The following is a 72,089-nucleotide window of genomic DNA, read 5'->3' on the forward strand; positions in this document are numbered from 1 at the left end:
AGCTTGTGATATGCAGTATGGAAGCCTAAGAAGACTAGTACAGATTTTGGCACTTAGAAGTCAAAGTGTTAGTTGTTCAGTTGTATCCGACTCTTTATGATCCCATGACTGTAACCCACCAGGCTCCTTTGTCCAGTGAATCCTCCAGGCAAGAATACTGGAGTAGGTTGCCATTCCCTTCTCCAGGGAATCTTCCTGATCCCTGGATTGAACTCAGGTCTCCCACATTGAAGGGAGATTCTTTATCATCTGACCCACCAGGAAGTGGGGTGATTCTTTATCAAATGTTTTGAAATGTAGAAGTTTCTTTGAAATTGTGTAATGGGTGGAGACTACAAATATTGAAGCTCGTGATAGAAATTTGTGTTATAAAGGAGCAAAAAATGTATATTGGCTGAATTGTGTATTATTGTTGGGCAGAAAGTAGAAATTGTTTATTATTAGCAATAAACTTGCATATTTATCTGAGAACATTTGCAAGCAAAGTGTTGAAGGTGTAGTCTGGTTTCTCTTTGCTGTTATCATGAAACATGAGAAAAAAAAAGATAAATGAGAAACTCAAAACAGAACCAGAATTTGACATTTTGGAAAATTATCAGCCTATCCTTTTGTCAAAGGATGCTCAATCATGCTTTGGAGAGAATGCCATGAATGAGGAGGATGATCTTGTTGCTGGCGATATTAGGTATGTGACTTATGGATCCAATAAATCATTAACAGAAGCCAGAAACAGAGGTGAAGTTGCCCAGGAAGGATGTGTGGAGAACCCTTTTGTCTAAAGGCATGGGTTCCCCTTGACATACATGGGCAATGGACAAGGTTCTTCAGAATGTCCAGTCAGCAGAAACACTGTAAACAGATAATACTCAGAGTCACTTATACTTGATTTAGATGACGTGATTTGGAACATTTTCAGTAAAGAACATTTAGATGAGATTTTGCTTTTAGAGAGTTTTGCTGAAATGAGTTGAGACTTCAGAATGTTGGGACAAAAGGAATGTGTTTTGCATGTAAAATAATTGTGAATTTTGGAGAACAGAGAATGGACTACAGTCCAAATTCATGCCCAGCCACCCAGTTTGCAGTAGTTCATAATGGCAATTGGTTGATAGAAGGACAGAGAAAAATACCTCCGAGAGATTTTCTGAGTTTATGGATCTTTTGGTATTCCACACCATATATATTTTTTGGTAATATTATTCACCATTCCTTATCCATTCCCAAACAGGAAAGATTATTCTCAACCAAAAATTTAGAATTTAGATTAGCTTTTAGGCTGGTATGTGGTAGAAGTATGGTATGACTTAGTGAAGATTAGACTTAGTGCTAACTTGTTATAGATAGTCAAAATTCAATTCTGGCTTCCAAGATAGTATAAGCAGCATCTGGAGTGTAGTTAAGCACATTAAGTTATGCAGGACCAATCTTTTGAATATTTCAGTATTAGTTGAAACTTCAAAAAATCAATCACAGCTTACACAAGACCCGTAAAGTCTAGTTCAAGGTTCATTATGTTTAATAATAGGTACATGCTATTCTTTATTATTTACATCCATTTCTTCACCTCAAGTAACTTGAAATATTTCTAAATTCTTAGCTTAAAATAATCCTTCGTTGGTTGCTTTTGTAGATACCCACTTGTCTCAGAAAGACTAGACAAATAATTGAACACTTAGTAATCCTGATGAGTGATACTAAATAACTAATCATCTACTCTTCCTTGAGGGTACAGTCTCTTAAACTGTCTTTCATATGTGTTTAAAGCAATAAGTACACACAGATATTTTTCCTTTAAAATTGCCTTCTTTCTGATTTCCCTAGTAGTCAAAAGAGGTTTAAAAATATTCCTTTCTTAATTCTTACAGCACAACTACAGGCTGTTCAGGGACAGAAAACAAATAGTGAAATACATGTGAAAAGAGCTCCAAAGCACAGAAGGAGCTAATATAAAGAAAACCATAAAAGCAAGAATATATTGTATAAACAGAACTGTGAATAATAACCCTGAGTACCCTGAGAATAGAGTACACTTCTTTATTCCTTCAAGAACTTTTGGTGTCACTAAAAATCAGGAGATCCTCAGGCTAGCTTTGTGTATGTCTTAAATCCAGCAATAAAATGGAAAGTAGCTTATTGACATAGAAGCTCCATTTTTCTTTAATTTGGCAATAAAGAACAGGTATTTAGATAAATTATGTAATGGACAACTGACTAATATTTCTTAACATTGTATTTTCAAATCATTGTTTGAGATAAATTATATTCAAATATAAAACCCAAAATGGATAGAAGCAAAATATAAACTGAATTATGAATATTATCATATATTTAGTCCTTTATTCCTGACGTTAAAATGGATCTCTTCAAACAGATTTTTCTTTGCTCTTCAGTTCAGTTCAGTTCATTTCAGCTGCTCAGTCGTGTCTGACTCTTTGCGACCCCATGAATCACAGCATGCCAGGCCTACCTATCCAACACCAACTCCTGGAGTTCACTCAAACTCATGTCCATCGAGTCGGTGATGCCATCCAGCCATCTCATTCTCTGTCGTCCCCTTCTCCTCCCTCCCCCAATCCTTCCCAGCATCAGAGTCTTTTCCAGTGAGTCAACTCGTCGCATGAGGTGGCCAATCATGCTAACTCTCACTGCCTGGGGGCATTTTAATAATTTACCTTTATAGAGAAGGTGAAAGTTTCATGTTACCAGTAAACACCTATTTCTGAACAGCTTGAGGAACATAGCAACAATAGTATTCGGCTACTTGTCCAGTTTTGGTACATTTCATAGTATTCTACTGAAGAAAGAGTAATGTATAAATACAATCTCAAGTGAAAGAGATAGATAAATAGGTAGATAAACAGATAGACAAACAGATATCCATGTGCTTATGTCTTGGGAGCAGGAAAGTTAGAGTTGGTATTACTTAAGGTAACTATGTGACTTCCTTATACCTCAGATGGTAAAGAATCTGCCTGCAATGCAGGAGACCTGGATTTGATCCCTAGGTTGGGAAGATCCTCTGGAGAAGGGAAGGGCAATTCACTCCAGTATCTTGCCTGGAGAATCCGATGTACAGAGGAGCCTGGTGGGTTATAGGGCATGGTGTCACAAAGAGTCAGACACGACTGAATGACTAACTACTACTACTCCAGTAACTATGAATGGAAAGAAGAGAGACAAATATTTCTAATTTTATTACTTCCTCTTTAAGTCTTCTTTGAAATTAATTGAAATTGAAATGGAATTAATTGAAATTAAAATGAAATCAAAAGATGCTTGGAAGAAAAGCTATGACAAACCAAGAAGGCATATTTAAAAAGCAGAGACATCACTTTGCCAACCAAGGTCTGCCTAGTTAAAGCTTTGGTTTTTCCAGAAGTCATGTATGAATGTGAGAGTTGAACCATAAAGAAGGATGAGCACTGAAGAATTGATGCTTTTGAACTGTGGTGTTGGAGAAGATTTGAGAGTCCCTTGGACTGCAAGGAGACCAAACTGGTCAGTTCTAATGGAAATAAGTCCTGAATATTCATTGAAAGGACTGATACTGAAGCTGAAGCTTCAGTGCTTTGACCACCTGATGCAAATAACTGACTCAATGGAAAAGACGCTGATGCTGGGAAAGATTGATGGCAGGAGGAGAAGGGGACAATAGAGGATAAGATATCTGGATGGCATCACCGACTCAATGGACATGAATTTGAGCAAGCTCTGGGAGATGATGAAGGACAGGGAAGCCTGGCATGCTGCAGTCCATTGGGTCGCAAATGTTTGGACACGACAGCGACAGAACAAATCTTTTTTTTTTGTTAATTAATTTTGCATTGCTTTGAAAGTTTTATGTTCTATTCTTAATGGGAATAAATATTCTAAATCTGTTAGTACCTTACCAGTTGATGTTAAGGTGAAAAGTGAATGTATTTCCATGATTAGTAGTGAAGTCACTCAGTTGTGTCCGACTCTTCGTGACCCCACAGACTGTAGCCTACCAGGTTTCTCTGTTCATGGGATTTTCCAGGCAAGAGTACTGGAGTGGGTTGCATGATTAGTGAAGTATTATCTTACAGAGTTCCAGTTCTTAAAACTATAATAGTGTAGTGTTAGTCACTCAGTCATGTCTGACTCTTTGCAACCCCATGGACGGTAGCCCGCCAGGCTCCTCTGTCCATGGGATTTTCCAGGCAAGAATACTGGAGTAGATTGCCATTCCCTTTTCCAAAGGATCTTCCCGACCCAGGGACTGAACCCAGGTCTCCTGCATTCAAGGCAGATTCTTTACCATCTGAGCTATAAAACGATAAGATGATTATTAATTGGTTACATTATTTGATATTCTGATTGTGGATAAAGAATTGCTGAGTGACATATGAAGTTTCTAACCAAGAGCATTTAATACATACATGAAATTTATTTTGAGGTTTTATATTTATATTGATCTTAAATATATATATATTGCATACGTGTATAGATATCCATAACTACATATACATATACACTCACATTTATATATTTACATTTTGGGATTTAGGCATAAATTTTGAGATGCTAGAGATAAGTTTGTGATTTAGTTGGTGAAGAGATTATCCAAAGGGGTGTGTATTCTTATCTGAACATTTTATTTCAAATTATACACATTTTTAAAATTTAAATGATGGACAATGGAGGGGTAGGCCTTTGAGAAGTCTGTCTAAGATTTGTGAAAGCTTCTATAAAATGAAGCCTTCTTTCTTCTTTTCTAAAGTTTACCTAGTCAAATAAATATTTACTTTAGATGGTTTTTGGGCTTCCCTGATGGGTCAGATGGTAAAGAATTTCCTTGAAATGCAAGAATCCTGGATTTGATCCCTGGGTTAGGAAAATGCCCTGGAGAAAGAAATGGCTACCCACTCCAGTATTCTTGCCTGGAGAATTACATGGACATAGGAACCTGGTGGGCTACAGTCCATGGGTTAGATGATTTTTACATCACTTTCCATTTAGTTGTTTGCCAAAATTGCAAAGTTATATGATTTAACAATCATATGTGTATTTTTGTCCACCTGATCTTGAGCAAGGGGTATGCTTAAAATGAGTTGTGTCTCTAAAATTGACCTGGAATGTTATACTCCCATCTTAAAAAAAATTCAAAATATTTATAAACTCAACATTCTCCCCAAAATAAAAAAAATCACAGTATTTATAATGCAAGTGGTTTTCAATAAATAAAATGCTTTATAAATTTAAGTACATAATTACCCTTCAGTTCAGTTCAGTTCAGTTCTATGCAAATGGTTTTCAATAAATAAAATGCTTTATAAATTTAAGTACATAATTACCCTTCAGTTCAGTTCAGTTCAGTTCTATCAACTACTTTAGTTGAAATTTAATTACATAATATTCAAAGGACTTTAGAATATGTTTGCTGTCCGAGTCAGAAAAATATTCAATATGGAGTCCACTGATAAAATTAATCCTACATTGTTTAGAGGTGTACTTGTTCTGCAATTTTTTTCAGCAACAGGAAATCACAGACTCAAATAATTAGTTGGTGGTATAGGCTTTGGTCTAAATACAGCATAGGACATATCTACAATGAAAATTTACTAATAGATTATAAAATAAAATAATACAAAATAAAAAGAAAAGAAAGTTTTTATGCTAGCAATAACACATTAAGCAATTTGATAGAGAAATCAGTAAGTTAGATCTATTTTAGATTCAGTTCAGTCAGTTCAGTTCAGTCGCTCAGTCGTGTCCGAATCTTTGCGACCCCATGAATCACAGCACCCCAGGCTTCCCTGTCCATCAGGTGGATGCAATTAGGTGTGTGAATGTTTGTACATACATGTTGATAAAAATATATTGAGGCTTTTTCTTTTACCAGGGAGTTTGAGGGTTCAATGGGAAATTCACTGAGTGAACAATGTTGGTTTGAACTGCCCAGGTCCACTTATATTTTCAGTAGTAAATACTTCAGTACTACATGATCCACAGTTGGTTATATCCTAGTTGATGAACTGCAGATGCAGAGGAACCGAGGGTATACAAGACTGAATACAAACTATATAAGGATATTTGACTATGGGAGGGTCAAGAAAGGAACTGTATTTACAAACAAGCCACACTTTGAACACTATAAGTGCATTTCATTCATGAAATATCTTTTAGTTCAGTTCAGTCGCTCAGTTGTGTCCGACTCTTTGAGACACCATGAATCACAGCATGCCAGGCCTCCCTGTCCATCACCAACTCCCGGAGTTCACTCAAACTCAAGTCCATAGAGTCGGTGATGCCATCCAGTCACCCCTTTCTCTATCGTTCCCTTCTCCTCCTGCCCCCAATCCCTCCCAGCATCAGAGTCTTTTCCAGTGAGTCAACTCTTCACATGAGGTGGCCATAGTATTGGAATTTCAGCTTCAGCATCAGTCTTTCCAATGAACACCCAGGATTGATCTCCTTTAGGATGGACTGGTTGGATCTCCTTGCAGTCCGAGACTCTCAAGAGTCTTCTCCAGCAACACAGTTCAAAAACATCAATTATTCAGCGATCAGCTTTCTTCACAGTTCAACTCTCACATCCATACATGACCACGGGAAAAACCATAGCCTTGACTAGACGGACTTTGGTTGGCAAAGTAATATCTCTGCTTTTTAATATGGTATCTAGGTTGGTCATAACTTTCCTTCCAAGGAGTAAGCGTCTTTTAATTTCACGGCTGCAATCCGCATCTGCAGTGATTTTGGAGCCCCCAAAAATAAAGTCTGACACTGTTTCCACAGTTTCCCCATCTATTTCCCATGAAGTAATGGGACCAGATGCCATGATCTTCGTTTTCTGAATGTTGAGCTTTAAGCCCACTTTTTCACTCTCCTCTTTCAATTTCATCAAGAGGCTTTTTAGTTCCTCTTCACTTTCTGCCATAAGGGTGGTGTCATCTGCATATCTGAGGTTATTGATATTTCTCCCGGCAATCTAGATTCTAGCTTGTGCTTCTTCCAGCCCAGCGTTCCTCATGATTTTAGCCTTGTTAATATAATTTAACAGTTTGAACAAAAGGCATATGAATCTCTCTTTTTTTTTAAATCCTTTGTTGGCAAATTAATATCTCTGCTTTTTATTTTTTATTTATTTATTTATTTTTCTTTATTTTTTAAAATTTTTATTTAATAAATGGTACAAAGCACAATGCCATAAACATTAACAGTTAAAATTTCACCAAATGAAAAAAAATACTATAGAATACACAGTTGCAAAAAGCTACATTAAGTTATTTTACAACTGCCTCAAGCTGCAAAAAGAAAAAAAATCCAATGCCATACCTAAGTTATCCCTCTCTCAAAATAATGCCATTTATATTATAAACCTCGAGCTCCCCATCAAAAGACGGGAACTGCTTTTGTTAATTTATATATATATATATATATATATATGACTGTATCACTTTGCTATACATCTTAAACAAACACAACACTGTAAATAAAATATAGTATAATATAAAATTAAAATAAGTAACAGACCTTTGGGGCTTTACACTGAGTTAGAGTTCCTATCAGAGGGATAACAGCACCACAGCCACACTGAATCCTCATGAAGGAGGCACACGAATGACTGGGTTACAGGAATGAGCTGTAGTTTCTGGGAAATGAGCAGCTCTCATTTCTGTAACTCTTGTAAACCAAGGCATATGAATCTCTAATGATGAGATCCATTAGATCTCTTTCCACTGGAAAGTTCACATACACACACACACGCAATTTTTATTCAACTTACTATCTCAGGTTTAAAGTAAATTACTTATCACAACATTCTGGAGCAATGTATTTTGATTAAGCACAGATACCTGAGCATTCAAAAGACTCTAGGAATGTATTTCTTTGTAAACTTATTTTCATTTTTTATTGTTGTACTGACTTCCCCTTCTCTATTATATTATATATTAGTTTTGTGAGTTAAAAAGTTAGATGTTATACATATCAGTAGTAATATCAAGAAATTGATGCTTGAATCTTCAGAATAATCAGACAAAAAGTAAGAGTTCTTATTTGACTTTGATAAGCACTAAGATGCATTCCTAATAGTATGGTACAAATAAATCTTAATTACTCAGGAGTTGATTCTCCAGGTTGTAGATTTTATAGTTCCTTTGCTCCTTCTTCTGCCTGTTTTTTTTCATTTGTCTGTTTCTCATTTTACTGGTTTTTAGCTTCATCTCAATGTAGGATAAACTGAAATAGGAGAATTTCAATAAATAGAGCAGAACAGTTATTGGTGTATACTGAATGTCTTTGGAGGATGTAGAAGATGAATTATTACTGATATCTTTTTCATATTTCTCAAAAATCAGATGCATTATTTCTTTGCAAAAATGCATGCCCAGTATAATCAGTATTTAAACATTATTGCTAAAATGAGAGATTCAAAAATTTCAAACTAAGAGTTCTGTAGCCCATGCTCTCCCTCGACACACTTTCCATCAATTATTTGCTCTTCCCAAAGATCAAAATGCTTTTATTGCTATTCTTGTATTTTTTTTTATTATTTTCAACAAATTTTAAAATTTATATATTTATATTTCATTTGAAAATTAGAAGGAACTAATGATAACCTCATAAAAATTAGCTATAGCGAATCTTAACTCTATTAATATTTGGGAGATAAAAAGATTGAGTGGATATTCACTTCCTATAATTATGATAGTGACTAAGAAAATAAATAAACATATCTATGAATAAGCATACATTTTTCCCTTGTGCTGTACTTTTATTACAAAAGTAATTAAGTATTGTCAATAATACATTTAAATTGAATTTATGCCTATGAATAAATATTAAAATAATTTATATATTATCTTTCCTAGAATAATTGTATTAGATTGTTTTTTTGGTAAGCCTTCTGTTTATCTGCAGTGAACTTAGCAATAATCAGAAAGGGATTTACACATTTCCTAATTAGGAACATGGTCCTTTGAGCATGAAAAACATCAAAGTTTTCAGAATCATACTGAAAATAATATGGAAATGTTTGTTGAAAATTTAAGTAAGAGAGATCTGATTATGTGATATTCTATTAAATAGATTCCTCAGTCAGAATGTGGTATTAAACTACACATGATGAAAATGTTTGCTCTTAGGGCAAAAAAAGATACAGTGCTTTATACCTGTATCTGAGCAAGAGAGCAATATAAATGGGCTTTTAAGGAAACTGATTGTGGTCTAGGTGTCTGGAGAAAAAAAGTTATAGTGATTTCTGGAAAAAAATGAATAAACTGTATGTGGGTGAAAAATTTTGGAGCCCACTGGGGGTCATCCAAAATGTATAAACAACAGATGACTGGCAGACAGGTAGCTTTCTTTCACAAATGGAGAGGCCTGTAGTTGTATAAAGGAAATAAAATGTTCCTCCTTTTTCTTTCTATAAACCAGACTTGCCTCTAAATTTGGCCTTGAGAGGGGTTATGCAACAGCACTCAATGCAAGAATTAGGAAAACATTTATTTTTCAGAGCAAAATCTCCCAGCAGGAAGCAACACACCATTGTTAGGAAATTTTTCAACTAAGAGTGAGGCTAGACAGTTCAAGTTAACTTTGTTTGAAGTCTTAGCCTGTTATTCCCCCCAATGAACTGATAACTTGCTTGGAATTACAGAAATAGATATGCTGCCACTTCCTTTCTAAGCTGAATGCTAATGTATTCTGCCTGCTGGAGCAACATTCAACACTGTCCACAAAATGAGCTATCAACCTATTTCAAAAACAGTTTGAAATCTACTCTGAATACTTTTCTACAAAATATAAATGCAAAATCATATGGCTGCCAGGAACTTCCGAAGGTCATCTAACACTCCAGCTTTCACATATTCTAAACAGAAATGAACACGTTGCATTCTTCATTAGTTTATTCAACAGCACTAACAAATAAAATTCATCCCTATTGCAAGTTTCTTTTGCCCATTGAGTCAGAGAAAATAATTGAGTTGATAAGTAATTTTAAAATATTATTATCTAATGTGATAAATGCCAATTTTGAAATACTACAATGTGAAACTCCTTTGGAAAGAAACTTAAGGAAACTTAATTCTACCTGGGAATTGGAGAAAGTTTCATAAACATGTTAGCTGAATCTTGGCAGATGTTATCACTTACTGGGAAAAGGGAGATTTTCCAAAAGTAGAAATATATGTATAATCTTGTTTCATTTCCATTTAACAGTAATGTCATGGAGGAATCCATCCTACTCTCTGAAATACAGAAGTTTGATTTTTAATGGGACATTCCTTGGACCCTAGCTCTATGGCTACTCCTATGCAGCTGAACATAACATCATAGACTTCTCTGATCCATTATTTCTTTCATTTCCATCATGACCAAGATAATTATTTTATATTTTTTGTTCTCTACCATTTCTCCTTTTCTTTGACACTTCCTCCACAATCCACATTACCAACTTCACTTTCTATTTCATAAATAAAATAGGAGCAATCAGAGGATAACAGATTAATTTATACAGTTACATCAAATCACTCCCATTTCTCCTCACATACACTCCACCCTTTTTCCCTGTTCCAAATATATTAGCCATGCATGTTTTCAGCTACAGCCAATCCTAACAGCTATTCACAAGTTTAGTTTCCTACTAATTGCTCATGGACATTTATCAAGATGCTTTCCCCATCTCCTTGTCTTACATCATCATTTCTTTACTGTATCATTTCTTTTAGAATACAGATATCATTTGACCTGGCTTCCCAGGTGGCGCTAGTGGTAAAGAACCCACCAGCCAATGCATAGACATAAGAGATGTGGGTTAGATCCCTGGGTTGGGAAGATACCCTGGAGGAGGGCATGGTGACCCATTCCAGTATTCTTGCCTGGAGAATCCCATGGATAGAGGAGCCTGGCAGTCTACAGTCCATGGAGTTGCAAAGTCAGACACGACTGAAGCAACTTAATAGTCACAGGTATCATTTGACTATCTTATGAATGAATGTCTTATTTTTCTCTTACCTTATTAAAAGTGAACAAATCTTATGATCACATTTATTTACAGGCAAAAATTAAAAGGAGTTCCAAAAAGCTTAGTAACAAAGTTAAAATTATTTCGGTGTTAAAAAAATTCATGCAAAAATCCATAGCAAACAAAATACGTTGTTGTTGTTCAGTCACCCAGTCATGTCTGACTCTTTGTGACCCCATGATCTGTGGCATGCCAGGCCTCCCTGTCCCTCACCACCTCCTGAATTTTTCCCAAGTTCATGTCCATTGCATTGGTGATGCCATCCATCCATCTCATCCTCTCATGCCCTCTTCTTCTGCCCTCAATCTTTACTAGTATCAGGGACTTCTCCAATGAGTCAGCTGTTTGCATAAGATGAGCAAAATGCTGGAATTCCAACTTCAGCATCAGTCCTTCCAATGAGTATTCATGGTTGATTTCCCTTAAGATTGACTTGTTTGATCTCCTTGTTGTCCAAGGGACTCTCAGGAGTCTTCTCCAGCACCATAGTTTAAAGGCATCAATTCTTCGGCACTCTGTCTTTTTTACGGTCCAGCTCTCAAAACCCTATGTGACCACTGCGAAAGGCATAGCCTTGACTATACAAATCTTTGTTGGTAGAGTAATGTCTTGGCTTTTCAACACACTGTCTAGGTTTGTCATAACTTTCCTACAAAGAAGCAAACATCTTCTGATTTCATGGCTGCAGTCAACAATTGCAGTGATTTTAGAACTCAAGAAGAGGAAATATGTCACTACTTCCACCTTTTCCCTCTCTATTTGCAATATTTGGCCACCTCATGTGAAGAGTTGACTCACTGGAAAAGAGTCTGATGCTGGGAAGGATTGGGGGTAGGAGAAGGGGACGACATAGAATGAGGTGGCTGGATGGCATCACCGAGTCGATGGACATGAGTTTGCGTGAACTCCAGGAGTTGGTGATGGACAGGGAGGCCTGGCGTGCTGTGATTCATAGGGTCGTAAAGAGTCGGACACGACTGAGCAACTGAACTGAAATGAACTGAATTGAATGGGGCCACATGCCATGATCTTTTTTTTTTTTTTTTAATATTTAGTTTTAGTATTTAGTTGTCACTCTCCTCCTTCACTCTCATCAAAAGGCTCTTTAGTTCCTCTTTGCTTTCTGCCATTAAAATGGTATCATCTGCATATCTGAGGTTGTTGATGTTTCTCCCACCTATCTTGATTCCAGCTTGTAACTCATCCAGCCTAGCATTTCTCACAATGTGTTCAGCATATAAATTAAACAAACAGGGTGACAACAGAAAGCCCTATCAAACTGCTTTCTCAATCTTGAACCAATCGGTTGTTCCAAAAAGAACCCTAAGTGTTGCTTCTTGACGCACATACAGGTTTCTCATGAGACAGATAAGATGGTCTGGTAGTCCCATCTCTAAGATCTTTCCACAGTTTATTGTGACCCACGCAGTCAAAGGCTTTGGCATAATCAATGAAACAGAGGTAGATTTTTCTTTTTGGAATTCCCTAGTTTTCTCTGTCATCCAGTAAATGTTGGCAATTTAATCTCTGGTTCCTCTTCCTTTTCTAAATACTGCTTGGACGTTTGGAAGTTCTTGGTTCACATAATGCTGAAGCCTAGCATGTGAGATTTTAAGCTTGACCTTACTAGCATGGGAGATGAATGCAATTGTCCAATGGCAAACAAAACATGTAATTATAAATAAAAACAGAATCAACATTCCTAACATTTATTTTTGTCTTAAACTCCAATATGGCTAGGGATGGTAGTGCCAGGGAACAGTCCTCTTTGTGCTCAGTCTCTTCAGTCATGTCTGACTCTTTTTGACCCCATGGACTATAGTCCACCAGGCTCTTCTGTCCATGAGGTTCTCCAGGCAAGAATACTGGAGTGGGTTGCCATTTCCTCCTCCAAGTGTTCTTTCTCATCCAGGGATCAAACCTCCTGTGTCTACTGAATAGAAGGGGATTCTTTACCACTGAGTCACTGGGAAAGCCCTCTTTAATCTCTTCTATTTTCTATATATTTGTTCTCTTTACATAATCTTTATCTGGCTCACAGTTTAGAAAAGCATCTATGTTGGTGTGTTTCCAACCTGAAGCATTCTCCTGAAATATGGAATATATAGCTGCATATTCAAAATCTTAACTTGAATATTTAATATATGCCAACTGGAGAGCAGTGAACACACAGAATCATAACTATTTTTCTTATCCTTTAACTCATTTTATTACAATATATGTTTTTATATTGTAATTTTTAGACATTCCTTTTGGGGTTGGGTACTGGGTGTTCATTGGAAGGACTGATGCTAAAACTGAAACTGCAATACTTTGGCCACCTCATGCGATGAGTTGACTCATTGGAGAAGACTCTGATGCTGGGAAAGGTTGGGGGCAGGAGGAGAAGGGGACGACAGAGAATGAGATGACTGGATGGCATCACCGACTCTGTGGACATGAGTTTGAGTGAACTCCGGGAGTTGGTGATAGACAGGAGGCCTGGCGTGCTGTGATTCATGGAGTGGTGGAGAGTCGGACACATCTGAGTGACTGAACTGAACTGAACTGAATGAAATGTATTATGGTTTGATACACAGGAAACTCATGACAATAAATACCTGTCATGAGTTTAAAATGACCTGGGTGATTGTAACCTTATTGAATCCATCTCTTACTACACCTTTTTGCCTTTAATTCAGTCACATTGTATCCATGATTTATGTTATGTGTTTTATGCCCTTTTCCACTATGTTTATTTGCTCTTGGATCCTATACAGATTTAGTCTTAATCTCTTAAGTAATTCTGTTTCTTTATTTCTACTCATTTCTTAAACTTTACATTTGTTTTCAATCTTCTTTTTCTCCAATCTCATTTTTAAGTTTAAAAATTTTAATTTACTTTGTTCTTTAAAAACTGTACTAAATTTCTTAGTATCTTTAGTTATTTTAAAAATATGAGATTGTACTTTTTGTCTATTATTTAGGAATGTCTTCTTGAACCCTAAAGACTCTACCAGAAAACTACTAGAGCTAATCAATGAATACAGTAAAGTTTCAGGATATAAAATTAACACACAGAAATCCCTTGCATTCCTATACACTAATAATGAGAAAATAGAAAGAGAAATTAAGGAAACTATTCCATTCACTGTTGCAATGAAAAGAATTAAATACTTAGGAATATATCTACCTAAGGAAACAAAAGACTTGTACATAAAAAACTGTAAAACACTAGTGAAAATAATCAAAGAGGACACTAATAGATGGAGAAATACACCATGTTCATGGATTGGAAGAATAAATATTGTAAAAATGAATATACTACTCAAAGTAATTTATACATTCAATGCAATCCCTATCAAGCTACCAATGATATTTTGCACAGAACTAGAACAAATAATCTCACAATTTGTACGGAAATACAAAAAACCTCGAATAGCCAAATCAATCTTGAGGAAGAAGAATGGAACTGGGGGAATTAACCTGCCGGACTTCAGGCTCCACTACAAAGCCACAGTCATCAAGACAGTATGGTACTGGCATAAAGACAGAAATATAGATCAATGGTACAAAATAGAAAGCCCAGAGATAAATCCACGCACCTAGTGGACACCTTATCTTTGACAAAGGAGGCAAGAATATAAAATGGAGAAAAGACAGTCTCTTCAACAAGTGGTGCTGGGGAAACTGGTCAGCCACTTGTCAAAGAATGAAACTAGAACACTTCCTAACACCATAAACCAAAATAAACTCAAAATGGATTAGAGAGCTAAATGTAAGACCAGATTCTATAAAACTCCTAGAGGAGAACATAGGCAAAACACTCTCTGACATAAATCACAGCAGGATCCTCCAAGACCCACCTCCCAGAATATTGGAAATAAAAGCAAAAATAAACAAATGGGACCTAATTAAAAGCAAAAGCTTCTTCACAGCAAAGGAAACTATAAACAAGGTGAAAAGACAGCCTTCAGAATGGGAGAAAATAATAGCAAATGAAGCAACTGATAAAGGATTAATCTCCAAAATATACAAGCAGCTCCTGTAGCTCAATTCCAGAAAAATAAACGACCCAGTCAAAAAATGGGCCAAAGAACTAAACAGACATTTCTCCAAAGAAGACATAAAGATGGCTAACAAACACATGAAAAAATGCTCAACATCCCTCATCATCAGAGAAATGCAAATCAAAACCACAATGAGATACCATGCAATAAATGTTGGAGAGGGTGTGGAGAGAAGGGAACCCTCTTACACTGTTGGTGGGAATGCAAACTAGTACAGCCACTATGGAGAACAGTGTGGAGATTCCTCAAAAAACTGGAAATAGAACTGCCATATGATCCGGCAATCGCACTCCTGGGCATACACACCGAGGAAATCAGAATTGAAAGAGACACATGTACTCCAATGTTCATTGCAGCACTGTTTATAATAGCCAGGACATGGAAGCAACCTAGATGTCCATCTGCAGACGAATGGATAAGAAAGCTTTGGTACATATACACAATGGAGTATTACTCAGCCATTAAAAGGAATGCATTTGAATCAGTTCTAATGAGGTGTATGAAACTGGAGCCTATTATACAGAGTGAAGTAAGCCAGAAAGAAAAACACCAATACAGTATACTAACGCATATATATGGAATTTAGAAAGATGCAAATGATAACCCTGTATACGAGACAGCAAAAGAGACACAGATGTATAGAACAGTCTTTGGGACTCTGTGGGAGAGGATGAGGGTGGGATGATTTGGGAGAATGGCATTGAAACATGTATATTATCATATGTGAAACGAATCACCAGCTCAGGGTCAATGCATGTTACAGGGTGCTCGGGTCTGGTATGCAGGGATGACCCAGAGGGAGGATAAGGGGAGGAGGGAGGTGGGAGGGGGGATCAGGAAGGGGAACTCATGTACACCCGGGGCGGATTCATGTCAATGTATGGCAAAACCAACCAATATAATATTGTAAAATAATTAGCCTCCAATAAAAAAAAAAGTTAAAAAAAATTTTGGTAGAAGGTAACTGGAAAAAAAATCATACATTCTAACTGCCTTCTATATTTCTTTCTCTTGCTTTTTTCTGAGCATTCTCTTCCCTTCCTTTTATTTTAACTGCCCTAAATAATTTGAATTTTTCTCCCAACATTTCCTTGTGTGTTGTAAGAGTATTATATGAAAGGGAGTCTAAGTTTGTTAATGTTTATGTGTATGGAGTTCTCCAAAACTCCATGTAGATGATATTACATCATTGTCCTCTTGCACTGACTTGAAATTTAAGTCCTAATAGTTGATTTTCAGTTGCTAAGTCATGTTCAACTCTTTGTGACCCCATGAACTGCAGCACGCCAGTCTTCCCTGTCCTTCCCTATCTCCTGGAGTTTGCTCAAATTTATGTCCATTGAGTTGATAATGCTATCTAACCATTTCATCCTCTGCTGCTCCCTTCTCCGTTTGCCTTCAAACTTTCTCGGCATCACAGTCTTTTCCAATGAGTTGGCTCTTGACATCAGGTGACCAAAGTATTGGAGCTTCAGCTTCAGCATCAGTCTTTCCAATGAATATTCCAGATTTATTTCCTTTAGATAGATTTGATCTCCTTGCTGTCTAAGAGACTCTCAAGAGTCTTCTCCAGAACCACAATTTGAAAGCAACAAATCTTTAGTGCTCAATCTTCTTTAGGGTCCTACTCTCCCAACTGTACATGACTACTGGAAAAACCATAGCTTTAACCATATGAATCTTTTAGCAAAGTAATGTCTGCTTTTTAATACAAGGTCTAGGTTTATCATATCTTTCATTCTAAGGAGCAAGCATCTTTGAATTTCATGGCTGTAGTTACCATCAGCAGTGATTCTGGAGCCCAAGAAAATAAAATCTATCGCTTCTTCCACTTTTTCCCCTTCTATTTGCCATAAAGTGATGGGACCAGATGCCATGATCTTAGTTTTTTGAATGTTGAGTTTTAAACCAACTTTTTTACCCTCCTCTTTCACCCTCATAAAGAGGTTGTTTAGTTTCTCTCTGCTTTCTGTCATTAGAGTGGTATCATCTGCATATCTGAGGTTGATGACATTTCTCCTGGCAATCTTGATTCCCCCTTCTATTTTATCCAGTAAGGTATTTCTCATGATGTACTCTGCATATAAGTTAAATAAACAAGGTGACAATATACAGTCTTGACATACTCCTTTCCTAATTTTGAACCAGTCAATCATTCCATGTAAAGTTCTAACTGTTGTTTCTTGAGTCCCATACAGGTTTCTCAGGAGACACGTATGGTGGTCTGGTATTCCCATCTCTATAAGAATGTTCCAGTTTGTTGTGATCCACATGTCAAAGACTTTAGCATAGTCAATGACACAGAAACATTTTTCTGGAATTCCCTTACTTTTTCTATGATAAAATGAATGTTGATAAGTTGATCTCTTGTTCCGCTGCCTTTTCAAAACCCAACTTCTATGTATGGAACTTCTCACTGCAACCTAACTTGAAGGATTTTGAGCATAATGCTACTCACATGTGAAATGAGTGCAATTGTATGATAGTCTGAACATTCTTTGGCACTGCCCTTCTTTTCTTTAGGATTGGAATGAAAACTGACCTTTTCCAGTCTTGTGGCCACTGTTGAGTTTTCCAAATTTGCTGACATATTGAGTGTAGCACTTTCATGGCATCATCTCTTAGGATTTTAAGTAGCTCAATGGGAATTTCATCACCTCCAAAAGCTTTGTTTGTATTAATGCTTCATAAGGCCCACTTGATTTCATTCTCCAGGATATCTGGCTCTAGGTGAGGGACCACACCATCATGGTTATCTGAGTCATTAAGACATTTCTTGTACAGTTCTTCTGTGTACTCTTGCCACCTCTTTTTAATCTTTCTGCTTCTGTTAGGTCCTTACCATTTCTGTCCTTTATCTTGCCCATCCTCCCATGAAATGTTCTAATACAAAAGATGCCATATTTGGTCCTAATAGAGCAGATTCCATATTTAGATTGACCCAATGCAAATCCAAGTTTGGTGTTCTGATGTAAGTATAGACATTATGAACAGTTGCTTTCCTTTTCATTCCTCCTACATTGTTGCTGATACCACACATATCACAGAGGCTATAAGTGGCTTCAAGTTCACAAACATAACTTTAAAAATTTTTGGCCAGACTTTAAAAATTTTTATTGACATAGAGTTGATTTGCAATGCTGCCTTAGTTTCAGGTGTAGCAAGGTGTATATATGTGTATATATATATATATATTCTTTTTCAGATTCTTTTCCCTTATAGGGAAAAGATAGCCTAAGTGACATGTGTGGAGAGAAGAGTAAAGTTTAGACAAAGGGTGATAAGTAACCCCTCCAGAATAACTGTGAGCTCTTAGGAGGACTAAAGATGAGACTAAACCTTTCCACACCCCATCCATTGATGCTACTCACTCTTTTACGAAAAACACATCTAAATACCTTCCTCTAAATATGTATCTTGTCTCAAAGCTTTCTAAGGACAATGAATATATTGTGCCATTTTTGTTTATTTGTTGTTCAACCACCTACTTGGACTGAAAAAAGCTTTAAAAAAGTTGGTGTGATAGCCTGTTTGCTGCATCTTGAAGTTAAAACATGTCACCTCTCTGGAGTAAGGTTTGATTTTGTTGATTCCACTTGAAAGTATACATTTTAGGCAAATTCTTCTGCTTGCCCTCAAGATTATGTTTTTTCTTTCAAAAACTTCTATTTCCTAATTCATTTCTTTCCTTTGATTTTTGTGCCACCACTTGGTAAGTTCTGGTTTCTATATTCTCTTGACTTCTTACCTCAGAGGGCTTTGCACAACAAACATCCAAGAGAAGAAATTAGAAACTAAATTTAAGTTTTACTTGTTTCTCATTCTATATTTTACAGATTTTGTATGCTTATCTTGTAGTATGTTTTAGAGAATTAATGGGTAAAAGAAAAAAAATGGCCTTTTAATTCTTTCATTGTACTCGGAAACAATAATCTTAACATTGTTAATTAATTCCTCTTTTAAGATTTGGAATTTAATAATTTAGCCTTGACTTTTCACCTTCTTTACTTCATGAACTGGAAAAGATGATAGATTAATAATGCTGACCTATTTAGCACTCTTTAATTTATTTTGCAGTTAAATGTAATCAGCTTTTGGAAAGCGCTTATGATTTGCATAATTGCCAGAGTACTAAGAACTATGTTTTCAGCATTCTTTTTCAGTTTTTATCAGTAGTCAGTTTGACTCTCAGTTCCTTGATAGTTTTCCTTCCTTTTGTGAACTTCCTATAAATAACATATATTTTGCTAATCAACTTCTTCAACATGATGGAAAACCGTTTTCTGACAGGAACATCAGGAAAGAGCCAGATAATATTTGTGAATGTTGGATAGTGTCTGGTATGCTGAAAAGAGTAATGATTTTTAGTTCATTAGTTCTGATTCTGCATAAATCACATTCTTCATCTGCTGGGGGTAAGATAGGTACACTTCAAGTTTTTCATACGTGATGATTTTCTTCATGTTATTTCTCCCCAGCAAAACAAGTCCACTTACCATACCCATGTGTTCTTCACAAGGTGAACAGCAGAATCGTGGAGGACATTTGACTGGAGGTTACTTTCTTCTCTGGGTTTCCCTGGCGGTTCAGAAGGTAAAGAATCTGACTGCAAAGCAGGAGACCCACATTCAATCCCTGGGTCAGGAAAATCCCATGGAGAAGAGAATGGCTACCCACTCCAGTATTCTTGTCTGGAGAATTTCATGGACAGAGGAGCCTGTTGGGTTACAGTCCATGGGGTTGCAAAGCGACTAACCCTAACTAACTGACTACTTTCCTCTTTACTAGTACCCTAAGCAACCCTGAGCCATTAACTCTCAACAAGGCTTGTTGATTTTATTTTAAATATTTTTAAATATCATCCATTTCTGTCCATCCTAACAGATAATGTCAACTCCCTTTTGCTATGACTTTTCAATAGCTTCTTAACCAGTTCCACTGTTTCCATCTTTGATTCTCTAATGCTCATTATCATCATTAGAGCCTCAGTTATTCTCCTAAAATGCAAGTCTGATATTTCTCCCTGAAATATTTCAGTAGTATTTTTTTTTTTTCATTCTGAGTCAAGTTCAAAGGCTTTATTGTGGCTTCTGTGACTTTTAAGAAACTGAAATCTACTGAAATGACACCTTTTACTACTTAAAATCTTCCCACTCCCAGCTACCTACTACCCCATAGCCATAAGATGCTGCAGACATTACTGAATCTCTTTCAGTGCTTCCAACATTTCTTATTTATCTGTCAACTTAGAATCTTTGTAAATTGTGTTATCTCTCCATGGAAAACTATCACGTCTTTTTGTTTTCATGCTTCTCTCAAGTTTACATTGTTCCCATGTCTGCCATGCTTATTATCTTAATTCTTTCTGTATCATCTTCATAGATTTTACTCTACAAAGTATCATTACTGAATAAGTAATAAAAATACATACTACATTTTTTTGTTATGACTTGTTTATCTGGTTTCACCATTAAACAGAGAAAAATATGAGAGTAATGTGTATTTTAATTTTTTCATCATTGACCATAGTACCTGAAAAATTGTGGGTGTTTAATAAAAATTTGCTGAATACTATTAAATGGAAAGAATAGATTTTAAAATATACTCATTGTGGAGAGTCATGAGTGATACATCAGAAATATATTAGTAAGAATTTATAACTAACTCTGAGGACGTACCTTTAATTTAAACAAAATATTCTAATAAGGGTTCAAGATAGAATACTATTAGGTCTCTGCAGTGACACAGAGCACTCACAGAATTCTCAGTGACTCTAGGTGCACAAGGTCCTTAGTGATCACTTACTATTGTTCAATCTGGACTCTCTACAGTGCTATATTTCACTTTTTCCCATATATTAATATTGATTTCCTGTGACTAAATTCATAGATTGGCCTCCTTTTTACAACATTGGTGTTAGCTTATTCATCCACTTCTACTTCCATTTCCTGTCACCACACTAATTCCAGTGATATCCACCTGTTACCTACGTTCCCATATTGGGAGCTTTATTGTTGGTCCCTCATTGTTACTCCTGCCCCTCTGCAATCCCACATAGTCAGCAACCATAATAGTCTTGCAGAAATATGTCTGTTCTTAATACAGATCCCTGCTTAAAAATCATTCCTGCTGTCTCCTAAAATAAATAAAAGCAAAAATAAATAAATTGGACCTGGTTGACCTTAAAAGATTTTGCATAGCAAAGGAAACCACCAACAAAGTGGAGAGACAACCTACAGCATAGGAGGAAATATTTGCAAATGATATGACCAATAAGGGTTAATATACAACCTACATAAAGATGGGAAAAACAAGCAAACCAATTTAAAACATGGGCAGAAAAACTGAATAGACATTTTTCCAAAGAGAAAATGCAGATGGCCAACAGGCACATGGAAAGATACTCACTGTACTAATCATTAAGGAAATACAAATCAAAACCACAATGAGGTATCACCTCACACCTGTCAGAATGACTGTCAATGAAAAGAACATGAATAACAAACGTTGGAGAGAATATGGAGAAAAGGAAATCCTTGTACACCATTGACAGGAATGTATGCTGATGAAGCCACTGTGGAAAACAGTATGAAAGGTTCTCAAAAAGCTAAAAATAGAACAACCATATGACCTAGCAATTCAACTCTTGGGCATACAAAAAAAAAAAAAACCAAAGCATTACTTGGAAAAGTTATATGCACCTCAGTGCTATAGCAGCATTAGTTACAATTGCCAAGGTACTGACGCAAACTAAATTTCTATTAGCACTGAGGAGAAAGATAAATCAATAAAGAAGATGTGGTATAAATATACAATGGAGCCATAAAAACAAATGAAATGTTCCCATTTGCAGGATTGTGGATGGACTTGGAGAGCATTACGCTTGGTGGAATAAGTCAGGCAAAGAAAATCACATACTGTATGATATCACTTACACTTGTAATGCAAAGAATACAATGAAATAGTGAGCAAAAAAGGAGCAGACTTACAGATGTTGAGAAAAAACTAGTGGTTAACCAGTAGGGAGACGGGAGGGGCAACTTATCGGGGACCAGCCTCGATATGGCCCAGGGTATCCTCGGGATGAACAGCGTTGGCGTCAGAGAGAGAGAAAGAGAAAGAGAGAGAGACAGGGGCTGATGATTCCTTGATTTACGCTGGAAACCAATAAAACCCCAGCACGGGGCTTGCTCTGTTTACGTAGGCCGCAGGTGCCCTCTCGAATCACTGGAGGCACCCCACCAGGGCACCCCCTCAAGTGGGTCTTAGAAGCCCAGGCAGATAAGTAAACTCAGAGGGCCCAGCGCTCCAAGGATCTCAACCAGAAAAAGGAGAATAGAGAAAAGGATGGAAAAAGAGAAAGAACGACACGGGGAGACCAAGCTTCAGTGAGCAAGGCCCAAAACTTTATTTTCCAGTGTTGCTTTTATACCCTAAGTTATGCGCATAAGAAACAGAGAAAGGGAGGTATAGAGTCACGCCAAAATCGCGTGGGGTCAGCAGTCTTGACCCTTATCAGGATCAGGGCTTATTTTTGTGTGTCTTGTGATAAAAGTTTTAGGTGGTTTACATCCTCTTCTGGCCAGGGGGCCTGCTAACAGTTTATGGCCCTCTCTCCTAACAATAGGTTAGTTAGCAAGTAAAAGGCTTATATTCTTTTAAGGTGACTTTCCTAGAGTCAGGTGCTAGACACATAACAAAGTTACATTCCTATAAGGCACCGGTGTAGTGAGCTGCAAGAAAGGAATTTATTAACTTAAGATCTGATGTGGTTAAATCAAAGGCTACTACTTATATTCTCTATATGTGATTAATATATTTCCAAGGATACAATAGATAGAGGAAACTGCAGCAAGCATTGATTCAATAATGAAATCTTTTTTAGTACTACTCTAATGATTTTAACTTCTTCAACAGATTCCTGTATTTTAGAATACTAGGCTTTCTGTCCTTGCATGGCTGGGAGGCTATAAACAGTCACACTCATAGTTGTAAGAGCCCGGAAAAACTTGTCATGCAAGTTAGAAAGCTATCAGAGGGACTTGGATTGGAACACTCCTATTAAGCCGAGGAGAACTTTTAAACTACAGCTCTGAATTAATGTTTTCAGAGAAAGGTGGTTGGGGGGAAGCCCCTGTAAGTATTAAAGGACTTGGTAAGAGGCGTAAGATAGTAAAGCAGTCAGACTCCAGTTTTCTTTGGGGTAGATGCTCAGGTAAGTCCAGGGGGTTCCTCGAGCCCTGATTAGCCTTTGCCCGTCAGGCCTCTTCCCTGATTGACCTTTGCCATGGGTAGGATTTCCCTCGCTGGCTCCCGGCAGCAACTGAAGTGTGGTGGTGATGTAGTCGCTAAGTTGTGTCCGACTCTTGTGACCCCATGGATTGTAGCCAGCCAGCCTTCTCTGACCATGAGATTCTCCAGGCAAGAATACTGGAGTGGATTGTCATTTCTTTCTCCAAACATTAGGGTATAGAAGTGGGAAGTACAAAGAGCTGAAGTAAAATAGGTCATGAGGATGTAGTGTACAACATGAGGAATATAACCAATATTTTGTAATAACTATAAATGGTGTTTCAGTTCAGTTCGATCACTCAGTCATGTCCTACTCTTTGTGACCCAATGGACTGCAGCACGCCAGTCTTCCCTGTCCATCACCAACTTCCAGAGTTTACTCAAACTCATGTCCATCGAGTCAGTGATGCCATCCAACCATCTCATCCTCTGTTGTCCCTTCGCCTCCTGCCTTCAGTCTTTCCCAGCAACAGGGTTTTTTCAAATGAGTCAGTTCTTCAAAACAAGTGGCCAAAGTAGTTTCACCTTCAGCATCAGTCCTTCCAATGAATATTCAGGATCAATTTCCTTTAGGATTGACTGGTTGGATCTCCTTGCTGACTCTCAAGAGTCTTTTCCAATACCAAAGCATCAATTCTTTGGTGCTCAGCTTTCTTTACAGTCCAACTCACAACCATACATGACTTCTGGAAAAAATCATAGCTTTGACTCGATGGACCTTTGTTGGCAAAATAATGTCTCTACTTTTTAATATGCTGTCTAGTTTGACCATAGCTTTTCTTCCAAGGAACAAGCATCTTTTAATTTCATGGCTGTAGTCACCATCTGCAGTGATTTTGGAGCACCAAAAAATAAAGTCTGCCACTGTTTTCATTGTTTCCCCATCTATTTGCCATGAAGTGATGGAATGGCACAAGATGCCATGATCTTAGTTTTCTGAATGTTGAGTTTTAAGCCAACTTTGTCACTCTCCTCTTTCACTTTCATCAAGAGGCTTTCTAGTTCTTTTTCCCTTTCTGCCATAAGGGTGGTGCCACCCTTATCAATAACATATGTGAGGCTATTGATATTTCTCCTGACAATTTTGATTCCAGTTTGTGCTTCCTCCAGCCAAGCATTTCTCAAGATGTACTCGGCATATAAGTTAAATAAGCAGTGTGACAACACACAGCCTTGACGTCCTTCTTTCCCAATTTGGAACCAGTCTGTTGTTCCATGTCCAGTTCTAACTGTTGTTTTTTGACCGGCATACAGATTTCTCAGGAGGCATGTCAGGTGATCTGGTATTCCCATCTCTTGAAGAATTTTCCACAGTTTATTGTGATCCACAAAGTCAAAGGCTTTGGCATAGTCAAAAAAAAAAAAGAGAAGTAGATATTTTTCTGGAATTCTCTTGCTTTTTTGATGATCCAATGGATGTTGGCAATTTGATCTCTGGTTTCTCTGCCTTTTCTAAGTCCAACTTGAACATCTGGAAGTTCACAGTTCACATATTGTTGAAGCCTGGGTTGGAGAATTTTGAGCATTACTTTGCTTGTGTGTGAGATGAGTGTAATTGTTCAGTAGTTTGAACATTCTTTGGCATTGCCTTTCTTAGGAATTGGAATGAAAACTGACCTTTTCCAGTCCTGTGGCACTGCTGCATTTTCCAGGTTTGCTGGCATATTGATAGCAGCACTTTCACAGCATCATCTTTCAGGATTTGAAAGAGCTCAACTGGAATTCCATCACCTCCACTAGCTTTGTTCATAGTGATGCTTCCTAAGCCCCACTTGACTTTTCTGTCCAGGATGTCTGGCTTAGGTGAGTGGTCACACCCTCTTGGTTATCTGAGTCATGAAGATCTTTTTTGTATAGTTCTTCTGTGTATTCTTGCCACCTCTTCTTAATATTTTCTGCTTCTATTAGGTCTATAACATATACATAATATTTAACCTTTAAAAATTACATCACAAATGAAAAACTAACATTTCTTGCTGTTCTATCTCATATTGTCCATTTTTTTCACATATTTCCTGCATATCCATTTCAGACTGTGCAATCCTCCCATGTAACTTCTTTGTATGTCTCCACAACTATACTGTAAACTGTACCAAGGGAATGCAGTTGTCTATCATTTTGACATATATATCCACATAAATCAACACAAAGCAGGTGCTCGGTAAACACTGTTGAATGGCTTTAGTGAATAAACAATTATTAATCTCTGTTGTCAGCAAAGCTCCAGCAAAATGAAAAGTTCTCTACAAATTTGGTTAAATAAAAAAAATTTATTTTTAAAGAAACATTTGTGAATAGTTTCAGGAAGTTCAAATTGATGCTAAAATTTCCCATTCCACCTTCACTCCCACTGAATCCAGTTCCAAAGAAATTATTTTCAATCATAATTCTAAGCAATTAAAACTTGTGACTCTGGCAGGCTTCACTATGAATTGCAGTCTGACCACCCAGGGTTCCTGGTTCAATGCTAATCCAGTAGAAAGTTTTATCACAAGCTTGTTCAGAACCAGTTCATATCAAGAATTTTATGTCTGTTGTCAAAAGTTGAAAGCTATTTCTCATTGTCATATCTATTTTTGACACCTTCACCAAAATGATCTATGGCAACATAGGGATAAACATACATATTTCCTGGTTTTGGCACATGCCCTAGAGAAGGGAATGGCAACGCACTCCAGAATTCTTGCCTGCAGAATTCCATGGACAGAGGAGCCTGGCAGGCTACAGTTCATGGGGTTGCAAAGAGTTGGACACGGCTGAGCAACTAACACACACACACACACACACACATATGTATTTGCTAGTCAAGGCTATGGTTTTTCCCGTGGTCATGTATGGATGTGAGAGTTGGACTGTGAAGAAAGCTGATCGCTGAAGAATTGATGCTTTTGAACTGTGGTGTTGGAGAAGACTCTTGAGAGTCGCTTGTACTGCAAGCAGATCCAACCAGTCCATTCTAAAGGAGATCAATCCTGGGTGTTCATTGGAAGGACTGATGCTAAAGCTGAAACTGCAATACTTTGGCCACCTCATGCGACGAGTTGACTCACTGGAAAAGACTCTGATGCTAGGAAAGGTTGGGGGCAGGAGGAGAAGGGGACGACAGAGAATGAGATGGCTGGATGGCATCACTGACTCTGTGGACATGAGTTTGAGTGACCTCCGGGATTTGGTGATGGACAGGGAGTCCTGGTGTGCTGTGATTCATGGGGTCGCGGAGAGTCGGACATGTCTGAGCGACTGAACTGAACGAACTCTAATTTTTCTTGACTTTGACAGAGGACATCTGTACTTAAGAACAGTGGTTAACACACCTAAGTGAAAATGAAAGTGAAGTCGCCCAGTCATGTCCTACTCTTAGCGACCCCATGGACTGCAGCCCACCAGGCTCCTCTGTCCGTGGGATTTTCCAGTTAAGAGTACTGGAGTGGGGTGCCATTGCCTTCTACCACACCTATGGGCACCTTATATTTGACAAGGAGTTAAGAATATACAATGGAGAAAAGATAGTCTCTTCAATAAGTGAAAACTGGACAGCTATGTGTAAAAAAAAATGAAATTAGAATACTTCGAGTCGTCAGTTCAGGTTCAATGCATAATACAGGATGCTTGGGACTGGTGTACTGGGATGAACCAGAGGGATGGGATGGGGATGGAGGTGGGAGGGGGTTTCAGGATGGGGAACACATGTACACCTGGGGCAGATTCATGTCAATGTATGGCAAAACCAATACAAAAATGTAAAGCAATTAGCCTCCAATTAAAATAAATAAATTAAAAAAAGAATACTTCCTAATACCGCACATAAAAATAAACTCAAAGTGGATTAAAGACCTAAACATAAGACCAGAAACCATAAAACTCACAGAGGAAAACAGGGAGAACACTTTTTGACACAAATCACAACAAGATCTTCTATGATCCACCTCCTAGATTAACAGAAATAAAAACAAAAATAAACAAATGGCACCTAATTAAACTTAAAAGTTTTTACACAGCAAAAGAAACCATAAACAGGATGAAAAGACAACCCTCAGAATGTGAGAAAACAATTACAAATGACAAAGGATTAATCTCTAGACTATACAAGCAGCTCATGCAGCTCAACATCAGACAAAGAAACAATCTAATAAAAAAATGGGTAGAAGACCTAAACAGACATTTCTCTAAGAAGACATCCAGATGGCTAACGAGCACATGAAAAAATCCTCAACACCACTACTGGGCATAAACCCAGAGAAAACCATAATTGAAAAGAATCATGTACCCCAATGTTCATTGCTGCGTGATTTATAATAGCTAGGACATGGAAACTATCTAGATGCCCATCAAAAGATGAATGGATAAAGAGGTGTGGTACATATATTCAAAGGAATATTACTTACCATAAAAAGGAATGAATGTGTCAGTTCTAGTGACATGAATAAACCTAAAGCCTGTTATACAGAATGAATTAAGTCAGAAAGAGAAAAACAAATATTGTATATTAACACTCATTTATATGGAATATAGAAAAATGGTACTGATGAACCTATTTTCATAAAGACCCAGACTTAGATAAGAGACTTATGGTCACATCAGGGGAAGGAACTGCTGCTGCTGCTGCTAAGTCGCTTCAGTTGTATCCGACTCCGCGACCCCATAGACGGCAGCCCACCAGGCTCCCCCGTCCCTGGGATTCTCCAGGCAAGAACACTGGAGTGGGTTGCCATTTCCTTCTCCAATGCATGAAAGTGAAGTTGCTCAGTCGTGTCTGATTCTTAGAGGGTGGGACAAATTGTGAGAGTGGCATTAAAATATATACATTACCATGTGTAAAATAAATAGCTAATGGGAATTAGCTGTATAGTGCAGAGAACACAGCCTGGTGCCCTTTGACAGTCTAGAGTGGTGGGACAGGGTAGGAGATGGAAGGGAAGTTCAAGAGAGTGGGGATATGTGTATATCTATGGCTGATTCGTGTTGAAGTATGGCAGAAATAAATACAACATTGTAAAGCAAGTATCCTCTAATTAAAAATAAATAAATAATAGTGGTTAATTCACAGACATAGAAAATAAACTTACAGAACAAAGGGGAAAGAAAGCAGGGGGTTACCAGATAAAAAATACCATATATAAAATAGATAAACAGCAAGGTCCTACTGTATAAGATAGGGAACTATAGTCAATATATTTTAATGAATCACAATGAGCATAATGGAAGACTATGAAAAAGAATAAATATAGCGGTATTATTTTGCTGAGCACCAGACATTCAGTTCAGTTCAGTTCAGTCGCTCAGTCATGTCCGACTCTTTGCAATCCCATGAATCACAGCACACCAGGCCTCCCTGTCCATCACCAACTCCGGAGTTCACTCAAACTCATGTCCACAGAGTCGGTGATGCCATCCAGCCATCTCATTCTCTGTCGACCCCTTCTCCTCCTGCCCCAAAACCCTCCCAGCATCAGAGTCTTTTCCAGTAAGTCAACTCGTCGCATGAGGTGGCCAAAGTATTGCAGTGTCAGCTTTAGCATCAGTCCTTCCAATGAACACCCAGGACTGATCTCCTTTAGAATGGACTGGTTGGATCTCCTTGCGGTACAAGGGACTCTCAAGAGTCTTCTCCAACACCACAGTTCAAAAGCATCGATTCTTCGGCGATCAGCTTTCTTCACAGTCCAACTCTCACATCCACACATGACCACGGGAAAAACCATAGACTTGACTAGACAGGCTTTGTTGGCAAAGTAATGTCTCTGCTTTTTAATATGCTATCTATGTTGGTCATAGCTTTCCTTCCAAGGAGTAAGCGTCTTTTAATTTCACGGCTGCAATCAGCATCTGCAGTGATTTTGGAGCCCCCAAAAATAAAGTGAAGTGATGGGACCAGATGCCATAATCTTTGTTTTCTGAATGTTGAGCTTTAAGCTAACTTTTTCACTCTCCTCTTTCACTTTCATCAAGAGGCTTTTTAGTTCCTCTTCACTTTCTTCCATAAGGATGATGTCATCTGCATATCTGAGGTTATTGATATTTCTCCTGGCAATCTTGATTCCAGCTTGTGCTTCTTCCAGCCCAGGGTTCCTCATGATGTACTCTGCATATAAGTTAAATAAGTAGGGTGACAATATACAGCCTTGACGTACTCCTTTTCCACTGTAAATCAATTATACTTAGAAAATAAGAATGATTAATTCACTTCTCACTTTTCATTCATCAAGGTAAGATCACCGAATCCTTTATTTAAAAGGAAAGATTTTTAAGATTTTAACTTTAAATGCAAATCATCCTTTTCTATAAGATTAAAAATAAAAATCTTTTTTATTGCTTTGGGTTCGAGTTTATACACCCTTTCTGTGTTTCCTGTCTAGAAAAGATCCTTTAGCATTTGTTGGAGAGCTGGTTTGGTAATGCTGAATTCTCTCAGCTTTTGCTTGTCTGTAAAGCTTTTGATTTCTCCTTCATATTTGAATGAGATCCTTGCTGGGTACAGTAGTCTGGGCTGTAGGTTATTTTCTTTCATCTGTTGGTGGGAATGCAAACTAGTACAGCCACTATGGAGAACAGTATGGAGATTCCTCAAAAAATTGGAAATAGAACTGCCATATGATCCAGCAATCGCACTCCTGGGCATACACACCGAGGAAACCAAAATTGAAAGAGACACGTGTACTCCAATGTTCATTGCAGCCCTGTTTATAATAGCCAGAACATGGAAGCAACCTAGATGTCCATCTGCAGACGAATGGATAAGAAAGCTTTGGTACATATACACAATGGAGTATTATTCAGCCATTAAAAAGAATACATTTGAATCAGTTCTAATGAGGTGGATGAAACTGGAGCCTATTATACAGAGTGAAGTAAGCCAGAAAGAAAAACACCAATACAGTATACTAACACATATATATGGAATTTAGAAAGATGCAAATGATAACCCTGTATACGAGACAGCAAAAGAGACACAGATGTATAGAACAGTCTTTGGGACTCTATGGGAGAGGGTGAGGGTGGGATGATTGGGAGAATGGTATTGAAACACGTATGTTGTCATATGTGAAACAAATCACTAGTTCAGGGTCAATGCATGTTATAGGATGCTTGGGGCTGGCATGCGGGGATGACCCAGAGGGAGGATAAAGGGAGGAGGTCGGTCGGAGGGGGGTTCAGGAGGGGGAACTTATGTAAACCCAGGGCAAATTCATATCAATGTATGGCAAAACCAACCAATATAATATTGTAAAATAAAAAAAAAAAATAAAAAATAAAAATAAAGGAAAAAAAAAAATCTTTTTTAAAAGGACATATTTTTAAATCTAGTTAAAGTCGTAATATAAATAGTAGGTAGAATTGGACTGCTGACAAAATACCTAAATGAAATCTCTAAAAATAAGAAAAAAAAGTATTGGAACAGTTGCCTTTTTAACTATCAGTGCTTCTCAATGACAGTATTAAATTATTTTCTATAACTATCCCTCTATTTAGCTTCAGGAGAAATCAATTTGATAGTTGTTTGGACTATTATTGTGTGTCCTTGAAAAGGTTCTAAACATATTGGACCGTGATGTTATTCTTTGTTTATTATTAGAGGGTGAGATCTATTTTGTCTCAGGTATCATATTATAGTCTTCATATTACAGGACTTAGCTTTGTGTTTCTTAAAGTGGTTATAACTCATTAATCTTATACTCTAAAATTCTATCTTCTATCTCTGTTTCTTTTCTCACTGATTCCTACCAGACATCCTTAAAACAGAACTCATCTTGTATCCTACCTTTTAGTCCACAATCTTTCTTTCCCTCTATCTATGGAACTTCATAGAGAGAAAATAGGCTTTGTAGTCAGGTGGTTGTAGCTCAAGCCCAAGCTCTGGCATGTTCAGTGTTACCTTGGAAATCTCTTTTAAACTACATGTATTTCTGCTTCCTCTTCTCTAGCAGGGATACTAATGTCTGTCCAGCGGGTTGTTGAGAGATCTCGATGATTGTATATATACATAACTAATGTAAAACTATCATACAGTAAGAGCAAATGGATCAGTTACTTGTAGCTTACTTTTAAGGAACAACATTTTCAGACTATCATATAGTTTATATAAGTTCAGTATTAAATCTGCCTTGAGGACTTAACTAAATTTCCACTATTAATCCATGTTGGATCTTTCAAAACAGACCCAAGCAAAGCCATTTAAAATCTCTGTGGATTGTTCACTATGGACTTTGATACTCCATCTAATTAGTTACCTCCATCTTTAAACCTCTAGCATTTTTTCTCCTTTTAAAATTTTAATGTTCTCATCATTATACATTTTACAGTTAAAAGGGCTACATATGTAAAGTAATACTTTTCCCACACAAGTTGCTTTTTAGTATGTGATATTCGATACCTTAATACCAGGCATTTGTTTTCCTATAAGCACCTTGAAATACAGATTCTAAATTTAAAGAAAACAGGACACCTCATAATTAGCTCAAAATAGGATAAAAATGTAGTTTTTTTCATAGTACAATTTTGCTTTTTCCCATGCAACAGAGAGAAAGAGATAAATAAAAGGAGCCCGTCATAAAATTAAAAGAAATTGGTTGTAATAATGCTTGGCTTTTAAATCTAGGAAAATAGCAATGAAGAATCACAGTAATCAAATTTGGCCTGAATAGAGCTTTGTGTAATTAGTGCATTAAACATAGTGATAATGATCTTGTATTTTATTTAATTTTATTTATTTATTTATAAATGACTACCATATTGCACCTGGATGCTTTGAGATAATTAAAATAATTTTAAAAGTACAAAATGAGTCAAAATAAAAAGGTTCACCAATTTCTGAGACTGATAAACTAAGCTAAATAAAAGCCAGACTTCTTATTTTCAACTTACACTGGGCTAGGAATCCAACCACATCAATTTATTTCTAAGTTAGAGTGATGTTCACATATATCGGGATTTTACTAATAAATTTATTTAAAGAGTAAAAATTCTAAACAGTAGCAAATTTTACCTTTGAGAATTTCATTATAGGAAAAAAGTAATAAGATACATATTATTGTGTGTTTTAAAAATAACTTCAAATGTACATTCAGGACCTGTTATAAATAAGGAAATGTGCTCTGGAATATGGAGGTATTTTTCTGTTTATAAAGTTAAACTCTTGTAGGAAAGATAAGAACATTAAAAATTTACTTGTCAGAATAATGCAGATGATATTAGAAAAGCAATAAATGTCTGCCTATTTATAGGATGAAAACATTGGTTGGATATTAAGAACTAAACTTTTTCATTTTTTAAATGAAATGAAGTAAATCTTACATAGTAGCTAGGATTCAAAGATCACATATACTATATGAGATAAAATAATGGTTTATAATAGGGCAAGAAGGGAGAAATTACAATCCATGGCAATAAACACATGAAAAATAGGGTGATGTACATGATAGTGCATAATAATATACTACTAAAATTAATAAGAGAAACTGATTTAAAAATGATGATCCCATTCATTTGTATCATATCTTATGTCAAAGATATATATCTTATGATAAAATATATCATATTTTATGCATATATGTATTTATTAAATCTGATCTTTTATACCTACATGAGCTCAGAAATATAATACAACCAAATACAAATCCCTGAGATCAGTGATTTTTAGAGAAAGATCACAGGTGTCTTTTAGGGCAACAAGACTGTAAAAAATGTCTATGATGAAGGATCATGGTGCAAAGGTTTTCAAGACAGAAACAATACTGAAAACCTTTGTAAGAAAAACCAATTTGTATGTGAATGACAAGGTACCCAAAGTATTAAAGGGAATTAAAAACATTTATCTTAGCAATTATTTTCTTACTTTGTTCTCAAACTAGTTTTCAATGCCAACTCAATTTTACTATTCTAGTTTAATATGATTCTTATGTTTGTAGTTTTTCAAAGCATGGTTGACATCTTGAATAAGCAATCTAAAAATAGCTTTGTCTCTTTTACTAGTTCTTGACTCTTGTTATTTCTGACCTCTATCATTTTAAAAATGCAGGCATAAGTCAAATCCGAAGTGAACTGAATAAAAGAAATAATTTCAAAAATCAATGAAATTGAAAGTAAGAGCTAAATAGAGAAACTCAACAAAACCAAAAGCTGATTCTTTGAAAAAAATTGGTAAGATAAGTGTCTAGCCAAACTAAGATAAAAAGAGACGACACAATTTACAAATATCATAAACGAAAGAGGGGGAACATTACTTTACTATAGATCCTGTGGAAGTTAGATAATAAATACTATGAACTACCTTAGTGTTAGTGTTGGTCGTGTTTGACTCTTTGAGACTCTATGGGCTATAGCCCACTAGGCTCTTCTGTCCATGGAATTCTACAGGCAAGAATATTGGAGTGAGCAGCCATTCCCTTCTCCAGAGGATCTTTCCAACCCAGGAAACAAACCTGGGTCTCCTGCATTGCAGGCAGATTCTTTACTGCTGAGCCACCAGGGAAGCCCTATAAACTACCCTCAGGTCAGTTCAGTTCAGTTCAGTCACTCAGTGGAGTCCGACTCTTTGTGACCCCATGAATCGCAGCACGCCAGGCCTCCCTGTCCATCACCAACTACCCTACATCTACTAATTTGATAATCTAGATGAAATGAACCAGCTGCTCAAAAGATACAATTAGCCATAATTCATAAAGAAATAGATGATCCAAATAGGCCAATGTCTGTTTAAAAACTGAATTAACAATTCATAACCTTCCAAAACAGAAAGCACCAGGCTCAGATGGACTCACTGGTGAATTTTATCAAACATTTGAGGAAAATCAAGAAATTGTACCAATGCTCTATAATCTCTTTCAAATGACAGAAGCAAGGGAAATACTAACTGACTCATTCTAGGAGACCAGCATTACCCTAATACCAAAGCCAGACAGAGATATTCCAAGAAAACTACAGATTAATATATCCTATGAACATAAGTGGGCTTCTCAGCTGGTGCTAGTGGTAAAAAACCTGCCTGTGAATGAAGGAGTTGTAAGAGATGCAGGTTTGATCCCTGGGTCAGGAAGATCCCCTGGAAGAGGTCATGGCAACTGACTCCAGTATTCTTGCCTGGAGAATGGACAGAGGAGCCTGGCAGACTACAGTCCATAGCGTCACAAAAGAGTCACACACAACTGCAGCGACTTAGCATGCATGCACATGAACATAATCATACTAATCTTAAATAAAATACTAGAAAATTGAATTTAACAATGTATAAAAAGAATTATACACTACAGGCAAGTGGGTTTTACACAGATGTGCAAAGCTAGTGGAACATTAAAAATCTATTAATATAATACATCACAACATCAGTTAAAAAAGAAAAGTCACATGATCATATCAATAGTTTCAGAAAAAAAACATTTGACAAAATCCAACACAATAAAAGTTTTAAGTATATTAGGGAGACAAGGGAACATTCTCAATTTGATAAAAATCGTTTACAAAATATTTACAGGTAACAACATACTTAATGATGAGAAACTCGAAGCTTTCTCAATAAGATCAGGTAAAAGGCAAAGTGACCCATTTGACCACTCATTTTCAACACTGTACATGTACCAGAAGTTCTTGTTAATCGAGTAAGACATGGACAAGAGATAATATGTATACCTTTTGGGAAGAAAGACATTCAACTCTGCTTATTCACAGATGAATTCATCATCTATATAGAAAATCTGAAATAACTTTGTATCATGCTGATGTGCCCAGTTTATTAATTCTAAATTTTTAGTGGATTCTTTAGAATTTTCTATGTATAAAACATGTCATCTGTGAATAATACAGATTGTTTTACTTATCCTATTTGAATTTTTTTGGTACTTTTCTAATTCTCAGTGCAATGTTGAATAAAAGTGGCAGGAGTGGGCATATTTGTTTTGTTTCTGAGGTTTTGGCCAAAGCTTCCAGTCTTTCACCACTAAGTATGATGTCAAATGTAGTTTTATATTAAATGTGTCATAACAGATTGTGGAAATGCTCTTCTATTCTTGATTTGATGTGTATTTTTATTTATTTATTTATTTTTTTGATGTGTATTTTTATAATGAAAAGTTGTTGGGTTTTATCAAATGCTCTTTCTGAATCTACTGAAAATATTATATTGATTGTTTTTTATGTATAGACACAGTGTATGGTGTACTGCATTAATTGGTTTTCAGATATAAAAGCAACTTTGCATTCTTGGAATAAATCATAGTTAAACAGTGCATAAGTCATTATATATTGCTAGATTCTGGAGTTTTTTTTTTTTTTTTTTTTACTTTACAATATTGTATTGGTTTTGCATACATTGACATCTGGAGTTTTTTTGATTTGATGCCTTGGCTTTGTTTTGCATCAGGGATAACCCTGGTCTTATAGAATGAGTTTGTAAGTCCTTCTCTCTTATTTTTGGAACAGTTTATGGGTCATTTAGCTTCATCTCATACAACTGGGTATATTGTCTCATCATTTTCTTTACTCTCAAAGCATTTTTCTCATTGTTCTTTTTATTTCTTCTTTGACCTAACATTTATTTAGAAATATGCTTTGCATAATTTACACTTATTTTTGAGTTTCCCATATATCTTTCTATTATTAATTTCTAATTTCATTCAGCATTGTCAGAGAACATTCTATTTCTGTCCTTTTAAATTTATTAAGGTCTATTTATGTCATAGCATATTGCCTACCCTAGGCAACGCTCCATGTGGATTTGAGAAGACTATATATTCCACTGTCACTGGAAAGAGTGTTTTATAGATATTTATTAGGTCAAACTGGGTTATAATGTTCAAACCTTTAAACTCCCTGTTGAACTTCTGCCTAGTTGTTCTATCCACTATTGAAAGCAGGGTATTGAATTCTCCAAATATTATTGTTGAGTTTTCTATTTCTCCCTTAATTTGTTAGTTTTGCTCTCTGGATTTTGATAGTCTGTTGTCAAATGTATATATTTTTCTAATTGTTTTATCTCCCAGAGGGACAGACACAAATTATTTTAAAATATGTATAACTGACTCATTTTGCTGTGCAGTAGAAATTAACATGACATTGTAAATCAACTACACTTCAATTTTAAAATTAATTAAAATTATAAAAATTAAAAAAGAAAACATTAAAGTGCCATTCTTTATTTCTATAAATATTTATGTAAGACTATATTCTTAAATATTATCATAGCCACTCCAGTTTTCTTGTGCTTGCTGTTTGCACTATATATCATTTTCCATACTCACACTTTCAGTCGTATACACAATACGTAGTTGAGTCATGTATTCTATTCAGTCTCATAATCTCTGCCTTTTGATTATGTTGTTAAATACATTCAAGTATAATGTTATTATTTATATAGTTGAAGATAATATATTTGCCATTTTATTTTTGTTTTCTGTATAGTCATGTAATTTTTATTCATTCTTTACAGCTATTTTTGCATCAAATGCATATTTTCTAATGCAGAATTTTGACTTAAACTGTATTTTTAAGTTTTATTTTAGTGATTGCTGTAGAGATTGTTGTGTATATCTTAACTTAGAATCAGCTTCAGGTTTACAATAACTTAATTCCAATAAGATATAAAAGCACTCCTCCTTTATACCTCTATTCCCATTTCTTCTTCCTCTTTCTTTTTGCATTATTTACATATATAGTATATCCTATAATGTTACAAACCAATGATACATTGTTACAATTATTATTTACTTACATAATTTAATGATGTTTAAAGAAGATGAGGAAACAAAGGAGAGCAAATAATATTGATAACTTTTGTTGTATTAACCATTCTATTTATCATTTCTGGTTTTTTTTTATTTGTTTCTGAGAATTCAAGTCACCATCTCTACTAATTTCTTTAGGCCAATATAGCTTTGCTCCCCCTCATTTCCTTTGTGTTGTTATTGGCAAATATTTTATATGTTATACTTGCCAGCGTTGGTTACATAATTAAGAACAGAACTAGCAGAAGTGATGGAATTCCAGCTGATCTATTTCAAATTCTAGAAGATGATGCTGTTAAAGTGCTGCACTCAGTATGTCAGCAAATTTGGAAAATTCAGCAGTGACCACAAGACTGGAAAAGGTGAGTTTTCATTTCAATTCTAAAGAAGGGCAATGCCAAACAAAGAATTTTCAAACTACCTTACATAGTGCACAATTCATATGTTAGCAGGGTTATTCTCAAAGTCCTTAAAGCTGGGCTTCAGTGGTATGTGAACTGAGACCTTCCAGATGTACAATCTGGGTTTTCAAGAGGCTGAGGAACCAGATCAGTTCAGTTCAGTCAGTTCAGTTCAGTCGCTCAGTCGTGTGTTACTCTTTGCAACCCCATAAATCACAGCACTCCAGGCTTCACTGTCCATCACCAACTCCCGGAGTTCACTCAAACTCATGTCCATCGAGTCGCTGATGCCATCCAGACATCTCATTCTCTGTCGTTCCCGTCTCCTCCTACCCCCAATCACTCCCAGCATCAGACTCTTTTCCAGTGAGTCAACTTGTCGCATGAGGTGGCCAAAGTATTGCAGTTTCAGCTTTAGCACAGGTCCTTCCAATGAAGGATTGATCTCCTTTAGAATGGACTGGTTGGATCTCCTTGCAGTCCAAGGGACTCTCAAGAGTCTTTTCCAGCACCACAGTTCAAAAGCATCAATTCTTCGGCGATCAGCTTTCTTCACAGTCCAACTCTCACATCCATACATGACCACGGGAAAAACCATAACCTTGACTAGACGGACCTTTATTGACAAAGTAATGTCTCTGCTTTTTAATATGCTATCTAGGATGGTCATAACTTTCCTTCCAAGGAGTAAGCGTCTTTTAATTTCATGACTGCAATCAGCATCCGAAGTGATTTTGGAGCCCAAAAAAATAAAGCCTGACACTGTTTCCACTGTTTCCCCATCTATTTCCGATGAAGTGATGGGACCAGATGCCATGATCTTCGTTTTCTGAATGTTGAGCTTCAAGCCAACCTTTTCACTCTCCTCTTTCACTTTCATCAAGAGGCCTTTGAGTTCCTCTCCACTTTCTGCCATAAGGGTGGTGTCATCTGCATATCTGAGGTTATTGATATTTCTCCCGGCAATCTTGATTCCAGCTTGTGCTTCTTCCAGCCCAGCATTCCTCATGATGTACTCTGCATATAAGTTAAATAAGCAGGGTAACAATATACAATATACTCCTTTTTCTATTTGGAACCAGTCTGTTGTTCCATGTCCAGTTCTAACTGTTGCTTCCTGACCTGCATACAATTGCCAACATTCATTGGATCATAGAGAAAGCAAGAAATTACAGGAAAACATCTAATTCTGCTTCATTGACTACACTAAAGCCTTTGACTCTGTGGGTCAAAACAAACTGGGAAATTCTTAAAGAGGTGAGAATATCAGAATATCACCTTACATGCCTCCTGAGAAATCTGTATGCAGGTCAAGAAGCAACAGTTAGAACCAGACAAGGAGCAACAGGCTGGTTCCAAATTGGGAAAGTGATACGTCAAGCCTGTTATTACCTTGTATACAAGACAAGGCTGTATATTGTATATTGTCTTGCTTATTGAACTTATATGTAGAGTACAACATTTGAAATGCCATACTGGATGAATGCCAAGGTGGAATGAAGACTGCTTGGAGAAATATTAACAACCTCAGATATGCAGAAAGTGAAGAGAAACTAAAGAACCTCTTGATAAGGGTGAAAGAGGAGAGTGAAAAAGCTGATTTAAAGATCAACATTATAAAAACTAAGATCATGACATCCAGTCCCATCACTTCAGAGCAAATAGAAGGGGGAAAAGTGGAAGCAGTGACAGCTTTTATTTTCTTGGGCTCCAAAATCACTGTGGACGGTGACAGCAGTCATGAAATTAAAAGATGCTTGCTCCTTGAAGGAAAACTATAACAAACCTAGAAAGCATATTAAAAAGCAAAGACATCACTTTGCTGACAAAGGTCCATAGAGTCAAAGCTATGGTTTTTCCAGTAGTCATGTATGGATGTGAGTGTTTGACATAAAGATGGCTGAACCCCAAAGAACTGATGCTTTTGAATTGTGGAGCTGGAGAAGACTCTTAAAGTCTCTTGCACTGTAAGGGGATCAAACCAATTAATCCTAAAAGAAATCAACCCTGAATATTCACTGGAAGGACTGATGCTGAAGCTGAAGCTCCAATCCTTTGGCCACCTGATGTGAAAAGCCAACTCAAGGGAAAAGACCCTGATGCTGGAAAAGGCTGAAGGCAAAAGGAGATGGGGGGGATGAGATGGTTAGATAGCACCACCAACTCAAAGAACATGAATTTGAACAAACTCGGAGATAGTGAAGGACAGGGAAGCCTGGCCTGCTGCAGTTTGTGGGGTCACAAAGAGTAGGACACAACTTAGCAACTGAAAACAACAACAAATTACCTAATCACCATTCTGATGTTGTTTGTTTTATATGTGGATTCAAATTGCTGTTTGGAGCTACTACTAATCTGAATAAATTTCTTTATTATTTCTGGTAGTTAGTGTGCTAGCAACAAATTCACTCAATTTTTGTTTATCTGAGATATTATTTTGTCTTAATTTTTTGAAAGATAGTCAAGCTGGATTTGGATTCTAGGTTGATAGTTTTGCTTTGTTTTGTTTTTTACTTCATATGTATTTACCTACTGCTCTCTCCTCCATTGTTTCTGATGAGAAGTTAACTATAAGAGTTATCAGTTCAGTTCAATCACTCAGTCGTGTCCAACTCTTCATGACCCCATGGACCACAGCACACCAGGCTTCCCTTTCCATCACCGACTCCCAGAGTTCACTCAAACCCATGTCCACTGAGTCAGTGATGCCATCCAACCACCTCATCCTCTGTTTTCACCTTCTCCTCCTGCTTTCAATCTTTCCCAGTATCGGGGTCTTTTCAAATGAGTCAGTTCTTCACATCAGGTGGCCAAAGAATTGGAGTTTCAGCTTCAGCATGACTCTTTCCTGTGAATATTCAGGACTGATTTCCTTTAGGATGGACTGGTTGTATCTCCTTGCAGTCCAAGGGACTCTCAAGAGCCTTCTCCAATGCCACAGTTCAAAAGCATCAGGTCTTCGGCACTCAGCTTTCTTTATAGTCCAACTCTCACATCCATGCATGACTACTGGAAAAAACATAGCTTTGACTAGATGGACATTTATCAGCAAATTAATGTCTCTGCCTTTTAATATGCTGTCTAGGTTGGTCATAACTTCTCTTCCAAGGAGCAAGATCTTTTAATTTCATGGCTGTAGCCACCATCTGCAGTGATTTTGGAGCCCAAAAGATAAAGTCAGTCACTCTTTCCACTGTTTCCCCATCTATTTGCCATGAAGTGATGGGACTAGATGCCATGATCTTAGTATAACAGTTATATAGGGGGTATAGCTCAGGGGTAGAGCATTTGACTGCAGTTATAGTAATATAATATATTATAATATATAATATAATGTGTATAATATAGTAATATATATTGCTATAACTATTATAATATTTTTGAGATTTCTTTGTAGTGATAGTAGTTTCTTGTTTTGATTTTTTTTTTTGCTATGAAGATTTTTCCTTGTCTTTAGCTTTCAGCATTTTTACTATGATGTGTCTCTTTGTCTTTATCTTACTTGGAGACCATTGCAAATTAATGGTCATCATGAAATTTTAAGTTTTCTTTAACTTTTCCTCTCCTCCTTATGGTACTCTCATGAATGTTTGTGCATTTAATGCTATCCCCTGTTTCTTTTTTTTCTTTCTTTCTTTTTTTTTTAATTTATTTTATTGGAGGCAAATTACCTTACATTAATATATTGGTTGGTTTTGCCATACATTGACATGAATCCGCCCCGGGTGTACATGTGTTCTCTTTCTTTAACCCCCCTCCCACCTCCCTCTTCCCCATATCCTCCCTCCATGTCATCCCCGTGCACCAGCCCCAAGCATCCTGTATCATGCGTCGATCCTGGACTGGTCACTTATGATAATATACATGCTACAATGCCGTTCTCCCCAATCATCCCACCTTCACCCTCTCCCACAGAGTCCCAAAGACTGTTCTATATGTCTTTGTCTCTTTTGCAGTCTCCTATTTTTTGGGCTCCAAAATCACTGCAGATGCTGATTGCAGCCATGAAATTAAAAGACGCTTGCTCCTTGGAAGGAAAGTTATGACCAACCTTGATAGTATATTAAAAAGCAGAGACATTACTTTGCCAACCAAGGTCCGTCTAGTCAAGGTTATGGTTTTTCCCGTGGTCATGTATGGATGTGAGAGTTGGACTGTGAAGAAAGCTGATCGCCGAAGAATCGATGCTTTTGAACTGTGGTGTTGGAGAAGACTCTTGAGAGTCCCTTATACTGCAAGGAGATCCAACCAGTCCATTCTAAAGGAGATCAATCCTGGATGTTCATTGGAGGGACTGATGCTAAAGCTGAAACTCCAATACTTTGGCCACCTCATGGGACGAGTTGACTCACTGGAAAAGACTCTGATGCTGGGAAAGGTTGGGGGCGGGAGGAGAAGGGGACGACGGAGAATGAGATGGCTGGATGGCATCACCGACTCGATGGACATGAGTTTGAGTGTACTCCGGGAGTTGGTGATGGACAGGGTGGCCTGGCGTGCTGTGATTCATGGGGTCGCGGAGAGTCGGACACGACTGAGCGACTGAACTGAACTGAACTGATACAGGGTTTAGGTTACCATCTTTCTAAATTCCATATATATGCGTTAGTATACTGTATTGAAATGGCAACCCACTCCAGTGTTCTTGCCTGGAGAATCCCAGGGACGGGGGAGCCTGGTGGGCTTCCGTCTATGGGGTCACACAGAGTCGGACACGACTGAAGTGACTTAGCAGCAGCATACTGTATTGATGTTTTTCTTTCTGGCTTACTTCACTCTGTATAATTGGCTCCAATTTCATCCACCTCATTAAAACTGATTCAAATGCATTCTTTTTGATGGCTGAAAAATAATCCATTGTGTATATGTACCAAAGCTTTCTTATCCATTCATCTGCAGATTGACATCTAGGTTGCTTCCATGTCCTGGCTATTATAAACAGTGCTGCAATGAACATTGGAGTACATGTGTCTCTTTCAATTCTGGTTTCCTCGGTGTGTGTGCCCAGGAGTGCGATTGCTGGATCATATGGCAGTTCTATTTCCAGTTTTTTGAGGAATCTCCACACTGTTCTCCATAGTGGCTGTACTAGTTTGCATTCCCACCAACAGTGTAAGAGGGTTCCCTTTTCTCCACACCCTCTCCAGCATTTATTGTTTGTAGACTTTTGGATAGCAGCCATGCTGACTGGTGTGAAATGGTATCTCATTGTGGTTTTGATTTGCATTTCTCTGATTATGAGGGATGTTGAGCATTTTTTCATGTGTTTGTTAGCCATCTTTATGTCTTCTTTGGAGAAATGTCTGTTTAGTTCTTTGGCCCATTTTTTTATTTGGTCACTTATTTTTCTGGAATTGAGCTGCAGGAGCTGCTTGTATATATTGGAGATTAATCCTTTATCAGTTGCTTCATTTGCTATTATTTTCTCCCATTCTGCAGGCTGTCTTTTCACCTTGCTTAGAGTTTCTTTTGCTGTGCAGAAGCTTTTGATTTTAATTAGGTCCCATTTGTTTATTTTTGCTTTTATTTCCAATATTCTGGGAGGTGGGTCTTGGAGAATCCTGCTGTGATTTATGTCAGAGAGTGTTTTGCCTACGTTCTCCTCTAGGAGTTTTATAGTATCTGGTCTTACATTTAGCTGTCTAATCCATTTTGAGTTTATTTTGGTGTATGGTGTTAGGAAGTGTTCTAATTTCATTCTTTTACAAGTGGCTGACCAGTTTTCCCAGCACCACTTATTAAAGAGGCTCTGTTCATTTTTTTAAAATACTTTTGTCTCCCTGGTCTTCATATCATACAATCTCTATTAATCAAATTTCAAGGTTGCTAGGTCTTTCTTTTACCAGTCCAAATCTACTGTTGGGAAACGTCCAGTGAATTTTCCTTTTCAGTTATTGTACCTTTAAATTTCAGAATTTTCACTTGTGTTTTTATAACTTCTATTTATTTTTTCACATTTTTTGTAAATGAGGCACTGCCTTCATATCCTCCTTTATCTCTTTAGTCATAGTTTCCTTTAGCTATTTGAGGCTTCCTTGGTGTCTCAGATGGTAAAATGATTTCACTTTCACTTGAAAACAATTGAAAATGAAAGAAAGTGAAGTCGCTCAGTCATGTCCAACTCTTTGCGACCCCAGGGATGGCGGCCCGCCAGGCTCCTCCATCCATGGGATTTCCCAGGCAAGAATACTGAAGTGGGCTGCCATTTCCTTCTCCAGATCTTCCCAACCCAGGGATCGAACCTGGGTCTCCCACATTCCCAACTTTTCTCTTAAAATTGAAAAAAACGTAAAAATTAAACTTGAAGCTACTCAGTTGTATCTCTCCAAAACCCCATGGACTGTAGCCCACCAGGCTCTTCTGTCCATTGGGATCCTCCAGGCAAGAATTCTGGTGTGGGTTGCCATTTCCTTCTCCAAAGAAAAAGGTCCTAGTGTTTTCTCTTCAGAAATTTACCTACTTTATTAATAAGTATCATTGCAGGAAATTTTCTTCATTCAACTAATCTTCAGATTTTTTTTCCTAGCAAAATTGAAAAAAAAAAAGTCAGGTTTAGGCTCATTTGTATCTCTACAATGGTAAGCTCTCTATTTGACATATACATAGAATGCATTTTTAAAAATTGTATGCATATAAATTCATTCCATGCATTTTAGATAGATTATGATCAGTTTGTTTTAAGTTGTGTTTGGGGTTATCCTATTGTTATTGTTGTTTTGCCATTGTTATTATTTGTTGTCAGTTTTATAGTGAGAAAATTTCAAAACTTGGACTGATTTCAAATTATTTTGAGTTTTACCTTTTATTATCCACATTTTTGATTGTTTAAACTTTATACTTCAAACTTCCCAGTTTTTAACAAATGGTTACCATTCCTAGCAGAATGCAACTCTCATTTGGGAAGTATGACATTTCAGTTAAACTCATAGTCACAAATAAATTAATACTAAAAATTGTGACTGCCTGGAAAATGCACTAGAGAAAAATGAAATATTGGGGAAGCAAAGGAAAAGTGCAAGAGTAGTTTGGGGTAGTTGAATACAGCAGTGTCAGATGCTCGTATTTACAGAAGGAGATAAAACAAAGTTCATCATCTTACAGAATACTGTGTTAATATTTAATATTTAGAAAATCTTAATAGCATCCAAGAAAAACTGAAAATAATATCCTTATTATCCTGGATAATATGCTTGTTATCCAGGCTTCCCTGGTGGCTTAGATGATAAAGTGTCTGCCTGAAATGTGGGAGACTGGGTTTGATCCCTGGGTTGGGAAGATCCCCTGGAGAAGGAAATGACAACCCACTCCAGTACTCTTGCCTGGAAAATTCCATGAATGGAGGAACCTCGTGGACTACTGTCCACGGGATCGCAAAGAGTTGGACACGACTGAGCGACCTCAATTCACTTCAGCTATTTGAACATATTTATAATGGCTTCTTTGAAGCCTTTATATGTTAACTCTGATATCTGGTCACTGTCACAAGCAGTGTCTATTTCCTGCTTTTCTCCTTGTATATGTGTCATTCTTTCCTGCTTGTTAAATGTTTCAGAATTTTTGTTGGATATTTTAGATAATACATTGTTAACAACTCTTGACAATGCCATCCTCTGGGACTTGTTATTACTATTTGTTCATTTGTTTTTTTAGTTACTGCTTGAATTATTAGTGGAATCTATCTATTCCACCATCCCCTGGAGCATGAAACCTCTGATCTTGCTTCTCAACATCTGCAGCCTTGGGCACGTCCACAGTCATTCTGGAAGGACAGTGGCTTTTGCAGGCCTTATTGTTTCTTTCCTGACCACCAATAACACTTGCATTGCACAATTTAATTTTGACTTGTGGCCTATTGTTTTACTGCTTTCAACAATAACTGAGGGGCACAGATTGCTCTACCAACAAATCCAATCATACTCAGACTTTTGAGAAAAATTAGTTCCTAAAGTCAGTGCTTGAGATTTGTTCTCAATCATAGTGAATCTCCTCTCAGCTCACTCTTGGCAGGGTCTCTCCTGCAAATTAGCTGACCTATTGTTTAGCTTATATCATCAATACATCTATCAATTTCACCTCAATTGCCTTTAACCACAATCTCCACAAGCCTTCATTTTGAACTATAACACATTCTAAGGTAAATGAAGTCATTTCCTTTAGGAAAAGTTTAAACATTTTTTGTTTGAAGGCCTGCTGCTTTCCCTAGGCAAAGTGAGCCACAACTCTGGAGCTAGAGGCAGGGGTACAATGACATGATTTACTCTGAGTGGAACTCCCCTTTAAGGAGTAGGGTGCTAAGTGGGAGGGAACTTGTCTTAGATCTCATCTTTTGACATTTGGCATGAAACCACCATTTTATAGGCAAGAAATTTAGAAAATTAACATTGAGAATATAGTTGATATATAGCAATATAATAACTGGCTTAGAGAATTCCATGAACAGAGGAAACTGGTGGGTTACAGTCCATGGGGTCACAAAGAGTTGGACATGACTGAATGACTAACACTTTCACTTTCTTTCCACTGGCTTGGATGTGTTAAACCCTAACAGACCAGTGAGATTAAGAAACACTGAGAATATAATTCTTCAACCACATTCAGTTCATAATATGCCAGATGATTGTCACTAACATATGTACAGTGTTTACTTACTTTAAAAATGTTAGTGTATGTGTTAGTCACTCAGTCATGGATGACTCTCTGTGACTCCATGGACTGTACTCCACCAGACCCCTCTGTCCATGGAATTTCCCAGGCAAGAATACTGGAGTGTGTTGCCATTACTTTCTCCAGGGGATCTTCCTGTCCCAAGGATCGAACCCGCGTCTCCTGCATTGCAGGCAGATTCTTTACTGTCTGAGCCACCAGGGAAGCCCAAAAGGGTTAGGACTAATATTTTTATCTGTCCCTTTTGCATTATGTAACTAGGCATTACTGCCATAATACAAGAAGGAAAGTGATACCAAGAGTTGTAAATCGCTTTGCTTGTGTCCCAGAACTAGTGAGTGATAGAGCCAGCCAGAATCCAGAATTTGAACGTAATTCATCTATTTCTAAGCCCTTTATTCCTTTTAGTAAAACTTGTTACTTTTAGACAACTATTAAAAGATCCAACCATTTTAAAGATTAATAGCTATATCAATTTTATGTAAGGTTTTGAAAGGTAAAATCTCTACTTGTGAATTAGAAGGCAGAAAACACCGTGTTATTCAAAGAAATTAAAGGTATAGAATAAACAACCTGTAAATATTTGCTAGCTCTAATATTATTCTAAGACCAGATTAAATGTCAAATTTTGAATATTACAGAAATGATCCAATTTAAGAATTAATAGATATTTGAGGGTTTAAAATTATGCTGAGTGATTTCTTTATCCCTTCCAAGTTTAGGTTCAACATCCCTACATTTTTATCCATTCTGCATCTGGATAATTTTATACTATAAATTTATGACTGATTTAGAAAGCAGCACATGCCATTGCACTTACATATCCCCCATTCACTTGCAACAAATGAGCTTACATATCTCCCATTCATTTGGGATGAATGAAGCCCTATAGAAAATAAAATTTACCAACTGGTCCACTGATGTTTGGTGGGCAAAGGGCATTAAGCTGGAGTGAATATATCAAAATAATCTCAGCAGACAACTGATCCATTCTAATTTGAAATTCTGGATCACTTACATACACATATGGAAAATGAAGCTTATTACTTTGAGAAAGGGAACATTTGGAACAAATCTATTAAAATGAGTCTCAAATGCTCTTTACACTCCATCCCATTCCCTTTCACATATACACCTTTTGAAATCCACTGGAGTCTGGAGAAAAGAAATAAAAGTGATCTTAACTTTTGGATCTACATTAAAAATTGTGTCTTTTTTTAAAAATTTTTTTAACTTTTTTTTTTATTGGAGGCTAATTATTTTACAATATTATATTGGTTGGTTTTGCCATACATTGACATGAATTCGCCCCAGGTATACATGAGTTCCCCCTCCTGAACCCCCCTCCCACCTCCCTCCTCCCTTTATCCTCCCTCTGGGTCATCCCCGCACACCAGACCCGAGCATCCTGTAACATGCATCGACCCTGAACTGGCGATTCATTTCACATATGACAACATACATGTTTCAATGCCATTTTCCCAAATTATCCCACCCTCACCCTCTCCCACAGAGTCCCAAAGACTGTTCTATACATCTGTGTCTCTTTTGCTGTCTCGTATACAGGGTTATCATTTGCATCTTTCTAAATTCCATATATATGTGCTAGTATACTGTATTGGTGTTTTTCTTTCTGGCTTACTTCACTCTGTATAATAGGCTCCAGTTTCATCCATCTCATTAGAACTGATTCAAATGCATTCTTTTTGATGGCTGAAAAATACTCCATTGTGTATATGTACCAAAGCTTTTTTATCCATTCGTCTGCAGATGGACATCTAGGCTGCTTCCATGTTCTCTCTATTATAAACAGTGCTGCAATGAACATTGGAGTACATGTGTCTCTTTCAATTCTGGTTTCCTTGGTGTGTATGCCCAGGAGTGCGATTGCTGGATCATATGGCAGTTCTATTTCCAGTTTTTTGAGGAATCTCCACACTGTTCTCCATAGTGGCTGTACTAGTTTGCATTCCCACCAACAGTGTAAGAGGGTTCCCTTCACTCCACACCCTCTCCAGCATTTATTGCATGTAGACTTTTGGATAGCAGCCATTCTGACTGGTGTGAAATGGTATCTCATTGTGGTTTTGATTTGCATTTCTCTGATTATGAGGGATGTTGAGCATTTTTTCACATGTTTGTTAGCCATCTTTATGTCTTCTTTGGAGAAATGTCTGTTTAGTTCTTTGGCCCATGTTTTGATTGGGTCATTTATTTTTCTGGAATTGAGCTGCAGGAGCTGCTTGTATATTTTGCAGATTAATCCTTTATCAGTTGCTTCATTTGCTGTTATTTTCTCCCATTCTGAAGGCTGTCTTTTCACCTTGTTTATAGTTTCCTTTGCTGTGCAGAAGCTTTTGATTTTAATTAGGTTCCATTTGTTTATTTTTGCTTTTATTTCCAATATTCTGGGAGGTGGGTCTTGGAGGATCCTGCTGTAATAACCAACACACACAGGAGAACTGATTGAATATGAAATACATTTTTTGTGAAATCAGTGAGTTTCAAGTTTGAGAAAAGTGAGACTTTGAAAAAGAAGTTTACAAGAATTTGTATGGGATACCAACCAAATGATTTATATTATTAATACTTTATTAGTTGCTTTTAAATTTATATGTTTAGAGCTTTCATTTTAATCTATTGATCAATAAATGTTGAAGTGATTTATTTGGGGATAACAGGAATACAAATATTGATCAAATATAAATAAAAAATCTTTGAAGTTAGAACTACCTATGGATAGAAGGATTAATTTTTTCTTGTTTTGTGAGCTAATATTTCTTTGGTGATGTATTATTGAACATTCTTAATAGAAACGGTATTTCTAAATAAATGATTTTATAAAATATCAAAATAGGAAAATACTGTAAGATATCAAAATGGGAAAAAGCTTGAAAATAGAACCAGGTAAATCATGGGTGTGGATTAAAGATGTACATATGTCTCTGGGAAAGGAAGCACAGCTAACATGCAATTAATGGACCGAATGTTGACAAAGTCAGTGTCAAATTTCGTGGAGTCCAGATCTCATTATGAAGCTCCTTTATGGAACTGTGGACCCTGCTGACAGGAAATAAAAGGTGACTTATAAGACTGGATATCCTTCCTCCTTTCTCACTTTTCCTCTCCTCCTCATATACTTTTCCAGACAATGTGTAACGCATATAGTCCCAACCCTTGAGGACAGTCTGATGGGGTGTGTGTGTGTGTGTGTGTGTGTGTATGGGTGGCTTAATTACAATATAGAGCAAATGTTTTTATAAAGCACAGATGGAGAGTAATTACCTCTTCCTTAGGAAGTTGGAAAATGCTTCATTGAAGAGGTGAATAAATTTACTCAATGGCAGGATTTAAATTAACAGCAATCATAATATTTTGCAAGCTCACACTCGGTTTCCTTTTTCCATCTTAAATTTATATATACCCTAATGAGATTCTCTTCATAGGAGCACACATTATAGTGTTTCTTCCAAGGCCACGCTCCTGGTTAGTAATGGGACAAGAATCAGGTACCCAAACTTAGCTCAACAGCACCAATTTTGGTTTGTCACAAGGACGAAAGAAGTAATATGTGCACGATTAAACTTAAACTAAAAGTTTTCAATTAGGAGTAATTACTTAGGAATAATTAGGCAATATACATTTTTAAGTACAAAATGTGTACATGGAAAGAAATGATGTTATCGGATCTTACTGTATTTTCCATTTAACAAGGTGTTTTTCTTGTGTGTAGGTGGTATTTGTTTATTAGTAGAAGCTGTACTCCTATTGAGCAAGATATCAGAAAATCATTATCCTTGCCCTGGAAATTCCTTGAAATGAAATTTATCCAGAGAAAATAGCATACTAAATAATAACACATTTTTTCCACATAAATGTAGGGTAGTATAACAAAATTATTATTTCCTACTTTATGTCTAATGAAAAGATGAATTCTATAACTGTAAGCAATTAGTGAATCTAATGTAAGGGTTTGGTTTTTTTAGAGATAAAGAGTGGTAATTTGTATCACTTATTATTTGTACTAGTAGAAAATGCAGTTTCTAGGTACATTGTATATAATTCCTTTATATTTCAACCAAAACAAGTTTAAGATATATTATATGACATAAGCAATTAATTCAGTTATGACATACACAAATCCAATATAATTTATTTAGGTTGATATCAAGATATATATGTTTGCTTATTATAACATCTAATGATGTAATTATGCTTAAAATTCTCCAAGCCGGGTTTCAACAGTACGTGAACTGAGAACTTTGAGATGTTCAAGCTGGATTTAGAAAACGCAGAGGAACCAGAGATCAAATTGCCAACATCCATTGGATCATAGAAAAAGCAAGAGAATTTGAGAAAAGACATCTACTTCTGCTTTATCGACTATGCTAAAGCTTTTGACTGAGTGGATCACAGCAAACTGTGGAAAATTCTTAAAGAGATGGGAATACCAGACCACCTTACCTGCCTCCTGAGAAAACTGTATGCAGGTCAAGAAGCAACAGTTAGAACCGGACATGGAACAATGGATTGGTTCCAAATCGGGAAAGAAGTGCATCAAGGCTGTATACTGTTACCCAGTTTATTTGCTTTCTATGCAGAGTACATCATGTGAAATGACCGGCTGGATGAAGCACAAGCTGAAATCAAGATTGCCAGGAGAAATATCAATAACCTCATATACACCGATGACAGCACCCTTATGGCAGAAAGTAAAGAACTGAAGAGCCTCTTGATGAAAGTGAAAAAGGAGAGTGAAAAAGCTGCCTTAAAACTCAACATTCAAAAAACAAAGATCTTGGCATGTGGTCTCATCACTTCATGGCAAATAGATGGGAAAACAGTGAAAAAAGTGTCAGATTTTATTTTTTTGGGCTCCAAAATCACTGCAGATAGTGACTGCAGCCATGAAATCAAAAGATGCTTGCCTTTTGGAAGAAAAGCTATGACGAATCTAGACAGTATATTAAAAAGGAGAGACATTGCTTTGCTGACAAAGGTCCGACAAGTCAAAGATATGGTTTTTCCATTGGTCATGTATGGATGTGAGAGTTGGACTATAAAGAAAGCTGAGCGCTGAAGAATTGATGCTTTTGAACTGTGGTGTTGGAGAAGACTCTTGAGAGTCCCTTGGACTGCAAGGAGATCCAACCAGTCCATCCTAAAGGAAATCAGTCCTGAATATTCATTGGAAGGACTGCTACTGAAGCTGAAACGCCAATACTTTGGCCACCTGATACGAAGAACTTACTCATTGGAAAAGACCCTGATGTTAGGGAAGATTGAAGGCAGGAGGAGACAGGGATGACAGAGGATGAGGTTGGATGGCATCACCGACTCAATGGACATGAGTTTGAGTAAGCTCTGGGAGTTGGTGAAGGACAGGGAAGCCTGGCATGCTTCAGTCCATGAAGTTGCAGTCGGACATGACTGAACAACTGAACTAAACTGATATAAATATATTTATTTATTTATTATTTATATATAATTTCAAATATATATATATATACACACACACACACACACATATCTTCCCTCACATAGATACCAAAGGAATAGTGTTGCAGTGTCTTCTGTAGTAACAGAATGGCCAAACCTTCATTCCTAAATGGGAACTGACCTTGGTAAAATGCAAACTGTTGAGATGCTTGTTCACATAATCTATTGCCATGGTCAGTAACATCATCTCTTTCCTTTGTCTACAGAAGTAAGAATAATCTATCTGCACCCTTTCTAATATATGCAATGGATTATAAGGATTGTTTGAATGAAGTAATATAAAAGATGAAAAAATTTCTAGAATCTAATTCACTTTAGTTGAAGATAAAAAAAGAAACTGTGTTAGGATTCTCCAGAGAAACAGAAATAAGTATATAGACAGATAGAAATAGAGAGATTATTAAAGGGTAATATCTCACAGTTATGGGAGCTGTCAAGTATAAATTCTGTAGAGCAGGTCTACCAGCTAGAAAACCAGGTAAGAGTTGATGTTGCTCTTAGGACCTTCAACTCATTGGAAGATGTTCATCCACATTATGAAAAGTAATCTGCTTTTCTTAAAGTCTATTGATTGTAAATGTTAATCATACCTCCACAATAATTTAATAGCAACATACAGATTAGAGTTTGACCAAACAATGGGTACCATAGCCTAGCCTGGTTGATACTTAAAATAACCATCACATACAGTATCTTTCCTATTCCTCACCCTACTTCTTTGCCTTAAATCTATATTATATAGTTCACATTTCAATTGATACAAAATGCTAAAAGTAATTAAGAATGTATTATTAACATTAAATAATTAGTACATAAATTTTATGATATATACACAGTATAATGATTATACATAATATATTATATTATTACTATTTTAAAATCTGCAATCATAAGGACTATGTGCCTATTGTTTTCTTTTCTGGTAATGTCTTTGTTTGCTTTGGACTTTGTGGCAATGATGGTTTCTAAGAGTGAATTGGGAAATATTTCATTCTCTTTGATTTTCCAGATTATTTTTTGTAGAATTGGGACTGCTTCTTTAAATTTGTGTTAGACTTCACCAATGAATCCATCCATTCCTTGAGATTTCTTCAAGAAAATGGTTTTATCTATAAATTCATGTTTTCTTTTTTCATACTTACTATAATATTCAGGTCATCTCTTTTTTTTTTTTCTTGTCTGAATTTTGGCAATTTGCATCTTTTAAGGAATTCATAGATTTTTTTCTATGTTCTTGAATTTATTGACAAAGTTTTTCATAATATTTACTTATTATATTGCTTTTATTATCAACATAATTTGAGTTGTTGGCACATCTCTCATTCTTAAATATTGGCCATTTGAGTCTTCCTCTATTCTTTTCTTATATGTATTGCTAAAGGTTTATCAATACTATTTTTCTCTAAGAACTAACTTGATTTCATTGAAATTCACTATTTTCTGTTTTGTTTTGCTTTGATGTCTGGACTTTGTCAGTTCCTTTCTTCTACTTTGTATTTAACATGCTCTTCTTTATTCGATTTCTTGATTTGAGACCTTTCCTCTTTTCAAACATACACATACAGAGCTAGATACCTCCCACTAAGTACTACTTCAGAGGCATCCTACAAATTTGTGTTGAACATTCAGTTCTCATTTGAATTATTCTTTGTTCCCCAGGTTATATTTTTTTTAATTTTTACTTTTCAAATAGTTGATATTTCTATTAGAGACTTCTAATTTAATTTCATTGTTGTCAGAAAATGTATTTTGTATCACTTAAATCCTTCCAAATTTTGAGACATTTTTATATGCCAGAGTGTGGTTTATCTTGATAAATATTAGAGTTGGTTTTGGTTGATTGAATTTTTGTTTTTATTTTGGGTTATATATCCTTGCTTTTTTGCAAGCTTGATAATTGTTGATGTGGTTCCAGGCACTGTAAATTTTACCCTGTGGGCTACTGGATATTTTTTTTGTATTCCTACAGATATTCCTAACTTTCTTCGGGTATGCAATTAAACTGTTCAATTTTGTTTGGTCTTTCTGTACCTTGTTTTTAAGATTTTTTACATAGAACAAAAGCATTACTCATTCTAGTGTTAATTATTTCTGACTTCTGAGGAAAGGTCTTTCTGAGTACCCTTGCTAATATTTTGGTCATTAGGAAATATCTTAGTCCGCTCATGTTACCATAACCAAATACCATTGACTGGATATTTAAAAAACAGAAATTTATTTTCTCATAATCTTGGAGGCTGAAGGACCGTGAACTAGGTGCTAGTATGATCAGGAAATGGTGACGGCCCTCTTTCTAGCTTGCAGTTGGTCACCTTCTTATTATGCCTTATATGTCAAAGAAAGAAAGAGGGGAAGTTTTCTGGTGTCTCTTATTATGAAGGCACTAATTCAATCAGACCAGAGTCCTACCCTCATGAACTCATCTAACTATAACTAATTCCCAAAGGCCTCACTTCCAAGTACTATCACAATGGGAGTTAGGACATCAATATGTGAATTTTGGGGAAACACAAATATTCATTCCATAAAGGTACATTTTCCTGCCTTGCTTGTAAGAATAGATGATGCTCTTGCTTATGTGTGAGCACTGGTTATTGCTACTTCTAATCCTCTTGCATGATTATTTCCCCAGCCTCTTGTAGTTTCTTCAGAGGTATAGGCTGATCAGTACTGCACTGAAAATTTAAGGACCATCTTGAAATCTCAGCTTCTGTGTCTGCAGCTTTCTCCTCTCCAGAACTCCTTCCTGAGAACCTTCACTATCTTAGTCTTCCTAGACTTTAGGCTTCATTATATCCTCTGGGCTCTGCTGGGGACACTCTCTGTGCAGCATCCTGCCTACTCTGTCTCTCAGTTATGTCTGACTGTTTGCGACCCCATGGATGGTAGCCTGCCAGGATCCTCTGTCTATGGACTTTTTCAGAAAAGAATGCTGAAGTGGGTTGCCATTTCCTTCTCCAGGGGATCTTCTTTACCCAGAGAACAAACCTGTGTCTCCAGCATCTCCTGCGTTGACAGGCAGATTCTTTAGCACTAGCTTACTTCATCCTGCTGCTGCTGCTAAGTCACTCCAGTCGTGTCCGACTCTGTGTGACCCCATAGATGGAAGCCCACCAGGCTCCCCCGTCCCTGGGATTCTCCAGGCAATAACACTGGAGTGGGTTGCCATTTCCTTCTCCAATGTGTGAAAGTGAAAAGTGAAAGTGAAGTCGCTCAGTCGTGTCTGACCCTTAGCGACCCCGTGGACTGCAGCCTACCAGGCTCCTCCATCCATGGGATTTTCTAGGCAAGGCTACTGGAGTGGCTTGCCATTGCCTTCTCCGTACTTCATCCTAGGGACTGTCAAATCAGGAAGCTGAGGCAATTGTAGATCTCACTTACTTTTCCCATCTCTTAGAAAGCATTGTCTTCCATTAGCTGATGACCAATGTGCTGAAAACCTTATTTTAATGAATTTTACTTTTTTTTTTAAAAAGAGCTGTAAAGTTTTTTTTTCCTCAAATAGAAAACGTGTTACCTGTTACTCTATTTCCACTATAAGCAAGAGTCTCAATGATTTAGATAATAAAATAACATTATGATTGCATAAGAAATGTAATTCTTATTTAGAATTATTATTAATGTTATTCTTAAATGCATTATTTATGCAAATACAAACAGAAAACAGAAAATTCAGTTGCACAGACTTAGAAAACAAATGAAGTTTTTGTTAGCTTTGATTTACAGTAATGGAATTGAGAAACTGGTATGCAGGTCAGGAAGCAACAGTTAGAACTGGACATGAAACAACAGAATGGTTTGAAATAGGAAAAGGAGTCCATCAGGTTGTATACTGTCACCTTGCTTATTTAACTTATATGCAGAGTACATCATGAGGAATGCTGGGCTGGAAGAAGCACAAGCTGGAATCAAGATTGCTGGGAGAAATATCAATAACCTCAGATATGCAGATGACACCACCCTGATGGCAGAAAGTGAAGAGGAAATAAAAAGCCTCTTGATGAAAGTGAAAGAGGAGAGTGCAAAGGTTGGCGTGAAGGTCAACATTCAGAAAACAAAGATCATGGCATCTGGTCCCATCACTTCATGGCAAATAGATGGGGAAACATGCAAACAGCATCAGAATTTATTTTTGGGGGCTCCAAATCACTGCGGATGCTGATTGCATCATGAAATTAAAAGACGCTTACTCCTTGGAAGGAAAGTTATGACCAACCTAGATAGCATATTAAAAAGCAGAGGCATTACTTTGCCAACCAAGGTCCATCTAGTCAAGACTATGGTTTTTCCAGTGATCATGTATGGATGTGAGAGTTGGACTGTGAAGAAAGCTGATTGCCAAATAATTGATGCTTTTGAACTGTGGTGCTGGGGAAGACTCTTGAGAGTCCCTTGGACTGCAAGGAGATCCAACCAGTCCATTCTAAAGGAGATCAATCCTGGGTGTTCATTGGAAGGACTTATGCTAAAGCTGAAACTCCAATATTTTGGCTACCTCATGCGAAGAGTTGACTCACTGGAAAAGACTCTGATGCTGGGAGGGATTGGGGGCAGGAGGAGAAGGGGACGACCGAGAATGAGATGGCTGGATGGCATCACCGACTCGATGGATATGAGTTTGAGCAAACTCGGGGAGTTGGTGATAGACAGGGAGGCCTGGCATGCTGTGATTCATGGGGTCGCAAAGAGTAAGACACAACTGAGTGACTGAACTGAACTGAATGGAATTATTTTCTGCATTATACTTTCCACATACAAAATATATTATGGATACCCTCAAAGTTATAGCTGTAATTAATTCTTGATGATTTTAATTCATTTATTTATGTAGTTTAAAATATTACATGGAGCACAATTATAAATAAAATTACATAGTTTTTCTTTATTGTTGGGAATTAAATTTTTAGAATTCTTGACCCAAGCTAAAGATGAAGCAGTAATCATTATTTGTGCACTGGGGGAACCAGAGGGATGGGATGGGGAGGGAGGTGGGAGGGGGATTTGGGATGGGTGAACACATTTACACCCATGGCTGATTCATGTCAATGTATGGCAAAAACCACCACAATATTGTAAAGCAATTAGTCTCCAATTAAAATAGATAAATTAACTTTCTAAAAGGAGGCTTTTTAAAAATGATTAAGTCTGAGAAACAGCAGTGGACCACCCTCTTTATTAAGCTATTTCATGGATTTTTCTTCTATTATGAATAAAATAAAATACTATTAGAAGGAAATCTATGCACTACAAGTATCCAATTATTGTTCTGCAGTTGGGTTTTTTAAAAGGAAAACTCACTGAGAAAAGTTTCTAAATCATACATTCAAGTGAAATTCTATCAAAATTTTCATGTTTGGAGTCAATTATTAAACAAAATTTCAGTTCAGGTCAGTTCAGTTGCTCAGTCGTGTCCGACTCTTTGCGACCCCATGAATCACAGCACACCAGGCCTCCCTGTCCATCACCAACTCCCGGAGTTCACTCAAACTCATGTCCATTGAGTCGCTGATGCCATCCAGCCATCTCATTCTTTGTCGTCCCCTTCTCCTCCCGCCCCCAACCCCTCCCAGCATCAGAGTCTTTTCCAGTGAGTCAACTCTTCGCATGAGGTGGCCAGAGTATTGGAGTTTCAGCTTTAGCATCAGTCCTTCCAATGAACACCCAGGATTGATCTCCTTTAGGATGGACTGGTTGGATATCCTTTCAGTCCAAGGGACTCTCAAGAGTCTTCTCCAGCACCACAGTTCAAAAGCATCAATTCTTCGGCGATCAGCTTTCTTCACAGTCCAACTCTCACATCCATACAGGACCACGGGAAAAACCATAGCCTTGACTAGACGGACCTTGGTTGGCAAAGTAATGTCTCTGCTTTTTAATATGCTATCTAGGTTGGTCATAACTTTCCTTCCAAGGAGTAAGCGTCTTTTAATTTCATGGCTGCAATCAGGATCCGCAGTGATTTGGAGCCCCAAAAGATAAAGTCTGACACTGTTAGTTTATTAAAGATTAATTAATCACACTAAGACCTAGAATTACTCTATTCCATGGTTATGACAGTACAAAAGCATTCCTAAAAAATACTATAACTATACATTATAGAGTATCTCTCTCAGCTAGAGGAGACAGTAACTATGAGTTATATGGGAATTCTGGTTTATTTAGGCAGTCAAACTCTGTTGAGGGTAGGTATTGAAAGTATGACAGGTTATTCCTTAGGTTGCCAGAGTGCCCTAAGGTACTGAGGTTGAAATTGTCACTTGGGAGATGTCAGTTTTGTGGCACTTCAGTAAATTAGATGGGGCAGTGATTTCATAGCAAAAATTGAGCCCAATCTGATTCCTGCCTTCATTTGCATTTATCCTACAAAATTTGGGGAACTAAATATATTTGATGTTTTAGAGCATATTGCAGGTAATTTGTCAATGACCAGTCTAGTATTGTCAAGCCTCTCTGCATTCCTACTCAAGGTCAGTTCTAAAACTCTCACTGCCAAGCTCATGATCACAGCTTATAGTGCCAGCTGTGATTCAAGGACCCTGGCTTGTTCATTTGCTCAGGAATGGTGGTGTCAAGCCTGTATGTATACTTTAATAATATTGGTGATCTGACAATGTTAATCTTTCAAATTCACATACAGCAGACTTTGCAAGGTAGTGACATTATTATATTTGATATTGTTATATTTAGGAAACTTCCTAAGAAAATAAACCATATAATTCACTATTATAAGGTTATCTGATTGTGAGACTGCTCTGGTTACTAATGCTGAATAAGTAACTGTCTCCCAAACTAGCAAACAATCATTTTATATTGCTGATGATTTTGGGGGGGGGCAGGAATTTTTTGGAATGCACTTCCCACTTTACCACTAGTGTTAGTGGTAAAGAACCCACCTGTGAGTACAGGTAGATGTAATAGATGTGGGTTCAATCCCAGGTTCAGGAAGATCCACTGGAGGAGGGCATGGCAACCCACTCTAGTATTTCTGCCTGGAGAATGCTATGGAGAGAGAAGCCTGGCAGGCTGCAGTTCATAGGGTCACACAGACCTGGACATGATTGAAGCAACTTAGCACACATGCACAGGAGTTTGGAAAGGTCTCAGATGGGCCTCTAGTCATCCACCGGCTCAAGAGGAAATGGTTATCCCACTTGACTCACTCTCATGGCTGAACATTGATCATGGCTACTCTCTGCAAAATGCAGCATATTCAACAAGTTAGTCTCAGAAGAGTCAGATTTTGTACAGGGCAGTTACCTTCCCCTAGAGTCAAAATCCTCAGAGAACCAGATGGAAGAGCAGTGGCCTTCTCCAACTCCTCATAGTCTCATACCATCACTTTAGTCATACTCTGTTGATCAAAGAAGTCACAAGGCCTGCCAAGGGGAGGGAACTGTATTTCAACATTTGATATAGAAGGGGGTAGGTCACATTAAAAATGAAAAAGCATGTGAAATGGGAGACAACATAATGACTATATTTATGGCTAAAGTGGGACTTCCTAGCTGGCGCTAGTGTTGAAGAACCCACCTGACAATTCAGGGGACAAAAAAGACCTGGGTCCAATCCTTGGGTTGGGAAGATCCCCTGGAGGAGGGCATGGCAACCCACCCCAGTATTCTCACCTGGAGAATCCCCATGGATAGAGGAGACTGGCAGGCTACAGTCCATAGGGTTGCAAAGAGTCAGACATGACTGAGGCAAGGCACACACATGCACTGATTAAGTGAGCTAATTTTATCACTACCCCTCCAAAAATGACAGAAATCACCAGTTATTATTAGAGTATTGATTTGGGTATACTGCCCCATGAAGAGCTTGTACAACAGACGGTAATGCTTTAGAAACACCAACCCATAGTTCCATATAAACTATATGATAAATATGGACATAGTAGAAGAAACAAATATTAAGACCAACTAGGGGGTGATTATTCTGAATAAAGATATTAATACACAATAGATACAAGCAAACAAACGACATTTGAGTCTAAAGTCTATAGTAGCAGACACCGGTCATGAAAATGTACAATAGAAAATATTTCTATCCATAAAAACAAATAACTACCTAGCTTGAATTTAATTATTTATTCATAGCCTCTAGGTTTAGAATAAGAGAAACTTTGAGACCTGCCTATGATTGGTGGCTCAGACAGCAAAAGCATCTACCTACAATGCGGGAGATCTGGGTTCGATACTTGGGTTGGGAAGATCCCCTGGAGAAGGAAATGGCAACCCACTCCAGTATTCTTGCCTGGAAAATCCCATGGACGGAGGAGCCTGGCAGGCTACAGTCCATGGGATCGCAAAGAGTCGGACACGACTGAGCGACTTCACTTCACTTATGATTTAAACTATTCATTTCACTGAACCCAGGCACGTGCCAACTGAATCTGAAACCGCCCTTGTAGGAAAGATAATGTGGGGAATACTATAGTCTTTTTATAGATTATCTTCTGGGATCTAGTCCTATTAAGGGAACATGTTTTTAACTTCCCTAATGGGGAAAATATATTAAGAATTTAAAATACCTGAACCACTCCCTATCATTCTCAAAGGGATCTTGACTAATTTAAATTAGAAATTAGTCAAAGAAACTTCAAACACGATAGGAATTCTTTGTCAGAAGTAGAGAAGGCAGGCGAACAGGTACTGGGTTTTCAACTAGAGGCATAAATGTTTCTGAAAAGAACACTGCTCCATTTACCTGGTTATCCCTCACCAAGTCTTTTGGAGAAATCAGTAGGAAGATCAGGATAATTTTCTATAGGAATAAATATTTTTTAAATATCGTAATACCACAAAGTTTGATCTAGGCTAGAATTCACCTAAGAATTTTGACAATGTATTTTTATTTAATTCTCACAGTAACTTGTGTGGTAGGTTCTATTATAATTATTTTATAAATCAGAAAAGCAAAGTCTGGAACAATTAAGTGACTTTTTTTCATGTACATGTAATTACTCTGTGAGAATCCAGGATGTGAAAAGTAGTTTGTCTACAGAATCTGCCTGCCAATGTTTGCAAATTGAAGGAAGAATGGGTTAGAACCCTGGGTCAAGAAGATCCCCTGAGAAGGATATGGTAACCCACTTCACTGTTCTTGCCTGGGAAATCCCATGGACAGAAGAGCTTGATGGGCTACAGTCCATGGGGTTGCAAAGAGTCGGACATAACAGCATGCACACACTTGAAGCATGTACGTCCTTGAAGGAGGAGTTGGGCAACTTATCACAGAATTACCTAGGAAGACAATGGTTAGGAAGAGAAAGAAGGCATTTGGCCAGAGTGTTCTGTAAGGGACAGCATGAGGCACAGACCAGTAACAGATAAGAATTTCACAACTCAGCCTCTGGGGATTAGAACCAGACCTTCTATGAAGGGCAAGGCCCTGTGAGAGACAAAAGGAGCCAAATACACTGAATGATTCACAAGATTAAAAGTTCCAGTATAAGCTTAACTGGAATCGGCAGTTATTTCAGTAGACAGACACCTGAACAGTTACGAATATACTTTTTGAGCAAGTCAAACTGAAGGTAATACTATAGTGTTTTCTGCTAATTTGTGGTTATGGCACAGGAAATAATCTATTACAATGAGGTTGGTCATCACCTCAAATAGAAAAGCAGCATTAGTCAAGTAGTAGAAAGATCAAGGGATTCTATCTTAAGTTTTTCTAGGCTAAATAGGCAAAAAACAAAAACAAAAACGTGCAATTCTAATGGTCTTTAAACTTTCACTATTTTTGTCATAAAAATGATTACCAGAACAAACACGGTATGTTTTTGAAGAGTATTATAGTAAGCATTGACCTAGGTATTTATTATTAACCAAGAAAAGACATCCTAACAGAATTAAAATGATTTTACTAAAGTTGATTTAAGAATAATTTTGAGATATATCTCCTGTAATTCAGGGTTATGTGGGTTCCTTTCAATATGACTGCTGCTGCTGCTGCTAAGTCACTTCAGTCATGTCCGACTCTGTGTGACCCCATAGACGGAAGCCCACCAGGCTTCCCCGTCCCAGGGATTCTCCAGGCAAGAACACTGGAGTGGGTTGCCATTTCCTTCTCCATTCAATATGACACTGCCACAGATAAGGGAGAAATACTCATTTACCTTTTGTTTTCACACAATATGTGAACTTATTCAATTGGAGAGCTTTTGATTAAATGGCTAAAACAGAATACTACCTGAATCAAAGATAAAATATTTGAAAGAGAAATAAAGACTTCTTCCTTATAGTAAAAATATTCCACTGCTTATATTCTAATTTAATGTAAAGGGACATTTCATTACATTTTCAGATATAGACTTCAGGTTTTACATGAATGAGGATAAACTTTATCACCAGATTGAAGATCATCAGTCACTTTCTGATCTTTGGAAACTTTCCAGTACCAAATTTAGAAATTTTGACTAAATGAAACATTCTTTTAATATGTAGCTTTTCAATACTAGTAACTTTTCACTTAGTAATTTAATAGTTCCCAGATAATTTGGGGCTTATCTTTCTATTCTTTGAGTATTTCATTCTGTTCCAAGTAAGGAAGAATTTTTTAAAATGTAGGAATCCTGTTTTGGCTTCTTCTCAATCCTGGATGTTCATTGGAGGGACTGATGCTAAAGCTGAAACTGCAATACTTTGGCCACCTCAAGCGGTGAGTTGACTCACTGGAAAAGACTCTGATGCTGGGAAAGGTTGGGGGTGGGAGGAGAAGGGGACGACGGAGAATGAGATGGCTGGATGGCATCACCGACTCTGTGGACATGAGTTTGAGTGTACTCCGGGAGTTGGTGATGGACAGGGAGGCCTGGCGTGCTGTGATTCATGGGGTCGCGGAGAGTCGGACACGACTGAGCGACTGAACTGAACTGAACTACTAGAATATACTCTGGTAAGAATAAACGATTTCTCTTCCTATATCCAGGAAATATGGAGGATTTCTGTACTAACACATTGCTACTACATCTCAAAGAATTATATCTTTACATATAATTGTAACATAAATGTATAATTGTATTATGCCTACTTTTAGTACTTTGCATATTTTGTTGAGAGGTTATGTAAGATTAAGAAAATGTTGAAAATGAGAAAAAAGAGTGGACTAGCATATGCTGTCGGAGAAGGCAATGGCAAGCCACTCCAGTACTATTGCCTAGAAAATCCCATGGATGGAGGAGCCTGGTAGGCTGTAGTCCATGGGGTCACTAAGGGTCAGACACGACTGAGCGACTTCACTTTCACTTTTTACTTTCACACATTGGAGAAGGAAATGGCAACCCACTCCAGTGTTCTTGCCTGGAGAATCCCCGGGACGGGGGAGCCTGGTGGGCTTTCGTCTATGGGGTCACACAGAGTCGGACACGACTGAAGTGACTTAGCAGTAGCAGTAGCATATGCTGTAAATTTTATTTGTAATTAATGCAGAATTGTAATGTAAGACACCAAAGTACAAGTTACTTTATTAAAAAAAATAAATTTAATACAATACACTGTAACTTATTAAGAAGCTTAGATACTTAAAGTCCCAATTAAAGGGATATATGGATGTAAAAATAATACAATTTAGTTGCAAGAATAAAGAGTGAGTGGACACTCAGTACTTTCACTTGGAAAAAAAATTATTCTCTCATTAGTCTAATCTGCCTATGTCTCTTAGTTTTGAAGAAGAATGCATAATATATTCAGTGTGTTTTTTCATTTTCTGAACTCCATCCATGGAATTTTCCAGGCCAGAATACTGAAATGAGTTTCCATTTCCTTCTTCAGGGGATCTTCCCAACCCAGGGATCAAACCCAAGTCTCCCACATTGCAGGCAGATGCCTTATCATCTGAGCCACCAGGGACACCCAAATAGGGTTAATGTTAATGATTAACCTTAATACACTAAGATACTACTCTTTTTATTTGGTTCAGCAGAAAGAGTTTAGAAACAAAAATCACACAATTCTGATACCACCACTAACCACCTTTGTTTACATATCTATAAAATCAGGATAGATCTTAGAAAACAAATTTAAAATTAGGCTTTATCCTGACTATTCTAGCAGTATGACATTTTCTCTATGTGCATGAGAAACACAAATTTATAGTGGAGCAAGGCCTCTGCTCTCTGTCTCCTTTAAACCAGAAAAATACTCTCATGTATTTTTAATAACATGAGATTCTGTGTTATTTCTTTTGAAGAAAGGTCTTTAATGTTTGCAGGAAAAAGCCAGCTATGTGGTGCTATGGTTTGCAGAAAAAAAGAAAATAGACTATTTCATACAGGTTTAGATATAGAAGAATTTTTAGTGATCTCATTCACTCATTGCCACTCATAACCAGTCATTGAACTCAGTGAAAAATCTTGATAAAAAGACATGTATTCTAAGTCTTCTTCCTAGACATCATGGCTTAGTAAGTCTGAATTTGGAGCTAGAAAACTGTAATTTTTAGAAAAGCTTTCCTGATGAATTTTGGTCAGTCACATGGGGAACAATTGATCTAGTTTTGTCTGTAGTTTTAGAGATGAGAAAATGATCAAAAAAGGAATAATATCTATGTGATTGATTTTTGCCTCCAAGCCAAGGCTAAAAACTGTAGAATTTCCTCTCTATATTTGATTGTAGTGCATATCAAAGGAATACATTTATTTGTCACAAGTTAGATGATTCTTCAGTATTGCAAGATAGAGATTTTATGAAATTAGTTTTGTAATAAATATTATTGATATGCATCTAGGGCAAGAGCACCATCTAATTGTGCAACATTAACACAGACAAGAATCCTCAGGGTGTTCAGGTGAATTTCAGAATTTGGTCATCTTCCTCTTTTCCCCATTGCTACATGTTGACATCAGCTTCTATAAGCCAATATAAAATTTGTAAAAAGAAAAACTGTAAAGGGAAGACAAGTGTGGGCTTCTAAGAGCTAGCCATGTAAAGTTAAAATACCTGCCATTTTTCTGACCTATAACAAATTTTCAAAAGTGTTGAATTTAGTATTGCACTTTCCAGAAAAATTCCCTGAGGTACATTGATGCTAATTTAGAGTACAGCAGCCAAAGACAGGATTTTCCAAAAATGATTTGAGCATATTCTGGTTTGCCAAGGAGTCAGAGGTCTATTCCTTCTCCTTAGGAGGAGAGTGCACCTATATATTTAAAAGACTGACGACATCATGCCCTTGGCTAGAGGAATCACAATTATCCAGAAGATGGGAAACTGGTTTTCAGATACCTTTTATATACAACTGGTACTTAAAATTCAAATGCCTTGTACCCAAGAAGCCTATTTTTTTTTCTCATCCTGGGATGGCTATCATGCCTGCCTTATATAAAGGGGGAATAATAAGAAAAACAATATTCATCCATAGATATGGAAAACCTTCCATATGTCCAATAGACTGCACATGGGTTACCATGCTAATAAAAACCTGAAGATCATGGGCCTCTTATCTTCTTCCTAACTCTTTAATCCTAATGCATTGATCTATGTCCAATGATATGGTTAAATTCACTCCCAAACTTATTGTCAGTTGCCTCCACAAAGGAATCATCCTTCCTGGACAGATACTGTATGATCTGCCCTTACAACTGTACAGAAGCAAAGATCAGCCATGGATGTGGAACATTAAGCACCAGATACACATAGGAAGATGTGGGTTCCCTCTTGAGAGTGGTAAAGCACTGTGAAATCGACACGTAAGGCATTGAGACATTCACATGTTCACTTCTCTTAATATTTTACCTGCTCTTCTTCCTCACCTCTGAACTGTTGGCAAAGATCAGTCTTTCAAACATGGATGCTGGAGGTTCTTTCATTGGTCATTATTAACATTCTGACTTTAAAAAATTATGTATTTTCTTAACTTCCTTTTCTATACTTTGGAATGAAAGCTATTAAACTTATATGGATATAAGAATATATGGATAAAAAATTAAAAAAAAAACCTTTCTCATTCTTTAATATGTACAGAAGAAAAAGAATTTTAACTTTTAGAGGAACAAAATGCCACAGGGAAACTCTCTCTTCTCTGGAACTCAGAATGGTTTTCCACCAGTTTCTATGCAGCAACATATTTTAAGCCCTATCATCAGATTTTCTTTGTCAGTCCTTTGAAAAATCTGATATTTTATCAAAATAAAAAAAAAAATCTATCTTTTTCAACTAGTAAACTATAGCAACAAACACTTCACTCAGAATCAAAAGATGGTCCTCTGTTCAGGCTGGATGCTTCAGAGTGAATGGGATGAAGATGGGAATGATTCTGTAGACCAGAGAGAAGGATAGGTGTGATGCTGTCTGTATAATTGTTTTCTTATAAGAGAAAATAACTTCTTTATTTAATTTTCCTTCTAATAGTTACTAAAGAACCAAGGCAACTTTACTCAATTGATCATTAAAGTTTCCCCACAGTTAATACAAATCTCATTTTTTTATATTTTAGTTCAGTCAGTTCAGTTCAGTTCAGTCGCTCAGTCGTGTCCGACTCTTTGCTACCCCATGAATCACAGCATGCCAGGCCTCCCTGTCCATCACCAACTCCCGGAGTTCACTCAAACTCATGTCCATCGAGTCGGTGATGCCATCCAGCCATCTCATTCTCTGTTGTCCCCGTCTCCTCCCACCCCCAATCCCTCCTAGCATCAGACTCTTTTCCAGTGAGTCAACTCTTCGCATGAGGTGGCCAAAGTATTGGAGTTTCAGCTTTAGCATCAGTCCTTCCAATGAACACCCAGGATCGATCTCCTCTAGAATGGACTTTTTTGAGTTAGTGTATTTGAATTCTGCAGTGTCACTATTTAATTTTCATTGTTAACTGCAAATATTTTTTAAAAATTACTGTTGCTGCTTATTTAAACAAATCAGGCTGTTGGACTTTCTGGGGGCTGTGAACAAGTAGATTCTAGATAATATATCATTTTTACTCTTGTGATTTTGCATAGATTAACTTTGCAAACTCTGACCTTTTAGCGACCTGTATTTCCATAGACCTCACTGGACACAAGCCAAAGAGAAGCAGTACTATTTCAAACATACAAACTAGGAAAAATTCAGTGCATAAGTTTAGTCCGTCTCCAGTCTTCTGGGTTCATCAGAATCAAGAAGCTCTCCAAAGTTCACCCACCTATAGAAAGGGCAGCCCCTCTTTAAGAACTCTTTGTAAGTCTCCTTGACAAGTCCCATTAGAAACCCAAGAAAACTTGTTTTAATTCCAGGATGCAAGTTGACAAAGGTTTTTTCAATTGATCTTAGTGAATGCCATAGAGAATAAAACTGAGTTTGTTCTTACTCCCCACCCCAAGATCCTGGGAGAATTCTGAGCCTCCAGTTCATCCTCTACAATTCAGAAGCTGTATTATATTTCTATTGTGTTGAAAATTCAGATAAATTAGGCCATTTATCTTTAAAGTTAGCATTAGAACATTTGTTTGGAATCATGCTGTCTTAGCCATTAACTAGATATATCACTTTAGTGAAATTGCCTAATGTCCCAGATACATTCTATTTATTTGTAAAATAAGAAAATAACTAAATATTATTAATAACTAAAGGTTCACATTTCTTCATCCTGTGCCAACCTCAGTCCCTGTATGACATCCAGGTTTCTTATTAATTATTAGATCTGAAATTCTTAACTCAAGATATAGCTTAAGATTGTTTGTAGCAATGCATAACAATCTATGGAGGTTTGTTTCATTTGTCTACTAAAATTGGTAATAATAAAACAAAAATATTAATAAATTTTGAGATGAACCAGATTATATTTGCCAAATGTGTCTTTAAGAACTTCTATAGTAAAACATGCAATTACGTCTTAGATAAAAGAATAAGGATGGAAAATACAATAGACCTGGCTTTGATCCATGGTTCAGAAAGATCCCCTGAGAAGGGAATGGCAACCCAGTCCAGTGTTCTTGCCTGGAGAATTCCATAAACAGAGGAATCTGGTGGACTACAGTCCATGGGGTCCCAAAGAGTTGGACACAACTGAGTGACTAACACTCAATTTCAAAGGCTCAATATACAATATAAATTAATTTCCCTGATTCAAAATAACTTCAAGATAAGTATCACAATGTTGCAGGTACAACTTACAGGTCCACATGTTGTCTACTTTCATTCTCAGCAGTAAGTTCTGTAAGTTCATCCAAAAGGACAACAAAGCAGACTCCCATGAAGCCAACACATTTGAAAAGACTCAGTCATTTTTGTAAAAAGTCAAATCTAGTTATAGCCAAACACACATTCCTTACTAAAATAATTCAAATTATTCTAAAATCATTAAATCATAGAGTGAAATTTGAAATTAATTTTTAAATGTTAATGTGGGAGAGGTTGGGAATTTCCCCTGGAAAAGGGAACAACTACCCACTCCAGTATTCTGGCCTAGAGAATTCCGAAGACTGTATAGTCAGTCCATGGGATCACAAAGAGTAAGACACGGCTGAGCGACTTTCACTATCACTAATTTTCATCAGTGATTAGCTGCTACTTGTAAGATTTATTTATTAAAACCAGTGAATAGCATATTGAAGGATAAAGTTGGAATACTAACTCATTTGTAATACTGACTTTCACAGACCACAAATGACAAATTACACTTGTTTTTAAGGTTAGAAAAATTTAAGGAAATTCTTATTTTTGAGAAAATAAGTTATTTGTACTGTACTATTAGTTAAATGTAGGCTCAGAAGGTAAAGAATCTGCCAGTAATGCAGGAGACCTGGGCTTGATCCCAGGGTTTGGAAGATCCCCTGGAGGAGGAAATGGAAATCCACTCCAGTATTCTTGCCGAGGAGAACCCCAGTGACAGAGGAGTCTGATGGGCTACAGCCTATAGGGCAACAAAAAGTCGAATAAGAATGAGACCAAGTACACTGAGTACACACACACACATATACACACACACACATATACACACACAGATGTTCTTTAAACTTTTTTTTTTTAAATAATATTTCCATCTAGGAAGCGTTTATTTGCAGGCAATAGTTTCTGAGTGGTTTAAGCACAAATAAGCACAAGTGATTTTCATTATTTAGATTCAAGATTGAAAGTGAACATTATATGTTAAAATTTTCCATTTAACTTCTTTTGAATAAAAATAAGTTTTCCTAGAAGTCTGAGGGGATGCTGGGCTACAATTTTTAAGTCACTATTGTGGTTTAGTTGAAAGGATAAGGATCTTGAGGTCAGTTACATATTTCTCTCTTTCCACAACTTACTCTTCATGTGAATTTAGGCAAATTACTTCTGCTTTCATAATCTCCAGCTCATCTTTTGGAAAAGAATAAAATACTTAATTTTATAATTGATATTATTAAAAGACAAATAAGGTATAAATGCTTCTAATACATGGGCTTCCCTGGTGGCTAGTGGTAAAGAACACACCTGAAATTGAGGAGCCACAGGAGACATGGGTTCGATCCCTGGGTTGGGAAGATCCCCTGGAAGAGTGAATGGCAACCTACTCCCTTATTCTTGCTTGGAAAATCCCATGGACGGAGGAGCCTGGAGGGCTACAATCCACAGGGTCACAAAAGAGTCAGAGATGACTGAGGTGACTTAGGATATACTCAGGCCTAATACATAGATGCAGAAGGAAACGGTAACCCACTCCAGTATTCTTTCCTGGAGAATCCCATGGACGGAGAAGCCTGGTAGGCTACAGTCCACGGGGTCGCAAAGAGTCAGACACGACTGAGCGACGGAACGGAACAGAATACATAGAAGTACATCCTCAAATGTTAGCCTACAATAGTAAGTTCCCCTTTGATTAGGATCTTTGAATTCACCCAATTCAGCCCCCTCAATTTTCATGTAAGTTATCTTCAGACCAATGAATCATATTCAGACTGCAATAAATCACAATGAAACACAAAGTATAGTAATAATATGGAGAACTTAAGAATCAGTGTCCTTGGGAAAAATGATTAGGTGGGGTCAAATGATATTGATTAAAGTACTGATTTTCATATTGTGTTGAAATCTTAGAACATAATTTAAATTTTTCATTCTTAATTTCCTCACTTATCTAATGTTCCTAATAATTTTCATATGATTATCATGCTAATATACATTAATATGAATAGACTAGGAAAATAAATACATAAACAATATACAAATGTCTATTTTATTTGAAGTTAATGAAAGCAATGGCAAAATGATAAAAATGCTTGGTGCAAAAATGTCTCATTCACATGAATTATACTTAAAAAACCTTTAGTTGGCATCTAAATCACTGTGCTTCCATTTCATTTGAGAAAAATAATGATCAAACTTTTTTCCTAGGTTAGAACCTCATTTTATCTTTACCCTTCATTATTGGTATACTTTTCACATTATTATAAAGGTCAGCAGAACCCACAGAGTGAAAAGGAAATTAATGGATCTGAATCAGGAAAAAAAAAAACCACTGAACTTTACTCAGAATTCTATAGTGGCCCTTTTTAGTATAGTGTTTCAGGGAAGAACTTGCTAGTGAAATTTGCAGAAGAACTCATGTAAATAGGGAAAGTACTTTTATGAAGTGGATTTTAAACATTAGCTTTCTCTTCTCTCTAGTTTAGTATATTGAGATAAGAGTTATTAACTCTCTCACTCGCTCACATATTCCTTCATACGATATGTACATACATAAAGAATATTCAGTCTCTATGTCTACTCATTTTTATATAACACGTAGACACATATATGTATATAAACATATACACATGTATATGATACATATATAATTTATCATATTGACACTTTTTAGTTGTTCAACATGTTGTAGTGTTCAAAGAAAAGTGTATCTTCAAACACATCAGTTATTTTGACAAAAATTTCAATGATAAAATGCTGATTAATTCTGACTTGTTTTTTTCTAATTGCCCAATTTGACTCTATTTAAATATTCTTAGCTGCATTAAACACCATCTGCTCTCTCTCTCATATTCCTCCTATTTTCATGCTAATACATTTTTTCAAAGTCCAGTATACTATCGATATTGATTTATTCTATTTATCCTTTCCTTTTGATTTTTAACCATATTTATATAAGGAAATTTTAATGGAAAAATTTTAAATGCACATATGCCCCTTATTTTTTCTTAAAATATGACTAAAAAGTATCAAAGTGTAAATATAGAATATATGACTAAATATAAATATGATATTTATTTTCTACAAAACTACTGCAGAATTCCCAATATTTTATTATGAACCAAAATATTGCATAGCATAAATTTAATGAGAATCTTATGCTTAAAACCTCTATATGACTTTAAAAAGTAATCATTTTCCAATATAAACATAATATCATTAAATAAGTTTTAAAAATACCTGGAATTATTGTTCAATGAATAGACTTTAGGTGGCCCTCCATTTTTTTCTTAGAAATTCAAAATGGATCTAGTCTATCAATACACATAGGTTCAAGTGTTGATTCTATACAAATATTTACATTAAAATATAATTTAATATCAGTTAGGTATTTGCATCTCAATCTTAAGTAAATCAATACATGTAAATTTACTGACAATTTTTGCAGATCATTATTTCTAAAACAGAGGCACAGTATTTGCATTGAATATTCTAAAGGCAAAGAAGCTTAATTTGTTTACTGCCACTTCTTATTTATTTCACAGAAGTGTAAATATGAATTTCATGGACATAATTAAAAGAAAATGTAAATTTACTCCCATGGCTCTTTTTAAAAATTATTTCTATGCTTACTTTAATTCCAAGTGTTTGTTTCAGTGCCAATTTCTTCATCATTAGCACTTAATAGCTAGATATAAACTTTATTTGTCAGTCATATGTATGAAAATTTTTTGTTTAAATATGTCTTTGGTTTACTGTCTGAGTTTTAGTACCTTTAAAGACACATATATGCTAGCATGCCTTTTACCTTTCTGTAACAGGTGAGAGGGGCGAATACATAGTCTTTCCACTTAAAATATTTAAGAATTCCTCAAGAACTACTAAGTTTGACAGGATTTTAGCAGAAACTACTAAACTGCATTGTATAGTCAAATTTTAACAAGGATAATATTATAGTATAGATAATAAATAATTTTTAAAATATATACCAGAAATAAAATGGTCACCTATGGGAATCCATGATTAAGGAACCAGCAAAAAAAGAAATTAAATTCACATTATTCCTGATTCTAAGGTCTCAAACTGGTTTTTCATGATGTTATTTAGTGACCATCATTTACAATTTTAGGGTCACTTTTCTTTACCAAACCACAATTCTAAGATGAACTGGGAAGTTTTACATTGCTGTGCTATTCTTTGTATAATCATTAAAGCTTTTAATTTGCCTATGATACTTGAGCAGAATTCTATAATTTCGGGGATAAATTGGCATGATGGCCTCCTCATTAGCCGTTGCTAAGTGATATGATGAGTAAGTCTCATCTCAGTCTTTATGTCAGAATTCATTATCATATTTTTTCATGACTGATTCCAATTTACTTATACCCACAAGTTGGCAGTGC

The sequence above is a fragment of the Moschus berezovskii genome, chromosome 19, assembly GCF_049115385.1.
Source record: "Moschus berezovskii isolate FMDL1 chromosome 19, NW_MosBer_1.0, whole genome shotgun sequence".
Classification (NCBI taxonomy): Eukaryota; Metazoa; Chordata; class Mammalia; order Artiodactyla; family Moschidae; genus Moschus; species Moschus berezovskii.